This window comes from Macrotis lagotis, chromosome 4 (genome assembly GCF_037893015.1).
Source record: "Macrotis lagotis isolate mMagLag1 chromosome 4, bilby.v1.9.chrom.fasta, whole genome shotgun sequence".
Taxonomy (NCBI): domain Eukaryota; kingdom Metazoa; phylum Chordata; class Mammalia; order Peramelemorphia; family Peramelidae; genus Macrotis; species Macrotis lagotis.
The window spans coordinates 125,040,302-125,112,390 of record NC_133661.1 but is presented as its reverse complement, the minus strand read 5'-3'; the positions used below and the strand labels follow the sequence as shown (position 1 = coordinate 125,112,390).

General features: G+C 39.5%; 2 protein-coding genes across 2 annotated transcripts; one reads left to right on the top strand and one right to left on the bottom strand.

The window, feature by feature from the left end:
- Nucleotides 1–6,765: 6,765 nt before the first annotated feature.
- MESP2 (mesoderm posterior bHLH transcription factor 2) lies at nt 6,766–9,430 on the top strand. The gene is made up of 2 exons (XM_074231923.1): nt 6,766–7,635; nt 9,242–9,430. The coding sequence occupies exons 1-2, from the start codon at nt 6,766–6,768 to the stop codon at nt 9,428–9,430; spliced, it is 1,059 nt and encodes a 352-aa protein (XP_074088024.1).
- An 8,586-nt stretch (nt 9,431–18,016) lies between these two features.
- Nucleotides 18,017–48,820, bottom strand: ANPEP (alanyl aminopeptidase, membrane). Its single transcript, XM_074234086.1, has 21 exons — nt 48,687–48,820; nt 37,475–38,315; nt 34,933–35,075; nt 34,383–34,510; nt 33,612–33,738; nt 33,342–33,496; nt 32,853–32,966; nt 31,495–31,638; nt 30,611–30,676; nt 30,053–30,118; nt 28,359–28,534; nt 27,753–27,829; nt 26,966–27,099; nt 26,330–26,385; nt 25,708–25,855; nt 24,440–24,531; nt 22,996–23,106; nt 22,473–22,640; nt 20,289–20,429; nt 19,626–19,707; nt 18,017–19,098 (listed from the first exon to the last, which is right to left on the bottom strand). Exons 2-21 carry the CDS (start codon nt 38,065–38,067, stop codon nt 18,946–18,948), a joined length of 2,874 nt encoding a protein of 957 aa, XP_074090187.1. The 5' UTR covers nt 38,068–38,315; nt 48,687–48,820; the 3' UTR covers nt 18,017–18,945.
- Nucleotides 48,821–72,089: the final 23,269 nt, after the last annotated feature.

Sequence of the window (72,089 nt, the reverse complement as noted above, 5' to 3'; positions counted from 1 at the left end):
CCAGGGTCACATATCTGATAAGTATCTGAGGCAAAATTCAAACTCATTGATCCACAAATGAACAATAATTATTTGAAAAAGTGTTCAAAATGATAAAAAGAGAACTATCAATTAAAACATTATGAGACATTATCATATAAAATTGCCTGATATATTATGTAAAAATTGAAGAATAATGTCGAAGGATCTGTGGGAAAATAGACATGCTAATTCATTGCTATCAGAGCTAGAAAATTGGTCCTACCATTTTGTAAAGAAATTTGAATTATGCAAAGAATGTTACAAAATTGTCCTAACCTTTAATCCCTTTGATCCCACTAATGGGTCTATGATCCAAGGAGATTACTGATTCCAAGAAAAGACTTATCTGTACAAAATGGCTAAAACAACATTTTTTGTAAGAGCCAAAAGTTAGAAACAATTTATGTTCCTCCACATTGGAGGAACATAACAAATTGTGTTACATGAATGTAAATCCTACAAGGAAGTATTCAAGGAAATATAGAAACAATAAGAACAGTAACAGCAATGACAATGATGATAATAATGATAGGAATTGTACTTGTGATTTCATTGATAAAGGCAATTTCTAATTATGGAAATTTCTTTTATTTTTGCAAGTTGGCACCTTAGAGCCTTAAAGAGTTGTTTAGATCCCTGAAAGTTTAAATGACATCCCCAAGATTACAAAGCCTATATATGTCAATGATAAGATCCAAACCCAGTCTTCCCAGTTCTGAGACTTGTTCTCTTTCCATTATGCCTCCAGAAATAAATATTAATATTTTTACAGCACTTGAAGAGTTTTTTTACTTGAAGAGTTTTAAAATACTTTACATATATTGAATTGAATACATATTGAAGATGAAATATTTCAGATAGATATTATAAGTTCCATTTTACAGATGAGGAAACTGAGGTTGAGAGTCTTCCCCAGGGTCACAGAGTTAGTGTCTAAATAGGGAGTCTTCCCAACTCCAAGTTCAGTACTCTAGCTACCTTTCAGCAATAAGAGAAATAAGAGCAGACTTGTGTGAAGTGATTTTTTTTTTTTGGTAAGGCATTGGGGTTAAGTGGCTTGCCCAAGGCCACACAACTAGGTAATTATTAATTATATAATTATACTGGATTTGAACTCAGGTACTCCTGACTCCCGGGCTAGTGCTCTATCCACTGTGCCATCTAGCTGCCCCTGAAGTGATTCTTAGTGAAAAGAGCTTCTTAGTCAAAGGAGCAACATGCACTAAGACCTATGTAAATGAAGACAATGCAAATGTCAACTACATTGAACAATATTGGTACTGACTGATAAAAATTAAAGAGCACAATAATACTCCATCAAATTCATATATCACGATTTGTTCAGCCATTCCTCAACTGATGGGCATCCCCTAAATCTCCAGTGTTTTGCCAAGACAAAAAGAGCTGCTATAAATATTTTTGTACATGTGGATCTTTTTCCCTTTTTTATAATCTCCCTGGCATACAGATCTAGTAATGGTTTTGCTGATTCAAAGGGTAGGCATATTTTTGTGGTTCTTTGAGCTCCAAAATGTGCTCTAGAATGACTGGATCAGGGGGCAGAGCCAAGATGGTAGCAGAAGAGCCTCTCTTAGGTGCTCTCTCCAAAATATTTCAAAAACCTTAAAATTATGACTCTAACTAAATTATAAAGAGACAGAAAGATACAGTGAGGCAATTCTCCAGCCCAAGGTAACCTGGAAAATAGTGTGAAGACTCTGTTCCATGGAGTTGGAGGGGAAGCACTGAATAGAACGAGGGAAAATGCAGCCTCTCAGGAACAGCTCAAGGGCCCAGGGAATGCTGGCTCCCAGAAGCAGAAGCAGTTTCCTGACCTGTCACCCCAGGGAACACCAAGCTCAACTTGGAAGATCAGCAGGGAGACCTCTCTCAGAATGAACACGAAGCCCAGGCCCTCAGCACAGCCATGGCACTCAGAGCAGCCCAGATCCCAGGAAACAGAAGCAGTCCTGTAGAGCCACCCAGAAGGAGCCACCTGCAGTTGCTCCCTGAGCACTCAACCAACGGAAGTGGGGGGGGGGGAGATTGCCAAGGACTGTCGTCTGTCCCTGGAACAGGACTCTGGGGCTTTGACCACATTCAGACCCTGGTTGCAGTCTAGACCCCCCATAGAGCAGGAGCAGCGACCCCCCCCCCACAGCCCCAGGGCAGAGGTGTGCATTTGTGGTCATTCAAGAGACCAGGAAAGCAGTCAGAGCCTCACACACTGAGGTCCTTGGGGGGAGGTGTCCCAATAATACTCAAGCTCAGGAAGCACCCCAAAACCAGAGCACAGGCTGGGGAAATGAGTAAACAGAAAAAAAAAAAAAAAGGAACCTGACCACAGACAATTACTTTGGTCCCATGGAAGACCAAACCACACAATCAGAAGATGAGAAAGTCCAAGCTTCTGCATCAAGAAATATAGAAGTTGGGTTCAGGCTATGATAGAGCTCAAAAAAGATTTTGAAAATCAAATAAGGGAGATAGAACAAAAATTGGGAAAAGAAATGAGAGAGATGCAGGAAAAACATGAAAACAAAGTCAGCAACTTGACTAAGGAGATGCAAAAAAAAAATGCTGAAGAAAATAAAATGTTAAAAACCAGCTTAGGTGAAATGGATAAAACAGTTCAAAAAGTTATTGAGAAGAATGCTTTAAAAAACAGAATTGATGAGATGGAAAAGGAGATAAGAAAGCTCTCTGAGGAAAACAAATCCTTCAGATGTAGAATGGAGCTAAAGGAAGCTAATGACTTTGTGATAATAAATAATTAATAATAATTAATTAATAAAAATTAGAAGAAAATGTGAAATATTTCATTGAAAAAAATAATTCATCTGGAAAACAGATCCAGGAAAGATAATTTAAAATTTATTGGGCTTGGGGGGTAGCTAGGTGGTGCAGTGGATAAAGCACCAGCTCTGGAGTCAGGAGTACCTGGGTTCAAATCCAGTCTCAAACACTTAATAATTACCTAGCTGTGTGGCCTTGGGCAAGCCACTTAACCCCATTTGCCTTGCAAAAACCCAAAAAAATTTTATTGGGCTCCCTGAAAGTCACGTTCAGGAAAAGAGCCTTGACCTCATTTTTAAAGAATTTCTACAGGACAATTGCCCTGCTATCCTAGAAGTAGACAGCAAAATAGAAATTGAGAGAATCCACTGATATCCCCCGGAAAGAGATCTAACCCCCCCCCCCAACTTATAGCCAAGTTCCAGAACTCCCAAGTCAGAGAGAAGTTATAGGCAGCCAGAAGGATACAATTCAAATATCGTGGAGCTGCAGTCAGGATCACGCAGGATTTAGCAGCATCCATATCATGGACTTGCCAGAAGGTAAAAGAGCTTGGAAGGCATTTGAGAATCAATTACCCAGAACAACTGAACATTCTCTTCCAGGGGGAAAGATGGACTTTCAATGAAACAGGGGAGTTTCAAATGTTCCTGCTGAAATGACCAAAGCTGAACAGAAGGTTTTATCTTCGAGTACAGTGAAACATAGGGTGGACAAGAAGGGTAAATTATGAGGGACTTAATGATAATGAACTGTGTGTATTCCTGTATGAAAGATGATACTGATAATACTCATATAACCCTTTTCATTTAATAGAGCAAGTAAAAGGAGCTTTTAAAGATGAGGCACAGAAGAGAGCTGAATTTGAAGATATAATATATTGTAGAAAGATTGGATCAGATCACAACTCTAAACATTAGTGTGCTATTTTTCCCACATTCTCTCCAACATTGATCATTTTTCTTTTTTGTCATTTTAGTCAATCTGATAGGTATGAAATGCTTCCTCAGAGTTGTTTTAATTTGCATTTCTCTAATCAATAATGATTTAGAGCACTTTTATTTGACCATAGATAGCTTTAATTTCTTCATCTGAAAACTGTCTGGTCATGTCCTTTGATCATTTATCAATTGGGGAACGACTTGTATTCTTATAAATTTGACTCAGTTCTCTATATATTTTAGAAATAGTCCTTTATGAGCTAGTCAGACTTCAGAAAAGTCTGAAAAGACTGAACTGATGCTGAGTGAAGTGAACAGAACCAGGAGAACATTGTACACAGTAATAACAACATCATGAAATGATCAGCTATAATAGACTTAACTCTTCTCAACAGTACAATGATCAAAGACATTTATTTTTGCAAGGCAATGGGGTGAAGTGGCTTGCCCAAGGCCACATAGCTAGGTAATTATTAAGTGTTTGAGACCGGATTTGAACCCAGGTACTCCTGACCCCAGCGCCAGTGCTTTATCCACTGCGCCACCTAGCCACCCCGATGGAAGATATTTCTAAAGAACTTGTGATGGAAAATGCCATCCACATCCAGAGAAAGAACTATGGAATCTGAATGCAGTTTTCAGTTTTTTTTAATTTGTTTTATGCTTTATATTTTTTCTCCCTTCTGTTCTGTTTCTTCTTCTTTCACTACATGACTAATTTGAAAATATGTTTAACATAGTTATACTTGTATAACCTTTATCAGATTACTTGCCATTAAGGGGAGAGTGAAGGGGAAAGGAGGGAGAGAGAAAAATATAGAACTCAAAATTTTAAAAAATTACCTTTGTATGTAGTTGTAAAAATAAATAGCTAAATTTATATTTTAAAAAATCAACAAACTACAACAAACTACAGACTGCCAGTCTGGATCACTCCTTGTTGCTTTACGTAAGTGCTTTGGAAGAATGTGCTTCGTGGGTAGTTAATGAATTGAGTTCATCAAAAAAGAATAAAATAAAAGTGTAAACCTCTTGATGCAGCCCATTCTACTAAAGGACCATTCTATGTAATATGCTAGGTAATAGCATTATTTAAACCCAAACTGCCTCCTGTAACTTCATCCTACTAATCCTAGCTCTGCTCTCACATATAAAAATCCCTTTTCTGCATGATAATCCCCATATATTTGAAAACTATTGTCATGTGTCTCCTCCACTCCCTATCTTTCAATTTCTGTTTTCTTTACCCTGTGACATGAGTCCTAACATCCATTTCACCCACTTTGGAACATAGTCTTCCTGTAAGATGTGGTGCCCAGAACTGAATGAACCCAACACTCCAAAGATTGAATGACTTCTATTTTTGAGTTATTTCCTGAGATCTTTAAGTATACTTTCAGGAATTTCTAGAGGGGATACCTGGGAGGATACCAGGCTCTTAAACTTCACAGTAGTGTCCTTCCCTCCTTTTCCATCCCCTCTGCAACAATTGTGGTTCATACCTTCTTTGACTCATGTTCAAAGTATTACAATAGCCTCCTGGCTGGTCTTCCTTGCCTCCACAGATTCCCACCTGCAATCCATCCTGTGCAAATTGACAGATTAAGCTTCCTTCTTTGATCATGGAATCCCAGAGAATTATAGGAATTTAATGTTAATCATAGGACATAGAGTGAATGTCAGAAATCCTCAAATCTGACTGTTTCCTCTTTGAAGAAGAGGAAATGGAGAAGTGACTTTCCAGGTCACACGATGAGTTAGTGATATAACGCAATAGAAAAATCAAGTGTCCTAATATTTTGGAGAGCATTGCCACCCACCCCACTGTGATCAAAAGTTTTCAATGATTTTCTACTACTATTTGGGGCAGCAAGGTGGCACAGTGACTAGAGAAAGGATTTAAAGTCAGGAATAACTGAATTCAAATGTGGCCTCAAATATTTAGCTGGGTAACCTTGGGCAAGTCATAATTTGTTCAGCCTGTTTGCCTCATAGCAAACCATTCTGGCATATCTGTCAAGAAAACCCCAAATGGAGTCATGAAGAGTTAGACATAACTGAAAAATGACTGAACAAGACCTTATTCCAGTCCTTTACCCTAGGCATCTCATAGAGCTTTCCCATTCCTCTGCAGTGCATACAAAAATCTAATTCCTCTTTCTCAAACCAATCAACATTTATTAAGCACTACTCTATGCTAGGCACTGTGTTGGGGCTATAGCTCATGGGAGTCATACCTTAGACATAGAAGTGGAAACTAAGGCAAATTATCTAGACCCATGTCATACCTTGGCTACCATTCCTTAGCAAATCAGAAAGTGTGAGTATAAAGGGAACCTAAGGCTCCTTACTCTAAACTCTGTAACTCGTCACTCTGTGCCTCAGTTTCTCCAACTATAAGTGGAATGGGCTCAGGCCTGTAGCACAAAGCCAAGTGTAAGGGCACAGTGCCACTTAATCAATCAATGCCAAGAGATGATGGGAGAAAGAATAAGTCATTTTATTATCTAGGTAATCATCATTCCAGTAGCTGAGTCCCTGACCTGGAGCCTTTGCCTTCACCCCTTCCTGGATAGACAATGGACCACGATGTTTCCCAAGTCTGGGGCCCTTGATCAAAGTAGCTCCTTCCCAGGGCAACTTGCTAAAGGCAGTTCTGAGTTGTCTTGGATTGGGGGGGAGAATGGAAATAGTGGGGTGTCTTGGAGGGGGGTAGGGAAAATGGTGAGAATGTTAACAGCTGCCGTTCAGATGTGAATTGTCCTTTCCACACTTTCCTTGCTCTATGGAGGTTCAATTAAAGCAGAGAAGGAGTCAGAATCCACACCTCTGCAAATGGGCTCCCTTTCCCAGAGCCCCCCTGCCCCATTCTTTCCCTGGGCTCTGTGGGTTTTGACACCTCTCTGCTACATGACGGGGGTCATCTCACACCTTGGTCTCAGGATAAAAACCCCAGCCTTCCTAGCTTGCTCCCCAGTCTCTCTCTCTCTGGAGGTGCCCCACAACCATGGCTAACTCTCCTCACCACCAGTTCCCCAGGCAGGAGGATTGGCTGCTACCAGAGGACTGGGGCTGGGGGTGGGAGAGCCACTCGGACTCAACTTCCCCCACCTCGTCCTCTGATTCCTATGGCTCATCCCCATCCTATGGACACTCCAGCACCACTGAAAGCCTCCCCCAAGCTCGAGGCTGCCACCCTCAAGAGCCCCCTACTTCTGTCTCTTTCCAAAGGAACAGGAGGGAACGAGGTGGCCCAGCCAATGGGCAGAGGAGGAGTGCCAGTGAACGGGAGAAATTGAGGATGCGCAACCTGTCTCGGGCCTTGCACGATTTGCGGCACTATCTTCCACCCTCAGTGGCACCTGTTGGACAGAGTCTGACTAAGATCGAGACCCTGCGACTGGCTATCCGATACATTGGTCACCTGTCAGCCCTTCTGGGACTCAGTGAAGAGAGTCTAAGGCGTCGGAGGAGGGAGGGGGCAACGCAGAGCTGTCCAATCTGTCCCGACAGACTGGGCTGCTGTCCAGACCAGACCCAGAGCCTCAGTCCAGTCTCCCAAGCGCCCAGGGACTGCTCTCCCCAGCTCCCTGAAGCCTGGGGGTCCCCACTTTCCTGCCCATTAATTCTACCCCAGCCCAAGCAGTGTGGGGAGCAGAACCTCAGTGGCATGTCTTGGGGTTCACATTCTTGCTGCCTGGGACCACCCATAAGGTCTGACTTGCCTGGAGGAAGACATCAAGCTGCGGAATTTGGGAATCCTCCCCTTGCCTGCCCTGGGACACAGACCCCACCCAAGTTACACTGGGAAAAAGTCACTGAACCTGCTTCCTTGGCAATATCTCCACATTCCTCTGAGTTGACCACTCTATATCAGGTATAATGTTTGTTCCTCTTTCCCTGAGAAATTCAAACCATTTATTTGAGACAGTTTCCAAAGGCTCATATTTGGAACTAGGGAAGAGAATGTTTGGGGCTGGAGTGTCTTCTAAGCTAATCTTCATAGAATAAGGTAATGTCAGAACCAGAAGAGACTTTAGATAGGATCTATCCCACCCCCATTGTTTTTTTATTATTCCCATTTCTACTGGAAGGTACTCATTAACCTTCAATGCTCTTTTGGCAATGCCAATTTAACCAGAAACCTAGGACCAATAAAAACCCTTAGTCTGTGCTGATGGTCACACTAAAGTTTCTAGTCTTAGTCCCTGGTTTAATTGCCCCTTCATTCAATCCAATATGTATCAAGGACCTACTCTGTATATAGCCATGTTACAAAGATTGCAATGGGCAAAAGGCATTAGGGTTATTCTTCCAATGGCAGTGTTTTCTCCAGTGATATTTCTCCTAGCCAGATTTCGTCATCCAAATGCTCCATTATTCTCTTCTCTCAGGAAGACTAGTGGGACAGATTGAAGGATAGGAAGACTTGGTGTTGGGGAGGTCAGGTGCTCTTTTGGTAAATGGCCCAGTGGCATACGAGATCTCTTATATTTTGGGGAATGCTGTTCTTGATCTTCTGATGGAAGAAGTAAAACATACTGGCAGAGTAAGTATAGTGTGCCTATGGAGAAAAAAGCCCTGGGTTCAAATTCCAAATCTCCTCCTTATTACTTCTGAGATTTTGTAAGTTACTTTATTTCTCCAGATCTTAGTTTCTTTCCTTATTTGTAAAAAAAAAAAAAAAAAAATAGGATTAGAGTAGGTGATATCTAAAGTTCTTATCTCTAAATCTTATGATTCTCTCAGTTTGACTTTCCAGAGGTTCCCTATCATTGCTTAAAAACCAACCAGATACTTCTACATTCCACCAACCAGATATAGGAAAGCAAAGAAACATTCAGTTTCCCCCCATGTTTCTCAGGATTTTTTTGTTTTTTTTTAAATTTTATTTATTTAAGGCAATGGAGTTAAGTGGCTTTCTCAAGGTAACATAGCTAGGCAATTATTAAGTGTCTGAGGACATATTTGAACTCAGGTCCTCCTGACTCCAGGGTCAGTGCTCTATCCACCGTGCCACCTAGCTGTCCCCTTGTTTCTCAGTTTTTTTTGTGAAGAGTGAGTTCATGTACCTTGCTGGAAATCCCATGCCCAAACAGAGGCCTTGTGACAGACAGATAAAGGAACCCTAAGTTAACTTTGGTTCCCATAAGAACAAATATTTTTGGAGGGGGAAAAAAGTATGCCTCTTTAATTCTCTATTATTCCATTTATGAGTTAACAAGTTCTCTCTGTTCTCCACTTCATTAGGGTGCTTCCGGGAAATACTAGCTCATTTGTTCAGAGGCAGATGACCAGGATTACCTGGAAACTGTAGTGATAGGGGATCAGGAATCTTTAGTCTGGAAAAGAGAATCCTAAGAAGGGTACGGGAGTCATCTTCCAGTATTTGAAGGGCCACAAGAACCACAAAAATCTAGAAAACCAAAGCTTGGTCAGGTATTTGTGTATTAATAAACTATTTGTCTCTCTTCTGGTCCTAGGTCATCTCCACTTCTCCAGAACCCAGTTTGCCAGCTATCATGGGACCTTACCAGTCACAGTCCATGGTTCAGAGATGTCAGTCAGAGCTGCCAACACAGTGGGAATGCTGGGGCTATAGTGGCCTGGCTTCTGTACAGGGGACAGATCCTTCATTCCTGTTCAGAGAGGATAGGTCCCCTGAGTGCTGAGGTTCTAGGCTCGGGGCCTCTGAGCTTGGATAAGAAGAGCTGGTATTTCTCAGTTAATTGTCCAGATGTTGTCTATGTCTTAATTCATCTCCAGGACATTCAAAAATTAAATCTATTTTATCTACTACTTTTCTGAGTTGTTGTTTATATTCTTTAGATACTATAGAATAATACTTTGAAAGCATCCCCTTACAGGTTTGTAGATTCAGATTCAAAAGGGATGTTGGAGACCATTCAGATTCAAAAAGGGCATTGGAGACCTTCATTTTACAGATGAGCAAAAGGAGGGGCAGTGACTTACTCGAGGTGATAACAAGTGATTTAGGGAAGCAGAGTTGAAATTAGAAACCAGATCACAAGACTCCAAATCCAGTCTTGTTGGATTGCTAATGAGGCAATTAGTGGTATAATGGTTAGGGTCTGGGCCTAGGTCTAGAGTCAGGAAAACCTGAGTTTGAATTTTATTTCACACATTCACTAGCAGTGTGACCTTAAGCAAGTCACTTAACCTCTGGTTATCTCAGTCTCTTCACTTGTAAAATGAGGGTTAAAAAAAGCATCGACTTCCCAGGGATTTTGTGAGGATCATGAAATAATATTTGTAAATCTCTTACCTCAGTGTCTAGTACATGGTAGGCACTATATAATTGCTTGTTCCTTTTCCAAAAAAACTCTAATCACACAGTATCTGATGATGATAAGTTTGATCAGGCTTTCAAATGTTATTGTAGATTGCTAAGGATGCCCAACATTTCTGTGTTTAGAAGGAAAGAAAGGAGGGAGAGAAGCAGAAAGGCAGGAAAGAAGGCAGGCAGGCAGGCAGGCAGGCAGGCAGGAAGGAAGGAAGGAAGGAAGGAAGGAAGGAAGGAAGGAAGGAAGGAAGGAAAGAAGGAGGGAGGGGAGGAGGGAGGGGAGGAAGGGAGAAAGGAAGGGCGGAGGGGAGGAAGGGAGGAAGAGAGGAAGAGAGGAAGGGAGGAAGGAAGAACAATAAAAGAGGTCCACAAAACAAGATTATGTTATATTACTCACTGTAAGCAAATATATCCTTATGAATGAAAGCAGCCACATGACCACAGCAGTCAAGGTTGGAACATATAAACTCATTCTACCTATTCTCACTCTTTTTTCTTCTATTTCCATGGCTTCTGAAATGGGTGATAAGATAACCCTTGAAATCTATATTTCTATTGGTTCATTGTGTCCCAGCTTCCCATTGATTTCACTGTTCAGGGAATATCAGGGAATTTGGGGTGTAACACAAAGTAGAGATAAATGACAGTTTGTCACCCCCTAGTTGTTGGACACTTTTTCTCTTTGTGTTATATGTTTGTTTACTGAAGTAACAAAAAAAAAAGGAATTAAAATGTAATATTTCAAAGTTATGAGTTTTAAGAAATGAATAAATATCACAAGCATAGTTCTGTCCATTTTTTTTCACCTATAGATAGAATGAACATGACTATGAACATTAAAAAAGAATAAGGAATGTAAATTTATGATTTCCATGTTGGATGGCTGCCTAGGAGCCCATCTTAGAGAGAACCCTGATTACAAGTGCCATTTTAACAACCAGTTTACCGAACTCAATATAAAATTAGGCTTCAGTTCTGATGAACCAGGCTATCTTCCCCAAAATCTATTAATGTGATTCCTGATGCTTTCTTCTGTCCCTTCCCTATTTCTCTGCCCACACAACCTGGGCTTTACAGCACCAATTTAGGTGCTGACAGAATCTATCTGCTTACTCAATTGGGGAGGATGGTTGACCTACTTGGCTATTTCCAAAAATTTAGTCCCAGAGCAGTCTGGTTTTGGAGAGTTATTGTTGTTTTGTGAGAATGTCTTCGCTCTAGACATCTGCCACTGAAAGGGAGCTCTCACAGTAATTTATTGTAGGTTCTTTCCTCCAGCATGGTTTAATGGAAAGAATACTGGGTTTGGAGTAAGATTTGGGTTTGAATCACGGTTCTGCCTACTTAACTTTGGGTAAGTCACTTAACCTTCAGCCTCAGTTTCCTCATCTGAAAAATGAAGGCATTAGACTAAGATATTAGAGAATTATAGACTATATTAGTCTCTCCTTTCTTCATTTCTCTGCTCCAGAAACAGGGTTTCATGGCAAGAGTTTAGATGCTATAAGAATCTGATGATTTCATGGGGGAAGATTGTTGAACTACTTGGCTATACCACGGGTCTGGATACAGAGTAATCAGACTTCAGAGAAGTTTTCTGGGGGTATATCATAGATGAGTTAAAGGGGACCTCATAGACCAAATCCCTTATTTTACAGATGAGGTTAAAGAGTTTAAAAGACTTGCACAAGTTTACTCAAACAGTAAGCTTCAGAGACTAGATCTGAATCCATTTCTCTGGAGCTATGATCCTATGATCCAATAATTCTTCTTTTGGAGAAATGCACCAGATCCCAAAAGGCAATGTGTAGCTGTTGCTCCCATTAAGCATCTCTGGTTCTGCTAGGTCCTATGGTCCCAGAAGACTGAAAAGGTTGAAAAGTCTTTTCTGTTATTAACAAACAAATTTCAAAGGAGAAAATGCCAAGGACTTTTAGGTCTCCATTGGTGGGGGGATCACTTTCTACTCTAGGATCTTATCTCAGTTTCCTCTTTTCACTCTAAATCTGTTTGATCAGTGAAGGAGAGACTATCTGGAAAAATATAGATTTTGTACCTTTTTCTTAACTCTGTCATTGATTTACTATCTAATTACTCAAGTCTCTCCTTCCCAACCTACATAATTCTGTTTCCTTTTATTTTAAAAATACAAACTGCTTGCTGCCTCAATTACAGGAATGTTGTGGGGATATATCTATTATGTTGCTGGAGTCCCCAGGTCAAAGTTTCTAAAAAGCTTGGTATTCTCTGACTTATTTGTGATCTAGAAACCTGTGTCATCTGTGAAGCATATCTGGATATGTGGATACCTTCTCCACAAATATAGATAGCAATTCTTCTTCATTTCATGACCTGACCTGAAATTCATATTAGCAATATTGTCATAATATAGGAGGCTGGGTGGATCTTCAATTCATTTTCTAGCCTGTTCCCCTATCTCTAGTATATTTGATTGAAACCTTCCCACAAAACTACAAATCAATTCTATTCTTTTTTTTAGGCGTTTTTTTTTTTTTTTGCAAGGCAAACGGGTTTAAGTGGCTTGCCCAGGGCCACACAGCTAGGTAATTATTAAGTGTCTGAGACCGGATTTGAACCCAGGTACTCCTGACTCCAGGGCTGGTGCTTTATCCACTATGCCACCTAGCCGCCCCAATCAATTCTATTCTTAAAGAGCTCCAGGAAAAAGCATTTTCTATCCTCCTCAGGCAAATAAATGCACCAGTCAACATTCATTGAGCATAGCATTTCATTCATCTGAGTGTTCTAGGAGACAGTTTTCACTCTGAAGAATCTTAGGTGTTTGTGTATTAATGAAGATGGTTATAGATATCTGTAATCACGTACAAAAAAATATAAACATATCTCTATGCCACAATAGCCAGAGAGTGAGGTTTAGATATCAAGAGACTGAAGTTCTAGTTCCACTTCTACCACACACTATCTGGGTGACATTAGGCAAATTATTTAAGTTCCTCTGGGCCTCAGTTTTTCAATATGTGAGATGGGAACAATTATACTTGTTCTACCAATTCCACAGGATTGTCATGAAGCTCAAATGAGATAACACAGCTTTGCAAGAATATCTAATCTGGAAGAAACTCTGAAATCATTGCCTTCAATTACTTCATTTTACATTGGAGAAAACTGAGGCTTAAAGAAGTTAGATAGCTTGCCCAAGTTGACACTGCTATCATAAAGTTAGCAATAGAAGTGTTCTGACTTAAATCCTCTTGGCAAGTTCATCACCACACTAAACTGTGCAGAGGTGAATAGTAACAACCGTTATTTTTATTTTTTTTTAATCCTTAAAGTTTGCAAAACATCTCACAGGTCTTATTTCATTTTATTGTCTCAACAAATCTTTGAGGTAGATGACTAAGACCATTACAATCTCTGTTTAACAGATGAAAAAATCGAGATCTAGAAAGGACAAATGACTTGTTCACAACTACACTGCTAGTAAGTGTTGGAGGTTGGATTTGAAGTTTAGTCTTTCCTGGCTATAGGAAAGTAATAATAGTCTGTCCTTCCTATGAAGACTGCCCTTTGGAAAAAGAGAAAATTATGTATTCTTGTAGGCATAAGAGATTGTGGTCAATAGTCCAGGCATTAGCCATAGGAGCTTATTCTGGAAAGGCTCCAATGAAGAGGTTAAATTTTTACAGTGACAGAAACCATCTAATCCAATCCTTTTCTGAACAAAAATTCCCTTTATACCACATCCAGCAAGTGCTCTGTCACATCCTTGAAAACCTTCCGTGAAAACAAACTTGCTCTGCCATTCCATTTTTTTTATAGCTATCATTATGAATTTTTCTATTGTCAGCCCTAAATCTGATTTCTCTGGGGCCAAGCAGAAAAAAAAAAAAAAAAAAAAACTACTCCTGTTCTCAATTAGGACTCTCAAGGTGGAAATCAAAATTCCAGTTTGATATATTTGCACCCTCACAACAGGAGGGTGACTATTTTAATGTACATGTAGAATCACATAAGCAATCTTCAGACTCTTTCCATGTGCTCTCCTGACTCTAGACCCAGTTACTTGATTGTTCATGGTACTTAATTATTTAATTTCTAATTATTTTTTGCTTTACTGAGAGTTTAATTACTGGCCTGGAAGTAAGAAGAGACCTGAATTCTAATCTCTGATTCTACCACTAACACAGAAAACTTTGAAAGCGGGGATTTATTTTTGTCTTTCTTTGCATCCCCAATGTTTAACTCAATATGTGGCATGTCATAGGAATTTAATAAATGATAGCCAACTTGTTTTCTATAAGAGAGTTTGAAGATTACCAAGGCCCCAACTCTTTTTACAGAGGGAGAAAATGAAGCCCTAAAACTTTTTTTAATTTCAAATTTTTTTCTGATCACACATAAAGCTAGATTTCAAAATTCATTTTTTGAATTCCACATTTTTCTGTTTCCCTCCCTCCTTTCACTCTCCCCTCCCCACAGCAGCAAATAATCTGATACAGGTTATACATATACAATCGTGCTTAAAATATTTCCATTTTTAGTCATTTTATGAAGGAAGAATCAGAACAAAAGGGAAAAAGCCATAAGAAAGGAAAAAACAAAACAAATTTTAAAAAATGGAAATAATATGCTTTGCTCTACATTCAGACTCCATAGTTTTTTACTCTGGATACAGATGGCATTTTCCATCACATGTCTTTTAGAATTATCTTTACTCATTGAACTGCTGAGGGTCTAACATAGTTGTTTATCACTCAGTGTTGTAGTTAATGTGTGTAATCTTCTCCTGATTCTGCTCACTTCACTAAGCATCAGTTTATTTAAGTCTTTCTAGCTTTTTCTGAAATTCACTCCCCAGAGAATCTTACATGACCCATCTCATGGGATTGTTATGAAGAAAATCCTTTGTCAATCAAAAAGACCTATATAAAAGGGGGTTGTGTTTGACACTCGACTCTCTTACAACCTTCAATACAAAAAGTCAATCCTATCAGCTTCCCCTATCAGTGTGACCTTGGGCAAGTCACTGAATTTCTCTGTGCCTTAATTTCTTCATCTGTAAAACAAAATGACTTGATGATTTCAAAAGTCATGTTCAATTCTAAATCTGTGAATCTATGATTGTTGAAATCCAGGTCACAGGACAAGTTCTTCAAAACTCTCTAATTTCTTCCCATTCCCAACAGTTTGACAATTCAATTGGCTGTTCACTTAACGTCTCTGAGACACATATTCTCTGTAAGAGGTGAAAGATAATCATGGAAGCTGATATCCAAACCCATGATTCATCTTCATTCAAGGGCACTGACCAAACACTTATTTTCCTGACTTGGAACAAGGAATCAACAGTGGATTCCTTATTTTCCAGGAACTTGAAGATAATGATCTAGCTAATACTTCCGGTACTCTCTCTATTTTCCATTACTTTGCCAAGACACTCTCTTCCCAAGAGTTCTCAATACACCCAATTCTTCTAAGAAGATTGGAATACTTTGTTTTTAATCTGTTCTTCCTTTCATTAGTCATTTTAGCTTGAGCAAGTCATTTCTCTGTGTCTCAAATTCCTTCTACTATGTAATGAGCAGGTTGGCTAGATTGTCCCTTACTATCTTTTCCTATTCTAAAATTCCAGTTGTCCTGCTTCAAAACTCTCCCTGGCTGCTTATATTGAAGTCCTAAGAACCTCTGAAGCTAAACATTCTCCAGCCAAATATTTAGAATGTAGATAAAGAAATTCTCATCCTTACAAAATGATATCAGGGGCTTTGGATGCAATGCTAAAGGTATTAGGGGAAGATAAAGAAATCCTCATCCTTAAAAAATACCAGGGAAATTGGATACACACTCAGGTCTTTGGCTTCTCAGGTTCCCCTAGTCAAATTCTAATCCAACTACCCGAGTTGATGATTTGAAGGCAGCTAGACATAGCCCTTCCCCCCCCCCAAACAAAGCTGAGACTGGAAGACTACTGACTCTAGTACCTGGGTAAGTGCTGGGAAAGACTAAGCGAGAGCCACAAGCCATTGGGGGTTGGCGCCAGGTAAACTGCCTGCCCAGGAAGGAAATAGGGCTAGATTTAATCAGGAAGAGATTCAGGGCTTTTTAATATGGGGGTGAGACACCACAGTTGGCTTGGCTTTGAACCCCTATTTTCAGTGCTAACACCCTGCCTCCTCCTGGACACCTGCCCTGTCCACAGGTTCCCCCCACCCCACCTCCCCAAGTTGCTCAAGGTTACTTTGATGTGCGGATGGATGCTGGGGAAGGTCCGGCTTCCAGGTTTCAGGCTGAGCTCTTCTCTTTCTCCACAAGTGTCTCCCCAGTGACAGAGCCACAAATCTGGATTAGGAGGCAAGATGGAGGGAGGGATCAGGAGTCTCACTCAGATCCTAGTCTCTGCTCTTTATATGATTTCTTTACCTCTACAGTAAAGGGTTTGGATTAAATGAACTCCAAAGTACCTCTCTGCTCTCATGTTCTGTATATATCTGATAATCCAATTTAGTCCAGTAATCACTTATACACACATACACACACACACACACACACTCCTAATAACCATCAGTCTAGTGATTCCACAGATCCATACATACATGCACACACAATACCACTCCTCCACACACACCACTGTTAATGATATGTAAAGATAGTTTTCAACATACAATCATGTTTAACATATTTCTATATTAGAATGATTTACATTCAAAAGTTTTATATAAGGCAACAGTGGCATCTAGGCTCTCAAGCTGGCCCCGCAGCCAAGGAGACCTGGGTTCAAGTCCTCTTTCTGATGTACACAGATATGATCATTATGATCCTAGGGAGGCTGCTCAGACTCTTGGCAGAGCCTCCTGGTCCCAGAGATGTACCCCTCCACTAGCAAAGGATTTTCTTCCATTCAGGACTTGGCAACTCATTAGACCAATGAAACACAAGCTCTATTTTTCCTACTGTTACAATGCAGAGTCCCTTAGACCACACAGATAAGGTCAGATTCTTGTACATATTAGCTATTTACTATGGACATACCAATCAGTGCCCCAAATATTCTAAATAAGATTATAAGGACATTCAGTGAGGGTGGAGGAAAGAGTGGTGGAATTGGGTTTGAATCCTCTTAGTCACTAGCTATATGACCTTAGCTAGGTTACCTCCCAACTCTGGGCCTATTTCTTCATCTGTAAAATTAGAGAATAGGATTAGATTGATATTTAAGATCCCTTAATGACTCTAAATGTAGGAAATGGCAGGCAAACTGCCTATCCAAATTTGTGCATGGAGTCCCTGCAATGGGAACTACAAATGAAATCGTTCCTAATTTCCTTTTCCACCAAGAATGGTTAAAGTGCTTTCACATCTGATCCACTTTGATCTTCAAATGCCTATTTTACAAATGAAGAGCTGATAAAATAACCTGACCAAGGTTAAGCATTCTTCACAGCCTCTCCCTCATGACAGAGGGCATTTTGCCAGCTTTATATTGGTCACCTGTCTTTCTCTTTGAAACCTATAAGCCAACCATGAAAAGATGTTGCCTAATCCAGCTTTGTTGCAGTCAATGTCTGGTGGGTTACCCATATAGTTTTGTCTCTGGTTAGGATTTATTCAAATTAAATATCTGAAATGCCAGTATTGAATCTTCTTATTCACTTCATCCCATTTCATCAATGGGAAGCCTTGGCCCTAAATCCCAAAGGTATCCTAAAGGGACAAGTCCAAACACAAATGAGTCTCTTAGGGCAGAGGATTCAGCCATTATTTTCCTTCAGCTCCTTAGACCCCCCCCCAATTCCTCAGCTTTTTGTTGATATGACTACCATATCCCAGCCTTCTCCAGTTCTCAAAAAAGGACTTTCATTTACCTGGAAGAGAAAGAATGAAGCTCTGAAAGGGGGTACTTTTATTATTATCCCATCAAATTCAGTATATAATAAAAAACTGCTTCATTCATGTTTCATATACAATCCTGTTTTTATTTGAATATTGCTATTTAAAAAATAATTCAATAATTCAATTCATCATTTAACAAATTTTCTGAGCATGGCTAAATCCTGAGGAGCACAAAGAGGACACATGGTCTCTGCCCCCAATAAGTATGAGAGATCACTGACAGTTGTGTCCTTTCTCTCCCTCTTCCCCCAATTTCCCAGAATCACCATCCACAAACATCCCCACTTCAATCCTTCCTATGGCAATAGATTTAGGAGTTGACTGAACATTGCAGATGGATTTAAGAGTCTAGTAAACATTACTAGAGGATAGACACCATACCCACCCCCACCCACATTCACATTAACAAGGGGACTTTCTGCATAGCCTTCCTACAATGCAGATTCTCTGGCATCTGAACTCCAAATCCAAACTCCAAGACATGGAGGAATGAGATACAGGAAAAATTGAAGGGGTGTCCTTGTACTATCTCCCTCTTTTCCTCCCCCATTGCCAGAATGTCAGTACAATTATCTTTAGTCTTTTACTATATAAAAAAAAAACAAACCAGAAAATTCATCTAGAAATCATTTATTTACATTTTCCCTTGGAAAAAAAAATGTGCAGATACTTTTCCCCATTGATTTCTCAGATGTTTGTGCTTTTCAAGGTGAAGGAGAGGGAGAAGGGATGGCAGCAAGAGAACTACTACCTGAGTAGTTCAACCCATAGGACATAGGCTTCCCTGATATTATCCCTGAAACAATGTCTCCCTGCCTGGTAAGATGAATCTATGATGCCACCTAGGCTTTTTTTCAGATTGTCAATGCCAAGTTTTCAGATTGTTGAGTCCAGGAAGATTTCTTTTTAGAATGATCTCCCTTACCCTTCTGGTTGGGCTTACTACAAGAGACACCTCAGCATTGATCAAACAGGGGAATATCTTCACAATAATCTTCACAAACTGGAAGTCTATTGACTGTGCTTTTCAAACCATGCTAGCACAGTGTCCTTGTTCTCATTCACCCATCTAATATTGGCCTTGGTCTTCTCCAGAGCCTGATCCAGGGCCCGGGTTCCCGAACCAAAGCCAACATCCATGTTTTCATTTTTGAACTGTTCAAGCTGCAGAAGAAAGAGAAGATTAATCACATCTTTCCTTTTGCCTTAGCCATATTTCATTTACAAACTATATGGACCAACCAACTCCCTCAGTTTTCATGGAACAAGGAAGCTAAGACCTAAAAAGGATAAATGACTTGCCCAAGGTCATACAGTGACAGACAGGGTTTCAACCCAGATTCCTTGTCCAGCATCATTTTCCATTGTATCACATGGTCCTAGTCCAACAGATAAGAAAACTAATGGCCTGGGAGAAGTAACCTGGCCAATGCCAATCAGGTAGACTTGGGTTTCCAAATTTGGTGTTATTCCAATTACACCACAATGGCCCAATGATCCATTGAAAAAAATAAGGATCGATCTTATTACTGAGGCAATCAGACTTTGGAAAAGATCCCTGAGGAGGGCAGGAGTCCAATGAGAGCCTGCAAGCTCTCTGCAACCATGGTGGTTCTTCTAAACTTCTTTCTCCACAGGTATGGGATGGTTATGGAACTGCCCAGACACAGATAATGAAGGAAGAACCTTACCTGATGTAGGTCATACTCTGAGGAAAACCTCTGGGTCACAGCCTGGATTACATTGGCGAAGGAGAAGGAGCCACCACCATAACTGCAGAGAAGAATGAACAGTCAGAACTGCTGCCTGCTTTCCCCTCCTTATCCACTGGGTCAAAATTTCCTCCAAATAAAATGGGGTCATAGGAAGCTCTCATCAGAAAGAGAACCAGCTTGTTGGCCTTTAAACCTGTGTAATCTGCTAATCAAAGCCACTCCTACCTGTTCTGTAAGCCCCTCATGTTCTTTGCCCACATCTTCAATAAAAGTAACTCTCTAGCTTCTTAATTTCAAGCCCCTCCACAGGAAGGAAAGGGCATCAATAATTTAGGGTTTGGATTTTAAGGTTTCTGAAAGGTAATCGGGTTAAGTGACTTGCCCAAGACCACACAGATAGGTAATTATTAAGCGTCTGAGGTCAAATTTGAACTCAGGTCCTCCTGATTCCAGGGCAGGTGCTCTATACACTGCCCCACCTAGCTGCCCCTAGGGTTTGGATTTAATCTAACTCTTTAACTCTATAATTTAGGGAAAAAAACTGAGAATCTGAGAGTAGAAATTATTTTCTCAATGTCTCATAGATAGCAAGCCCAATCCAGGAATCCCTTCCCAAAGCCCTTTTTCCAATAAACTCACTCCTCAAATAGCTTCTTCCAGTTACTTTTAACAAACTCCCAGGCCAACTTTTGCCCAAGCGCAGTGCTGCAGATATTGCTGATGGTTGATGTAGCATCCTGCTTCCGGATCAGTTCAGGATTCAAAGAGTAAGACAGGTATCTGATGGGTAGAGAAAGTCAAGACTAAGTAGGGTGGCAACTTCCCAGTTTCTATGGGTTTATAGGGTTAAAAATTAACCATAAGAACTAAGGTTGCAAGAGGGCTTTTCTCCCTCAGAAACCAAAGTATTTTCCTGTTTATTTTCTCATGTAATCTTCTATTGTCAAGACTAGTCAAACTAAGTCCTGTTTATTTTTCATATAATCTCCTTGCTATTATATTGTCAAAAGACTAACCAAACTAAGTCTTGAGTGATTCATCCCTAAATCCAATGGGACCAGACTTTTCAGCCATAGAATTCTCTAAAATTTTCTGTTAAGTCTCAGGAGTTGCCATCTGCACTGGTGATTCAAGTGTCTACACTGACAAAATTGCAGGTATTTTAAGTATTTAAGAAATATCCTCTTTACTTAATAGTATGCTGTGAGTATATTACTGCTCCTTGTACTATCTCCCTCTTTTCCTGTGTAATAGCATCCTGGAAGTGGAGGAATAGAGGGAAATGAGGTTCTAAAGTCAGCTATATTAGGTGAATATAGATCTCCTACAAATCCTTTAAATAGCAGATTAATAGCACAATCTAGGGTGTCTTAAGAGTTTAGTGCAGTTCTCTACTACAGCATAAAATTGCACAAAGATTTTTGGGAAACTGTATATCAAAATAATTATAGCTGCTAAGGGGCTAACCTAACCACTGATGGATTGTGAAATTGCTTTCTCATTCTTTTTCTTCTTTGATACAAGTGATAGGGAAGGGGGAGGAATATCTTCAGAAATAATGGTGACAGAAAAAAAGGATATCAATAAACTTTTTAAAAGATAAATGGTATCAAAGAACAGATGGATCTGTAGAGGTTGCTACAGAAAGTGCTTAATGGAAATTTTAATTTTTATTCTATCCAGCTAAGTTATTTAAAAGAACAGAGTGGGGGAATTAGAATTTCTATTTAAAGATAACAAAAACACAGACAAAGACTTTGTCAGGAGGAAGAATATTTTTTGAGGGCAAATAATCTTGGAAGAGCTTCACATATAAGAGTGATATTTGAGGAGATGCACATACAAATGAAATGCTCCTTTCTTTGGTTTCAAGGTGAGGTAAGGAAATCAAAAGGAAACAAGCAGAGGACTTCAACCTGAACAAGATTATTGGTTCATAAGGCTAATCAAGCTCAGATCACTTAATAACTTTACCAGCCTAAGCAAAATGTATAGGTTGATTGTGATGTTCAGAATCAGTCTGGGAGACAAAATCCTCAATACTATGAGAAATGATATGTGGAGGTGCTCCTATATATCCTACTTAGACCAGGGGTGGGACTTCCAGCCAAGATGGCAGAGAGAAGACTGGACTATGTTAAGTGCTCCACTTTCCCCTCAACAACATGAAAGAAACCTCTTAACAGAAATTTGAATGACAAAACCCAGAACGAGGAGCTAGGAGAAGAGCACCTACCAAGACTAGGGGTAGTCTGTACAAGGCCTGAGAAATCATTTGTTCTGATGCTGTCAAGGCAACTGTAGGTAGGACTCATCATTTCTAAGCTGATAATTTTGTATGGTCCTCAAATGTTATAATACCCAAATGACATTGGCAGAAAAAAAAAATTTTCCCACCCCTTCTTTAGGCAGACACTAACTGAATAGTGACCTTCCACTACTATGTAAATTGTTATTTCTCACTATTTTATTTAAGATCAAGTGGACTTGGGGAAAAGTTGGAAGCTTATATGATACCTCTCCATTGTAGTTGCTTTTACATATTCAGTTGCATTTTATTTGTCATTTTTGATTCTTGAAATTCAATTATTGATTAAAGTTGTTTATAGCTTAGGCCATGACGGCATTTAAAAAAAATTCTCCATGCTTACTAAGTGCTATTTGGGATAGGCTAGGGACTTCAGGACTCCAAAGGATTCTGCATTGTTTCAGAGTTCATAAAATTCTCTTCCATCCCCAGGGATGGCCACTTGTTTATCCTGTGCTCTAAATTTCAACAGCTTTCCACTCCGTGGATTTCACACATAAGCACACACCACCCACCTCTGCAAGATCCACACTTCTTTGCTGCAGGCTAGTCCTGAACGAAGCTTATCAGCCTCTGTAACCAGGGTAGCCTTCCGGAACTGCTCCCAGGCAAAATCCCACTCGGTTTCTCCACCTCTGGCAATGGCATTGCAGTAAATGGTAGATCTCAGATTGGGATGGATCCTAGAACAATAAAATAGCAAGAGAAGCTGACAAATGATGAGATTTAGCAAAGGAAAGAAGTGTGTGTGTGGGGTTCAAGCCCTTAAATTCTTAGGGATAATGCCACCTCTGAGATACTAGAAACAGACATGGAGTCAGATATGTAGTTCAGCCCTAACTTTGACTCTTCAAAGCTATTTGACCTGTCCATCAGTTTCCTCATCTGCAAAATTAAGGGATTAGACAAATTGGATGATCTAAGACTCTAGATGCGGCCCCAGGATAGATATCTTCTCTCTCCTCCTCCCCTTTAGCAGCTCTGGCTACTATTTAGCATGAAGCAATAACATCTTTCTCATATGCTAACAATACTTACGGATTGTTTGAGGGGTTTTTCATCCACTGGTTGAAGAGACTTGAGGCCAGTTCCCCACATTCAGTAAGATCATTAGAGCAGGCTGTGCTAATAGCATTGATCTCATTGTATCTGTTTAAGGAAGACCAGGCAATCAGGTAGAGGTAAACAAATGGGGAGTTGAGAGATGAGGAGAGTCCCTCTCTTATGAACAGGAAGGACCTTATTTCAGAGCAACACTTCCCACCTTTACAAAGGAGTACCAATTGTATTAAAAAAAAAAAAAAGAAAACTCTGGATCAAGACATTCCATTCTTTGAACAGACAGAACTCTACAAATAAATTAGCACAGGGTAACTCAGCAGCCCCACACACCCACCCCCAATCTCAGTGGTAACTCAATGACTTTTACTCTTGCTCATAAGACTCTTCCTTCCATGATAATGGCTCTGAAAGTTGGAAAAGACCATACTATTTACCAGATTTTTTTTTTACCTTTATATCTTTAGTGCTGAGTGCAGTGCTTGGGAGCACACTGTAGGTACTGCTAGTTGACTGACTTTTATATTCATATCCTTATTGCTGAGCAGTGTGACAGCATATTAAGTGCTGCTAGTTAACTGGCTTTTGGATCTGTATCCTTAGTGCTGAGCACAGTGCCTGGTAGCACATAGGTGTTGCTAGTGGACTGGCTTTTTGAAGACACTCCCACCATTGTAGGACAAGGACTTCATCTGTAATTCAGTCCTAAAGCTGGGCTTAACTCACAGAAACTCATGCCTGATGGCTTTAAATTGACTCAGAAAGCTACAAATTAACTATTATCTAAATTCCATTTTAATCTGATTCAGGCTTCACTTGGACTGTATGCATGTTTAGCATCTTTTGAGCATTAATAAGTTAATTATTGGGGCAGCTAGGTGGTGCAATGGATAGAGCACTGGCCCTTGAGTCAGGAGGATCTGAGTTCAAATTTGACCTCAGACACTTAATAAAATAATTACCTATCTGTGTGACCTTGGGTAAATCACTTAACCCCATTGCCTTGCAAAAATTTTTTAAAGACAAGATTAGGGGAAAAATTGTAAAATTCAAAATAAAATCTTTCAAAAAAAAGAAGAGAAAAAAAGGGAAAAAAGAAGTTAATCATCTTATCCAGAATCCCAACATCCTATAAGTATGCATCAGTCCTCCAGTCACTGACATTTTGCCTTTTATCTAGTATATTATATGTTTATCAATTGGATCCAGTAGGGGGATCTGTTTGAAAGGATGAAGACAATTTTTCAGCACCCAGGTTTTTGGGATCTCTATCTCTCTGACCCAACTCCAACAGTCATTGGCAACAAAAGACACTTTCCCAGAAAGTGACTGAGAACAAAGATTAAGGGCTCTGTAATGAATCCCCTCATTTGTGACTCCTTCCTGCACCCCCTTGGCCCACATTCCCCATGTGCATACTCACTGTTCCATCAATGTGAGGGGACGATGCTGCCAATCCTGGGTGAGTTGCTTGAAATAGTTAAATAATGGAGTAACCTGTTTCTTCAAATATCTCTATTGGAAAGAACAAAAATTTTTGTAGTACTCTTTCCAACATTCACTTTTCTGATTCTAAGCAGCATGATGCAAAAAACAAGCACCCAGAAGATGTCTAGACCTTGTGTCAACCTCTGTTTTTGGACAACCTAGACTCTTCTTTTCCAAGACTCTCAGACCTAGAGCTATTAATAGGGAGGTCAACTGGGGTTTTGCTTTTGAGCACCAAAATGTAGAGGATGCTAAGAGCTTTTACATTCCTTCATTACCGAGCTTTTAGTACCTAATTAGTTTTGCTTTATTTTGTCTGGACTTTAAGGAGTTCCCAGTATGGAAACTCCATCCCAACCATGCAGATCAAAGATCAGCACCATCATCTTTAATTTTTAGCTTTAAAGAGATATTTAAGGGCATTGATACATTCATTAATGCTAAAGTGGAAGTTAGTATGTACTAGATGTTCCAAACCCCAAGGCTGGTGTTAACTCCACATTTCCTCTCACTAGATAAGAATTACTAATTAAAATAACTTTGTTCCCCTTCTAACCTATAAGGCATCACCTCTCCCCAGCAGTGGCCTTACATTGATCCAGGATTTCCCTCTGTCCCCTTATCCCAGTTTCAATTGAATTTGTTTTTATTTAAGAATACCTTAGGAGGGGGTAGCTTTGTGGAGCATTGGCCCTGGAGTCAGGGAGACCTGAGCTCAAATTTAGCCTCAAACACTGTGTGACCTTGGACAAGTCAATCCCATTGCCTCACAAAAACAAAAAAATACCCCTCATGACTTCAATATATTTGTGAATCTTTGTATCTCCCAGATACAAATCTGTTAGTTTCTCTCTGCTCAGTCCCAAAGATCATAGTGATCCACAGATAATTGATGTTTGTCCTTCATTCTCAAAGAAGACCATGTCATCAGGGAGGTGATGCCATGACAAGCCATGAATTGGATTTGAGTGAGGGGGATTGTGCTAAATCCCCAGTCTCACTTTCTCAGATGGGATGACTTTTCTAGGAATATTTCTGATTTAAAAGGGAATGAAAGCCCTATTGAGGGAATGCTTCAGGTAATGTGGAGTGGGACTCTTACGGATTTGTCCTTCACAAACCATACCATAAGGCAGACATTCTGCTAAATAAATAGTCCAGCAATGATCCATCATGATGTAGTCTCAAGCTAGCTCTTCTTACCTTCATGGGACCATTTACTTCTGATCCATCAAACATGAGCCTGAAGTAACTAAGACTGCTGAGGGCAGCCTGCCAGGGCAGGTATTCCTTTTCTTTTTCCAAAAAGAGTGTGTTTTCCAGAGCCAGTGTTGTTGGGACATGTTTTGCCCTAAGCATAAACACAGGAGCTTAGGACTTCCAGTCCTAAGTGAAAAGTTCTCCTCCCTCCCCACCCTAGCTATGCTTTCAAGGTTTTCTTTATTCTCCCTTTCCTAACTCACCACTATATAGAGGGATTTGAGATTTAGAAAGCCTTTACTTTCCCCCATAATAATCCTGTCAGAAAGACAAGGCAAATAGTATCTCCATTTTACAAATGAAGAATTAGAGCATTAAATAGGTTAAATATCTTGCCCATTGTCACTCAGAAAATGTCAGAGCTGGGATCCAAAATTGAGTCTGACACTTGATTAGTCTTCTTCCTGTTCCAGAAATGGCCAGGCCAAGGAGTTTACCCCATAATCTGTTGGTGGGAAAGCCAAGACTAGAATTTAAGCTTTTTGGTCTCCTAATCAAAGCCTCTGTCTCTCTAACCCTGCTTCTTAGTCTAAGTTTAGATGGCCCCAATGGAAGGCATGCTCACCTGGCTAGGTTAAAACTATCATGGATGATCTGAGCCCTGTTGATGACTGGAATGAACTGAAAGAGAGGGAAATAAAATATCAGGTTTATGTGAACATAAATACCAAGAAAGTTTAGAATATGAAAGATCCTCTCAACATTCATACTTCCCATAAATTACTAAATTTTATAGGCAGGATTCTGAGATCTCTCAGAAACATAAATCCATGGCCAATATGACCAGAAAGGAAAATGTAATGCATTTTTGGTGGAGTTGTGAACTGATCCAGCCTTTCTGGAGAGCAATTTGGAATTATGTCCAAAGTTCAATTTAAAAAAATGTGCATTCTCTTTGATCCAGCAATACCACTACTGGATCTATATCCTGAAGAGATCATGAAAAGGGGTAAATCTCACATATGAAAATATTTATAGCAGCTCTATTTGAAGAGGCAAAGATTTGGAAACTGAGGGAATATCCAACAATTGGATAATGTCTGAACAAGTTATGGTGCATGAATACTATGGAATATTATTGTTCTATGAGAAACTAACCATTGAATGTAATTGGAAAACAAGTAAAATATATTTTTAAAAGAAATATAAATTCATTGATTTCTCAGAGTAGAGGTAGGAGCCAAGGGTTTCATACACTTACAGTAAGATTACTTTGTAATTGTTGCTGAAGTTGCTGCCAATTTTTTTCATCATAATTCACCAGATAATAACCAGTAACATTGATGTTCAAGAGGATCCAATTATCACCTGTCACTTTAAGCTGGTCAAAAGCGGCTGCAGAGAAAGATATGTGTAAGGAAATGCAAGGAGAGACTGGCAGGAGAATTTCACTTTATAAAATCCAGTTCATCTTCAGTTTACCCTGCCACCCCAACTCACCCATACATATATAACAATCTGCTCACATGTTCAACCAGAACTAGTAGGTTCTTAAGGGTGATGAGGATCTTAAGATGAAGCATCTCCAATAACATACTCCTCATAGATGGGTAGGGAGATAGTAAAGAGAACCAAAGTTCTGACTATGCAGATTAGCATAGACCATTGTCCTCTAACTCTAGCCATGTGGCTTTATTTAAACTTGGATTTCTATTTTTTTTCCCCTGTAAAATTTAATACTCCTACTATCTCCCTTAGAGGTCTGAGGTAAAGACAATATGAAATAATGGATGAGAGCACTTTTGAACCATGCAATTTTCCATAGATTTTAGGAATTACCATCTCAATCTAAATTCTGCCTATAAATAACTGGGGGAAAATGGACCTCTAAAATCCACGGAATCGGGATGTTTTTCATTCAAGAAATTGGAGGAATTGTAGTGAAGGCCCTTGCTGGGCTAGGACATAAAGACCCAATGGGGAGCCTGAGAGCAAAGATGGTGGAATTATCCTCCCCACCCACCCACCCAGGAGCAAAGCAAGGATACCTGACTCAGTTTCAAGCCATACAGAATCAGTTTGTCCTCCTTTTCTAAGTGAAGAGACAGGCACTATCCATTTGTAACTGTAAAGAGAAAGACAAGACAGTTCCTCTTTGTGTTGTTCCTAGTACTCATTGCCTTATCCCTTATCTGAGAAAGACATAGTTCCTCCTTGTGTTCTTCCTAGCACTCATTGCCTCATCCCTTATCTCAGATAAGGAGGGAGTAGCTTCAGTACAGGAAATTAGCACCAAAGCTTCACCAATTTTCAATGTAGCCTCACCCCGGAGGTCCCACCGTGGAGCTTCTGGAGGTGGGTTTGTGGGCTTGAAGGGAGATGGCCCTTCTGGACTGTGGGTAACCCTTCTCCCCAGGGCAATGGCAAGGGACAATATGGACAAGAGTTTCCAGAGGCACTTTCCTATAGCTTCAATAGATATTGGGGGTAGATAGATTACAGTAAATTCACTTCCTGGGAGGTTCCATTGCTTGGGATCATTTAAACCCAACCCAGAGAAAATTCCATGGAATTTTTCAGACAGGGACTAAGATTGGTGAGGTTTTTCCCACTTCTGTCCTTCCAATTCCATCCTAGATTCATTCCTTACTCACTTGAATGCAGAGGGACGAGAAACAGTGGAGTTGGGATCTAACAAGAAGTGTTTCTGGGAGAGAACACCAGTAGTCGTGTCCAGTTTTAGCACAGGGAAGCCCATCTGGAGGATCCATCGATCCATGATGTCTTGTACAGTTTTAGGCAATGTCACCTTATTCTGTTTGTTCACAGCCTATGAGAATGAAAAGTGATGGAAAAGTCCTTTTAAATCTGAGACAAAGTGATCCTGGAGAAGTCCATTGTGACCCAGTATTGGTTGAGATCATCTCTGGGCAGATCTTTACTAAGCTGAATAGAGAAGGGAAGCCAGAGTCTAGAAGGAAAGTTAGAACTGAAGCAACCTCTAGTATATCTATAAAAGCTCTGCTTGTTCATTAGAAAATATAATTTTGAGGCTATTTCATGTCCTCTGAAGGCAAAGTACACTAGAATATTAATGGATTAAATAAATTGAGAAGACTGAGTTCCCTAGAGCAAGGGTAAGAATCTTTCTTCTGACACAGGTCATATTTATAACATTCATCTAAGTTATATTTGGTCCAACATTTAATTAATTCACCCCTAAACAGCTACTAGGATTTAATGAATTTCTCATTCCCACCTGTGGTTGCTTTGCCAAGGTCAGACCAATATTGCCTGAGGCCTAGAGGTTCTCCACCCCTGCCCTAGTGACATATAAGTAGCATAGCATAGTGGAAAAGCATCTGGAGTCAGAAGAAAACTAAACATTTAGTGTTTATGTCAGTGTCAAGTCACTTATCCTTTCTGAGACTCAATTTTCTCATCTGAAAAATGAAGGGACCAAATAAGATGAGCTCTAAGGTACCTCCCAATTCCTAATAAAGCCTTTCCTGATGCTAGCATCCTTTCCTTTATTAATTTTCTCCAATTAATCCTGCATATAATCATTAAACATCACTTTAGAATGTGAGCTCTTTGAGACCAGGGTTTATCTTCTGTCCCCAGTGCTTAGCCCTATCCTTAAGAAATATTTACTAATTAACTGGCTAAATAATATGATTTGATGATCCTAAGTGATAAAAGTGTGGGCTTATGGAAATCTGCTGATCAGAGCTATTTTCACTCCCTCTCACTCCCTCCCTCATGGACCCTATTCCTCTCTCCCACTAAACATCCTGAATACAGTTTATAGTGACAAATTGAAACATCTATGGGTCTTTTACTTCCTTCAAGAATCACATTCTTTAATATCATCTAGAGGCAACCAATATGAGTATGCCTGGCTCTCCTTTCCTGGAGGATCAATCAATGCCTCTTCTTCTACAAAGTGCTATCTGTTCCCATATTCATAGATACATGCATGTAGAATAAGTGGACTCCTACATACTGGGGATCTGTAACTTAGTAAAGATTTTACTGCCTGAAGGGAAGTCAGGGAGACAGCATGGAGACATAACAATCTAGCCTTTGGGATAGGTTTTTGAAAAAAATTTGTCCAATGGATATACCACATATACAGGACACCAGAGTCTTAGAGTTGGTCCTGCTAATGACTAGCCAGAGGACCCTTGTGACTATAAGACACATCATCTTTTTTGGATATCATTGTTCTCACTTTTTAAACAAAATTATCTCTTAAGGTTTTTTACAGTTCACTCAGTAATAGAAAAAACAGTGTCTCTACTTAAGGATAGAAACTTTCTCACAAGGACATAGACTGTGTACTCACGTCTTGGAGGTGATACCATAGATCTTGGTAGACTGTATTATTGTAAGAAAAGTTTTGTAGGTAGGACTGTGGAGAGATAATCAATCAGTGAGAATGGCAAGAATCTCAAACCAAATTACAGAATTACAGATTAGGATTTTTAGCATTTTTACAAAATTTTGAGTTCCAGATTTTTCTACTTACTACCTGTATCACACCTTAGGTTAGTCTCCCTAGATTTAATCCTTAAAAATTGTACAAACATAAACTGAGAGATTTTAGACTTAGATTACCTGTTCCATTCCTTCTAACTCTAGATTTGATCCCATGAAGTCTTTCAACTTGAAATTAAAAATTTCCTATCACCAAGATTCCTGCAAATCCCAAAATTCCCCAATCTATCCCAAATTGTTCTGTTGGCCAAGACATCTGTGATTGAAGGCCTCAGGACAGTGAAGCCTGAGAGAATAACAGGAATTAGAACCAGGGTTCCTGCAGGAAGGTCAAATTAGAACCTGATACAATCTTTTATTTTCACCCTTCCCGCCTGCCAAGACAGGGTAGTAGTTAAGTACTCACTGACAAGCCTGTTTTGAAGAGGTCTTCTGTAAGAAAACTGGACAACATCCGAAGAACTGAGGCTCCCTGAGGAAGATGAAAGATGGACTGAGTTCAAATCTAGCCTTGCACACTTAATGAAGTACCTAGCTGTGTGGCCTTGGGCAAGCCACTTAACCACATTGCTTTACAAAAAAAAAGGGAGAGGAAAGTTTCAAGACTTAGGGAAGTAGGGGCAGCTGGGTGGCACAGTGAATAGAACACTGGCCGGAGTCAGGAGTTCAAATGCAGCCTCAGACACTTAATATTGCCTAGCTGCATGGCCTTGGACAAACCACTTAATCCCATTGCCTTTAAGTAAATAAAATTTTTAAAGAAAGACTTAGGAAAGTAAATGGACAGGTAATTTGGCAGCCTGGTATAGGAATCCAGTTAAATGCTCTCCAACATTAAGGAATGCCTAAGGAAAGGGCAAGATAGACACAACAGCACACACCTAGGGCTAATTGAGCCCTTTGGGACTGCTCAGAGTTGTGTTGAGAGGATCCTTTCTGAGAGGCAGCATGACCTCTCAGATCCTTTGTTTCCTGATCTATAACCTATAATTGATCATGGAATTGCAGTGGGTCTGAGCTCGAAATCTAACTCTAAAATGTATTAGTAGTGTGACCTTAGTCAAGTCACTTGACAACTTAGTAAGTCTAGCCTTCAGTTTTCCTCTCATCTGTAAAGTAAGATCTAATAAAGTACTCCATCTTATAATCCCGTGAGGCACAGATTCCAAGAAATACCATTGAGTAACTGGATGAAGGCTCTACATAGGCATGATGATGTCAAAACAACTCCATCTCCACCTGCTAAGTAGATTAGGCTGGTGTTATGGACTTCTAGCCAGGAGGTCTTACCTTGCTGTAGGTGATAGAATCAAAGAGCTCACTAATCTGGGCTGGGGTTTGGACTTCTCCCTCAGGAGAGGACAGCGGATGGGAAGAGGTCAGAGCATCAACAGCCATCACTCGGTATAACTCACTTTGCACTATGAGGTCTTTCTGCAAAGCCAGAATGAGCCCCCCAAATACATTAGATTTCTCTATCTGCTCTCCCCCACCTCAGTCCCACAACCTTCATAAATTCATTGACGGGTTCTGGATCTGTCAAATGTTTCCTAAAGCACAAGTCTGACCAAGTGATGCCTTAGCTTTAGAAGCTTGAGTCTACTACTTCTAAGGTAAAAATGCTAACCCTCTGGCATTTAAAAACCTTCACAATCTATTAAAATAATAGGAATTATTATTACACTATAATAATATACTAAACATTAATAATACATGAGCCACCCTTTTTTGTTAAGCCAATTCCTGAAAAGGTATGACAGAGTGATGAAATTGCTCTTAGCTTTCAAGATTCATTTGACTGGGGCAGGACCCCACTTCAAATGGGAGATATAATTTCTAGAATCTAGACAGACTAGGGTGCTCTTTGCCTTGGGGAAGAATAATTCACTGAATAATCTCCTCCTTTAGAGTTTAGACTGACCAAGCTTGTGAAGGAGAAAATTTGCCAAAAAGATCAGAATGGAGATGACTTTTCCTTGCCCAGATGGTAGAGGTGGTTGAGTCTCATATCAAGACAAGTTCTCAGCAAGAGAAACTGAAGACTTTTAAGCCCACCTCCTCATTAAATATTCACTAATTAGGGTTGATTTTTACTTGTCAGGGGAATTGCAAGTTGTTATAACCCATTCTCATGGTCTACCTCCCTATCTTTTTACTGTGTATTTACTTTATATATACAGCTCTCCCACAGCACAGTGGAAGATGTGGATTTTTGCCCTTGTCTTAGTAGCAAAGAAGTCTGGATTTTTTTTCTTTTATGGAGTATTCCAGTCCCTTGCTATGTAAAATATGACATATATTTTCTGTGTCATCTGCTGGCCTTCACATGTCCATTTGCAGCTCCCCCAAAATTCCCATTTAATTTCTAATGCCAAACTATGGAAACCAGATGAAAAAAGTTGCAATATGGAGGAGATATTCTCTACTTCCCATCCAGTAGAACATAAGCTCCTTGAAGATAGAAAGAAAACAAAAACTAACTACCCACACCCTACCCTCCTAGTGCTTAACACAAATTAGGTGATCTATTTGCTTGTTGAACAGAATTCTTGGGGTAGAAGATTCAGTGACCTTTTGGCTTTGACCCCTAGAAGGGGACAGAGCAAACCCACATTATAGGAGCAACTCAACATACAAAGACCACTCACCAAGTTCCAGGTAGGTTCAGCATAGTCAGCCCCTAAGTACTCCACATAGGAAGCAAAGCCTTCGTTCAGCCACAGGTCATTCCACCATTTCACAGTGACCAGGTTGCCAAACCACTTAAAGAATAAAAGATATTTAGGGATCTAGGATGTCTATCCTCTGGACCCTTTCATCAGCTTGATTAGGAGTCAATTCAAATCCTGGCTCTGCTACTTACTAACTGAATGACCTTGAGCAAATCACATTTCCTCTAGATTCCTCAACTTTCTCATGCATAAAATGAGGGTACTAGAGTAAATTATTTTAAAGGTTCTTTCTAGTTCTAAGTTCTCTGCACCTACAATCATGGCTGTCTTCCCTAGTGACCCAACTAGACATGAATTCATTCATATACATATCTAATAAAGGAAAAGTCAATCAAGTCAAACAAAGATTAAGTCTCCCTCCCATTCTCTGAAAAGGTAAAAAGAAGTGATATATAGGATCATTACCTGATGGGCAAGCTCATGGGCAATCACAGTAACCACCCGTTCCTGGTTACTAATGGATGAAGAGAAAGGATCATACAGCAAGGAATTCTCCCGGTAGGTCACCAGGCCCCAGTTCTCCATGGCCCCTGCATTAAAGTCTGGCAGGCCTATCTGATCTGAAGAAAGAAGCACTCTGAACAAAGCTGTCCCCCTTTCACCTGATATCCTCATCCAAAGAATGACTCAGGTCCCAGGAAGGTATTCACTGACACAAAACCCAGTCCTACTCACCAGATTTGGGCAATGGATAGGCTGTGTTATAATGCCGTTCAAAAAACTGAAGGATGGGACCTGTGACATTCAAAGCATAATTTCCATGTCCTGCCTGGATTGCTTTGGGACGGGCCCAGATTCGGATCTGTAAAAGGAAAGATCCAACTAAAGACTGAAAAACAAAGCAACCCAGAGGACAGCCAGAAGAACCAAGTGAGTGGGATAGGGTCAGTCCTGGATTGAAGAGTGACATCCTCAGTTTTGCATCTTTAACTAAATAGACATTTATGTATATGGTTTTCAGCCAAAAGGAACCTGGGTGAAAAGTCAGGAGAGTGGGTGATGAGAGATTTAGGATACTGGGGTGTTAACAAGGACACAGAATGGCAAAGTTCTGGGTTCTTATTCTGGTGTTTTCCTTTTCTATCTCTGTTGCCTCCTAACAGCCTCCTGTTCCCTCCCAAACAGTCTTGGTTTTCAGGGTAGTGTGAGATGCACATGACTATGGGGCTAGAAATGTGTAGACTTGGGTTCTAGTCCAGATCTGCCTGTGTGACCTTTTCTCAACCTCATCTAGACTAAGAAATTTCCAGAGTTCCTTTGAAGTCTTTGTATCTATGAAGCACAAAAAGACTGTTCCATGTCTCCTCATGTTCCTTGATCTACCCAGGGATGATGGGGATAAGGTTGGACAAGATGGGAAGAGGAAAGGAGGGAGGGCAGAGGAGGCATTCTGAACATGGGAGAAGGGCTTGATAAAGAAAATTGCCCTGTCCTCAAATTTAATACCTGAACTTTTGGTTCTATTTTCTCTACTTCTTCAAACTGGCAGACGATGTAAGCCAAGAGATAAGTTGACATCTTCGGAGTGGTTATGAAATGAGTGATGTTCCAGCCCTCACTTTCTTTTTCAGTAGCTGGACAAAAATCAAAAGAGAGTAAAATAGCAGCTTCTCTTTGTTTCTGCACCTACCAGTTCCCTACTGCCTCCAGAAGACCTCAACCATTTTTGTGGATTATCAAGGTCCAGAGAGAATGGAGCTTTGCCCTGCTTAACTCTGTCCTTGTGTCTCCCACTGTTGTGATTCCCCTCACTCCTACACCTGTCCTCCCAAATTCTTGGGGGCCCCATTGCCTACCTCTTTTGGCAAAACTGTACCTACAATCAGACTGCCTTCTGGAACCAACTAATCCCCAGTTCCACCTCATCCCTGCCCTTTCAACACAGTATTTGTGTTTCAAATGGAAGGTGTTAGTTGTCCCCACTTGGTCTGTCTCCAAGTCCTGGAGAAGAAAATTGAATGGAAGAGGAGTACAAGTCCCATCTTGGTGTACTTACTTTTGGGGGGCATGTTGGAGAGGGCTACATGGTCAGAGGGGTGGACCAGTATGATGTCAAAGGTGGCCTTCATGGCTGGCTCATCGAAGCATGGGAAGGATTTGCGGGCATCAGCTGCTTGCATCTGGGTCGTGGCCAACACCCTGAGTATAGATGAGAGTAATTGATTCTCTGTGGTGACAGGCACACCCAAAAATAAAGGATTGCCTTGGCCAGAGATTCATCACCAAGTGGAAAGTCTACTGAGAATGAACTACACTTAAGCTATTCATTAAATAAACATTTAAGACAGATACTCCACTCTATTGCCCAGTCCTTTCTATAAGGGAGAACTGGCCAGAGCTTGTACTGCTCTGGTATAGGGTTCGAGAATTCATGGTACCTCTGAACCACAGTGAGGCAAAGTACACAAAAGTATCCCAGCAACAATCATGTTTAAGGTTTTCAAAGCATATTCTTAACAACCCTATGAGCTGAATAATAGTAACTTTTATAGGTCATATGACTCCAAGGGAACTTCAGAGATCATCTAGTACAAAACCCAAAGGCCATAGTGACTTGCCCAATGTTACACAAGTAATAAGTACCAGTCATCATTTGAATCTAGCTCCTCTGACTCCACTCTTTCCATTGAACCATTCCACATCTTCTTAAGCTTTTTTAACAGATGGACAAGTCACTTAATCCTGTTTGTCTGTTTCTTTATCTATAAAATGAGCTGGAGAATGAACTCACAAAGCATTTCAGTATCTTTGCCAAGAAAACCCAGATAGGGTCATGAACGGCATACCTGAAACAACTGAACAACTATAGAACTGTGCCTGAGAAAACTAGAGGTAGCTCAGTGGATAGAGTCCTGAATTTGGTATCAGAACAGGCTTTTAAGCCTACCTTGGACACTTTCATAACTGTGTGACCCTAGGCAAGTCATTGAATCTTTCTCAGTCTCAGTTTTCTTATCTGTAAAATGGGGATACCCCATAGGGTTGCTGTGAGGATCAAATGAGATAACACATGAAGCATTTTGCAAGTCTTAAAGGGTTATATAAATTCTCGCTATTATTGCTATTATCAAAATGTAGTTTTGTTGAGCTTACATTTACTTTTATTCAATTACAGAAAACCAATGTCTGTACAATGGTCTGCCCTTCATATTTCACTAAACATGAAAGAACAATAGTAGCAATATCACAAAACTATTTTCTCAACTCCCATCTATTAGAAATGTTATTTTTTAAAATACCCCCTATGGGGGTGGCTAGGTGGCACAGTGGATAAGAGCACTGGCCCTGGAGTCAGGAGTACCTGAGATCAAATCCACCTCAGACACAATAATCAACTAGCTGCATGGCCATGGGCAAGCCACTTAACCCATTTGCCTTGCAAAAACCTAAAAAAAATACCCTCTATGGATCACAGCAACCACAAAGAGGCCTCTTGCTATCTCAAACAACTGGCAGTAAAAGAACAAAGAAAAAGATTTTGAGGTTCTGCAAAATGGTACTTTGTTCATGTACAACCCAACTCAGAGATATAGATTAAAACTGGGTCAGGTTGGGTGTTTCCATCTTCCTTTCTATTGCTTAAGGCCACAGGATCTGGGAAAACTGAATCAGGGCAGATGCACTGTTTTAGATTCTCCATATGGTGGACATAGATGATGCTTAAGTTATCAGACCAGTTCTTGGGCTTAGAATCCTTGGGTCAGTCTTTGAACTAAGCCAGATTCTCTGTAGTTCCTTTAAGGATATTACAGGATTGATTCTGATCCTGATTCTCCCCAAGGTTATCATGGCCTAGATAGAACAGACATCCAGAGCCTAACTTGGTTAGAACATTTTTTGTAGGGGGTAGGCTACCTAAGCCAGATCCAAGGCTGATTCCAAGAATATAGTAGGATATGAGAAGTATGGGACTAAGATGGCAAACAAATTCATTTCAATCATACCTACCCTTCCCATTTGGTTAGGGCTATGCTTCCAGTCAAGGCTGTGTGGCCTTGGGGGAACTACTGAACATCTAGCAGCCCAGGCAACTCTTAAGACTTTAATTGCAGAACTGAACCTGATTCGCAATGGTAGAAGTTTCCTCATTTGGTAGTTCCCCACATGGACTGTTTGAATCCACCGCTACTTCAACAGTTTTCAAAACCCTTTCTTCACAATAATGTGAGGTAGGACAGGCAAATATGATTATCTTCATTTTGCAGATAAGAAAAATGGATCCTCAGAGAAATTAAGGGACTTGACCATAGTTAAATAGTTAAGGAAATGGTCTTCTGTCTCCCAGTTCATTTCCCAGCACCACAATGCTTAACTTGTCACATTCAAATCACAGTGGGAAACAACATAGGGTTCTTTTTAGCTCTTCTCTAGGGGACCTCTTCCTACCATGACTAAATATTAAAGGATGGGATGTTCTTACTTATATACCCCATCCCTAGTTAACTTCTACTCCATTGCTGTAAACTATGGCTATTATTAGGTTTTTGCTCTTCAGAACCCCAGAATCATAATTCTCCAAACTGGGCCCCAGTTCTTACTTTTTCACGCCATCTTCCTCATACTCGCTGCGGTAAAAGCCAGCCAGGTCATCAGCCAATTCTCCAACGAAGACACTCTCCATCTCATAGAGACCGTTAACTTCCAGTTTACTATTCAGATGTACAACCAGATACTGGGTTTGGGTCACCAATTCAGTCTTATAAATTCCAGGTGCTTGGATGCCATTTACTCCCTTCAGTTTCACATGGTGGTCATTGAACTTTGTATAGTTGAGTTTGTTACTATGGATGATAATGACATCGGTTGCCTCTTTACAAAGGAATCGAACAGTGCTCTCACCCTCAAAGATATATTGGCTCTGGACATTTTTGTCCAGAAAGGGCTTTAGCTTCACAGTGTAATGTTCAGGAATCAGCGAACTTGGCAGCCGGTATCTGTTCCAGGGCTTGCTTTGATCCAGAGTTGTAGCTGTGACGGCTGTGGTAGGAATTTGACTGGTGGGTTTCACTGAATTCTTATCCTTTTCCTGTGAGTATACCACTGACAAGGCAATAATGGTGCACACAGCCGTTACAGCAAAGAGGATCCCCACAATGCCCAGCGTCTTGGAGATGAAGAAGCCTTTGCCCATGGTGGCAGTGTGAGGGGAGAAGGGGTGGAGGTAAAGAGGGATCTGGGGAAGTTCTCAGAGGAGAGGGCTGTAGCACTTGTCCTGGGCCTTTATGTAGCAGGCTAAGGGGAGGATGAATGGCATTAAGAGGTAAAAATTAACTAGGGCCAAGACAGGCGAAGGTCACGTTCAATGGTTGAGGTCCACACTTTCTCTAGGGCTCCAGAGAAGAGATAAAGGCAAAGGGATTGGTCAGCAACACACAGGCCCTGCCAGGAATAAACAGGGTATCAGGTTACATTCTGCAAAAAGCACCCCAATGGGTGAGTTTAGAAGCACAGCAAGAAGAATGTCACCAAGGGGCCTAGAGCCTGTCTTTAAATGACCTCCAGGAGGAGATGGCTTCCAATTATGGCAAAAGAAATCTAATTTAGAGACAAGGAAGAAATGTCTGGCAGCAAGAAAGAGTTTAAAAAAGGATGAGGGAGTTAAGGGAGAAAGGAACTGACGTCATCTACTTCTATCACTAGCACCTTTACAAATGGGGAAACTGAGGCCCAGAGATTGTCACTTTGCCAAGGTTACCCTGAGTAGAGCTGAAGTTTAAACCTAACCTCTCTTTTTTTTTGCAAGGCAAATGGAGTTAAGTGGCTTGCCCAAGGCCACACAGGTAATTATTAAGTGTCTGAGGTCATATTCCAACTCAGGTACTCCTGACTCCAGGGCCCAGCCTCTATCCACTGCACCACCTAGCAGCCCCAAACCTAACTTCTCCACTTGAATCTGGTCATTTAGATTTCTGCCACTAGGAAAGGTTACCTTAGAAAGAAAAAATGTCAATCCTTTCTCAAGTCAAAATATAGCAGAAAGAGAATTTTCCATTATATCATTCTTCTTGGTTCTGCTCCTTAAAACCTATGTGATAAACTACTGTCTCCATGAGTCTCACTTTCTTCACTTGTAAAATGAAGGGTTTAGAAGACCTCTAAGGTGCTCTCCAGCTCTTGATCCTATACCCAATGACCTAATTTTAGTGGAGATTCTGCAATTTTCTTTGGTATAAATTTCCATGCAAAACCTAAGCTCAGAAAGTTCTTATTTTCTAAACTAAATGCTTTCTGGAGACTTATTTTAGTTGGGAGGGGGGCAGCAGCAATGAATCATTTTCTCATCTTCCTGGCCACCCAAAAAATGACCATTGTTTTTTTTTAGCCTTCCATTCCCTTGGAAAGATGAAGCCAAGAAGAAACCAGCACCAAGAGAACATTGTACACATTTAACAACCACATTGTGAGTTGATCAACTTTGATGGATGCAGCTCCTCTCAGCAGTTCAGAGTTAGGACAAACCTAGGAGACTTACTATGGACAATGCCATCCACATCCAGAGGGAGAAAAACAGCCCAAAATACACCCCACAGAATCTGAATGTATACTATGTTCACTTTTTAAAATTCTCTTGTTTTTCCTTCCTATCCCATGATTTTTCTAATTCCCCATACAGAAAATGACTAATCAGTAAATAATTTAAACATAAATGTATATGTACAATGTATACTAGAATGTTTGTCCCGAGTGGAAGGAAATTATATTACTTATAAATATTTATATATGCATGTGGATGAATGTTGGAAGTTTTTCATAACATAATTGGAAAAATGAATTATCAATTGGGGAAAAAAGAATTAAACTTCTATATAGAAAAAAAAGGGCAGCTAGGTGGCGCAGTGAATAGAGCACCAGCCTTGGAGTAAGGAGACCTGAATTCAAATGTGACCTCAGACCTAGCTTTGTGACCTTGGGCAAGTCATTTAATCACTTAATCTCATTATCTGGCAAAAAGGATGATGAAGCCAATTCTTCTGGGGCATTTAATTATTTTTCTTTGCTGGCCTTCTATTCTTCTCTAACCTTTCTAAATTTCCATTGACTTGAGGATTATTTTTTAAAAAAATTCAGATTTTGCATTATGTTTTAAAGCTTACAAGGTGCAAGCATTGGAAAGGTTTATAAACATACTGACATTTTACAGATGGGAAAATGGAGGCACACAGTGATTAAATGATCTGCCCAAGGTCACCTAACTATCCATGTATCTGAGGCCAAGTCTTTCTAACTTCAGGTCCACACAGCACCATCTAACTGCCTTTATGTTTTGTGCAAATGGTTTCATGTATTCACCCTTCACCCAATTCTGTTCCGCTTGCTTTTGGCAACAAGGAGCTACAGTAGATAGAGCTCTGTCCCTAAGTCAAAAAGACCTGAGTTCAAATCCAACCTCAGACATTCACTTCCTATAGGATCTTGGGTAAGTCACTCAGCCTCTGTCTGCCTCAGTATCCTCAGCTACAAAAACAGTGAGAATAGTATCTACTTCCCAGGATTGTGGTGAGGAACAAATGAAAATTGACTAAGTGTTTAAAACTCAGGGCTCCTAATAACCATTATATCATACTTCCCAACATTCTAGACCCCCAAGTGGAAAGAAAACTCACATAAAGAACTTAGCAATTCTGAATACAGTGGAAGAAATTACTTTGTAGTTGATAATTAACCACTTGTTCTATCAAAGGATCCTATTGCTGACATAGCACTAGAATGAGGTAATTGGGTACTCTTCCTATTTTGGGGGGGGGGGGGGGCAGCAATAAGGGTTAAGTGACTTGTCCAGGGTCACACAGTTAGAAATTTTCTGAAGCCACATTTGAACCTCCAGGGTTGGTACTCTATCTACTGCATCACCTAGATGTTTCCCCTAAGGATTTTTTAAAAATAGAAGATATACTCAGTTTTACCAATCCATCAACCAAGTGATTCCTGAGTATCTGCCTTGTGACTCACCTTGTACAAAGGGGTTGCAAAATAGAAGACACCCATCCTTGTCCTTAAAGAGTATAGAATCTAGTTAGTAAAACCTAATCCAGAACAAGGGCTCTGGAGCTCTGACCACATTCAGATCCTGATTGCAGTCTAGGCCTCCCCATAGAACAACAGGGCCCCCCCCACCTGGGCCCCGTGGCAGAGGGGGGTCCATATGGTCATTCACAGACCAGGAGGGAGGACAGAACCTCACACACTGAGACCCTTGTGGGAGTGTCCCAAAAGCTCAGGAAGCACCCCCAAAAAACAGGCTTAGGCTGGGAAAATGAACAAACAAAGAAACAAGAGGAAGACCATTGAGAAATTTTGCAAATGAGCCCAAGAAGGATCAAAATACTCAGTCTGAAGATGAGGAAGCACAAGCTCCTGCATCTAAAGACTCCAAGAAAAACAGAAATTGGGCTCAGGCTATGATAGAGCTCAAATGGGGTATAGATAACTGGAGTAAGAAGGAGGGGGGAGCAGGGGGAAGGGGTGGGGATGTGAAAAAGGAGGAGAGGATGGACCATGGGGGGACAGTGGTCAGATATAACACATTTTCTTTTTTTACTTCTTGCAAGGGGCTGGGATTGGATGGCCTGCCCAGGACCATAGGCCCAGGTGGATTCTGGGCCTAAGGGGTGGTACGGGGGCTCAGGGCTTCTTGGCCCCAGGACCAGGGATCTGTCTGCTGCGCCACTCAGCAACCCTACAGCAGAGTCAGAGTGAAAGGAGAGAGAAAATATAGTACATGGTAGTGGAGAAATAAGAAAGGAGGGAGTTGCGGATCAGCAATGGCAATATGGAAGTAACTTTTGTGATGGACTTATCATAAAGAATGTGATCCACTCACGACAGAGTTGATGGTGTTGGAACAAAGACTGAAACACATTTTTTGTTATTTGGGGGAGGGTGCAGGGCAAGTGGGGCTGGGTGGCCTGCCTGGGGCCACATAGCAGGGTGATCATTGGGTGTCTGGGGCCAGATTTGGACCCAGGTGCTCTTGGCTCAAGGGCCAATGCTCTGTCTACCACTCAGCCACCCCTACTATTATTACTATTTTATTTTATTTTGGGTCTTTTCTTTTTTGGTTTTTGCAGGGCAGTGGGGATCTGGTGGCTTGCATGTCACATGGCTGGGTGATTATTGGGTTTACAAGGCTGGATATGGACTCGTGGCTCCAGGGCTGGTGCTTCGTCCATTGCGCCACCTGGCCATAGCTACAATTATTACTATTATTTTTTTTATTTAATTTTTTCTCCCCCCTTTACTTTTTTGCCCAAGCAAGTCTATATTCATGGGGGGAGGGGTATTTTGTTTACTTGTAAACAAGTATATAATTAAAAAAAGAAAAAAAATGGCTCAGAGGGGGCTGCTAAGTGGCACAGTGGATAAAGCACTGGCCCTGGAGAGAAGGGGGACGGGGAAGGGAGCAAGTGATGTGGGTGATAGAGGAGAGGGTAGATCATAGGACAGGATATCAGATATAACACATTGCTATGTACTCAGCAAGAGCTGGAGAGTCCATTCCAAAGCCAGGATGTTCCACTTCTGACTCATCCTGACTGTGATTCTGGTAGGTCACTTAACTTGCTAGTGATCAGCAAAGTTCTTAAGACTACAAATTGCAGAGATAGCAATTTAGTTTATGGTATATGTGTATGTCATGGAACACTATTCTTCTATTTAGAAATCAGGAGGAATGGGAATTCAGGGAAGCCTGGAAGGATTTGCATGAACTGATGCTGAGCGAGATGAGCAGAACCAGAAGAACATTGTACACCCTAACAGCAACATGGGGATGATGACCAACCTTGATGGACTTGCTCATTCCATCAGTGCAACAATTGGGCACAATTTGGGGGTATCTATGATGAATACCATCTGTATGCAGAGAAAGAATTGTGGAGTTTGAACAAAGACCAAAGACTATTACCTTTAATTTTAAAAAAAGTTATCTTATTATATAATTTTGCTATCTCTTGTACTTTATGTTTCTTCCTTAAGGATGATTTCTCTCTCATCACATTCAACTTAGATCAATGTATCAATGTATGCCATGGAAACAATGTAAAGACTAACAGCTTGCCTTCTGTGGGGGGGGGGGGGGGGTAGGGAAGCAAGAATGGGGGGAAATTTTAAAACTCAAAATATTTAATTAAAAAAAAAAGAAAATAGGAGATGTCAATGGGATGGTGAAAAGATCTGATCAAGACCCTGGACAAGGTCCAGAAGTCAATTCTCTTAAGGCTGAGTTGTAGAGAAGGTGCCAATATTCATGAGGAGAGGAAATTTCCTTATTATGAGTTCCCTATATGGTCTCAATGAAGTCACAGATCTAGCCCTCCCTCCCCAAAAGGGGGAGTAAAGGAACAGGTTTTATGATGGATCTGAGAGGCAGTGTGGGATAAAGAGGAAAAGGAATTTACTAGCCTAGGATTTGCCAAGACTCTGTTCTTCCTCCAACTTGCTGGGTCACATGAACTCTTTGGCCCTCACTTATAAAATGAAGTGTTTGAACAAGATTATGTCTATGCGCCCTCTATCTTTAAATGTGTAGCCCTCCTCAAATGAGGAGCCAATCATACAAGTGAAAAAATTAATAAGGAAAATAAACACAAGACACAAGGCCAGTTTCCTTGTTTGACATCAGGATTAATCTGCTCTTGACCTTACACAGGCTTCCTTCCAGGAGTGGAGTTATAGGAGAATTTAGCTTCACTTTGAATTGCTAGTCAGCAGAACTTTTGTAGAGGGTTTTGCTTTTGAAATTCGGATCCATCCACATCCCCAAGTCATGCTGACTGAGGTACTCTCTGAAACTCAGTGGCTAAAATATAGGGGTACTCAGAACATCTTCACTGTTCACTGTCTTAACAGAAAAGGGTAAGATCTAATTGATCTATCTAGTAGAGAAGGTCAAATTATCCACAGGAATGTTGTTTCAAAGAGGTGGGAAAATAGCTGTGGTCTGAGCTGTGCTGCTCTTTTGTCTATGCAGGGTTTCCCTCTGCCTCTTGGGAGACAGTGACCAATTTTATTGTATAGGGTCAGGGAGGAGGGAAATGACTCATTGCCTATGGAAACTTGCCAGAAGTAATTAAATCCCCTTGAATTGGAAGAAAAAGAGGAGAGGAAAAAGAAAATGGAAGGAAAAATAGGGGAAGCCTCTGCATCAGTGCAACTTAAAACAAAAGTTTTCGAGCCCAAAATGACCCTGATACCCTGATACAGCTTAGAGAGCTAGATAAGCTACAAAACTGAAGGAAAATCCAGAAGGATGTAATTTCAATAGGACAGAACAGAATGGGAGGTATGGGGGAGAGGAAGACAAGAAACATCTAAAGGTGGGCTGATACATAGGGGGAAGATAATGTCCATGACTATCAGTAACAATATTTTCAGCCTAGAATAATATTTTCAGTGCCCTAGTCATCCAAACAGGACAATCCTTACCTTCAAATGGTTCCAAGATATTCCTAGTCAAATCTCCTTTTGCCACCAAGAATATCAATAGGTGGCAAAGAGGTTGCGAATAAATAAATAAATAAGGAAATAAATAAGTTAGGGAAAATAATAAAATTCACATTGATAACATACTTTAAGCATATCATCTCATTTGGTCCTCAAAACAGCTCTGTGAGGTGGATACTCCAGATATTATGAATTTATCTTCTATAAAAAACAAGCTTAAATAGCCTGGGCAAATTACTTGCCTAAGATCTTACACCAGGGGCAGAATTTGAACTCAGATCCCTTTTGACTTGAAACCCAATATTTATCTGCCACACCCCTAAACTAAAACATTGGGCTTAATTGTGCATGGTCATATAGGCAAAAACTGTCAGAGCTCAGCCTAGAATTTTATATCTAGACCCTGCACTCCACCCCAGTCTCAGTTAATACTCTGATTCTGTCCACTATGTCATACATCTATTAATAAGACTCAGCAAAGCTTCCTACTGGGGTCCAGGGCTTAGATGCCTAGGTTGTCTGATAGCTACAAACTCCAAATATGAACCATAAGCTCATAGATTTTGAGTGGGAAGAGACACTGGATTCTATCAAGTTGAATTCTTACATTTGATAGATAAGGCAACAGAGGCTGAGGAAGAATTAGTACCTTGCCCAGAGGTCATACAGCTTAGTAAGTGTCTTTCAGGCTCCAAGTCCAACACTATTTATTACTGTCTTCAAGCTGGTGAACAGTAGTAGTAGTCTTTCAAACCCAAGAATTAGGTTAAAATGAACTAGATATTTTGGGCTCTGGCTATGTCTTCTAAAAGTGATGCTGATTAGGAAGCAATTGGTGAGGGTAGAATTTGATAAACCCAGACATAGACCTCTGACTTCTAGTTCTCCCAGAGTGTATCCACCTGGAGGTGGAGAGTGCTGATATGTTAATGGGAAGCAGCTCAGTTACAGTTTCCCTGTATTCTACCCCAAAGTCTGAGTCAGGATGGGGCCCTGGGCCAGCCCAGCAGGGCACTTCCTATGGGAGCTTCAGAAAAACATGTTTGTACTATGAGAACCAAGTGTCCCTCATCAGAAAGCCAGCATCCAACCCACTCCATTACAATTGAATAGGATGAAGGTTAGGAGGCTAGATGATGGGGGTGGGGACCTGTTTCTATTGTTGATCCTAAGAAGTCCCCAGAACTGTCAAAAAGTCCTCTTGAGTAGACAGAAAAGAGCCAGGCAGTACCCCAGATACTCCAAGCAAGGTTTGAAAATTATTCTCTTCTGGAAATGTTTTCCCTGACTGCATATGTATAATCTATGTCAAATTGCTTGTCTTTTCAAGAAAAGTAAAGGAAAGATGGGATATTTGGAAATCAAAATTTTAAAAAATAAATATCAAAACCTTATATTTAACATGTTGTTGCCCTCAATGAAATGGAAGCTCCTGGAGTTAAAGGGTTGTTTGTTTTTTGTATTCCCAGCACCTAGGACAGTGCCTGACCTAGTAGGAGCTTAATAAATGAGCAGTCCTCAATATAATAGTTCTCATTGTGTTGAGAATGGATAGGTAGCAGAGGATAGAGCCCTGGATCTGGATTAAGGAAGACCTGGATTCAAATATGATGTCTGACATTTAACCTCTTTTCCCTCAGTTACCTCAGTTATAAAATTGGGATAATATCACCTCTCAGGTCTGTTGTGAGGATCAAAATGTTGCTGAGTGTTCAGTAATCCACTGGGATGAATCACTCTTTGACACGGGAATACAGGTGTAAAAAGTAATAGAAAAGTTAAGAGATTAAAGAAAAGCCACATGGATTGCTAATTAATCTTGGTAGGCCAGCTGCCAGGTTCAGCAGGAATTTGGAAAAGAGAGCCCAAGCCCCTTCCAAAATCTCCTTAAATCCCGCCTCAAGGTCCATGGGGAGAGATAATTTGGGAGTTGACCAAGTCCAGCATAGGAGAGTTTGCCTTTTGGGGAGGAATTGAAGGCTCTCAGATTCTTGTACAGGTGATCTCAGATGTTTCAACCCCTGGACAACCTAGAGCCCCTTACCAAAAGAGAAGGTGGCCAAGGTTAGATTAGAGATCAAGATGGAGTGTTTTAACAGTGATGAGAAGAAGATTTTATGTTTTACAATGCAAACAAAAGATTTGCAAAATTTGTTTCAAATTGATTTCATTATTACCCATGCCCATGGTTCTCTGCATCACAAAGATGACATTTATAAAACACCTAGCACATAGGCACTATGTAAAAGCTATTATTATTATTATGTAAAAGTTATTATTTTTATTGTCTTGCCAGTGGCCTATCCTTAACCCCAGGTATATTGCCTAGCTTACCTGAGTCAGATTTTTTTCTATCTCCATCAAGTATTAGGATAATAAATAAGATTGAACAATTGAACTTGAGGGGTGAGAGGAAGGCAGATTATGGGGGTGGGAAGGCAAAGGACCTTGATGCTTCTGATAAGGTAACTACTGCAATGAACTTGTTTATTAAAGGGATGGAGCAATAGGTTAGAGTAAACCCTAGCAGCTGGATAATATCCTTAGTCAGGTCTTTATAATTCTGGGAGGATAGATGTCCTCAGTATGGAAAGCATTTAACAAGTGTAAGTTGAAGAGGAAATAGGGTCTTTGTAATAACAAAACAATATGGAGATTGGGATAGATCTAAAAGTTCCTTTCTCTGTGTATCTCTTGGGATGTCTTCCTGCCCTAGAAAAACAACCAAGAGAATAGATACTAAAAGATTTGGCCTCTAGGGTGTCATGTGTCTTATGGTTATACAGTCAAACTCAAGGTCTGATCACATAGCATCATCAGCCCCAAAGAGAAGCAGTCTGTGATGACTTGTCTGATGATTGTTTTTCATATTCAGCAATAGCTGGGTAGCTTTCTTCTCCTGTCCATTCAAAAGATATTTATTCAGTACTAGCTTTGTGCAACGAAAGAGGCAGCATATTATAAAAGATGAAGGTCAGATCTGTCATACATTCTACTAGAACAATACATAAATCACTTAAATTCCTGAGGCAATTCTCTAAGACAACAAATTACAAAGGTGTTGTGTATTTTAGACACTGATAGGAATTTGATACCAAAGCTTCCTAGCCAAAGAAAATATATGTATAGATGACCACACCTTCCCCACCCCCAAAAAATAAAGCAAGTACTAAGCACTTGGAATACAAAGACAGAAACAAAATAGTCCCAGTTCTCAGGCAACAAACTACAAACTAGTCCCAGGTTCCACACCTACTCTAATACCCCTCATGGGCATGTTGCTCTAGGATCTAGAATATGTTGCCAAGGCTGGGAAGAAAGAGATAATCTTATTCAGCCCCTTCATTTTATACAAGAAATGGGTCCAGAGAGTTACATTGTCTTAGCCAATTTGTGACAAGTCACAAATTTCATTCTTCTGACTCTACTAGCTATTTCTATGGAAGTATGTTATCTCCTTACATTGGGTTTGGATAAGATCAAACTCTGAAGAGAAGTGAAGGGACACAAGTCTGGTGGTGGCTTCTGAAGTACAGGGCTGGCAGAGGGATTCTTACCCCACATACACATCTACAAATACAATTTGACAAACTGGGAGATAGGGGAGAGACAAAGGATGGGGATGGGGGGAGAAAGACAGAATAGAAATCTCTAGGTAAATGTAATGACAAACTACTTCCAAAAGTATCATTTTCCAACTGGGACTAGCCAGAATCCAAATCTTAATCCACACCAGCCATTCAAATTAAGTTTTCCCCAAACACACATACCCACACAAATACAAACTCTGTCTCTGTGTGGCTGTGTCTCTCTCCCATTTTGTCCCTTAAATAGTGGAAATTAATTTACAATTGGAAGGCCTTCTCTTCCATCATCTTCATTTTATAGGTGGAAAAAATGAGGGCTGAAGAGGTTAAGGCTCAGTCACTCAGGTTATCAATAACACAAATTTGAATTCAAAGGCACTGACTCCAAATCCAGGGTTCTGTACACTTTAGCCAGAATACTGGTCCTGGTTCTGTTCCTAATTAGCTATGTAAGATTTCAGGCAAGTGATTTAATCTATCAATTTCCTCATCTGGCAAAAGGGATCTTTGATTTTATCTCCTACAAACTCCTTGAGATCCCACCTAGGGTCAGTCTCCATTTATTTTTTGCCTATTTACACTCCTCCAGCCTGCTCACCAGCACCCCCAAACACCTAGATGTTTCTCCAGCAGAAGGAGGAGCCAGGATCCTAGAGAGGAGGTAGCACTCCTTGGGAACATCTCCAAATACAGCAATGCCAAACCAGAGTCCCCTGCTCACCTTCTCATCTCCAGTTGCGACTGTTCACATCCATGTTCTCTCTCTCTCTTCCAGCTGCTGCTGCTGTTGCTGCTGCTGCTGTGGTCCCAGAACCTTGTCCTCCCCCCACTTAGGTCCTCAGAGCCAGGCCAAGACCCAACCCTCCCCTGCAAAGGAGTAGCTGCCACCCACACTTACTAGACTCCTCCTATCCCCTAACCCATCTCAATAGGAAACTTCTTATTTTTAAGGGGAAGTAACCTGACCTTATGAAGGTCCCTCTAGGTTAACCCTTTCCTTTCCCACCAGGGTAAAACTAGAAAGGCAAGAAGAAAATCTACCCATAATCTGATGATTCAGAAAAGAAATTCTTGCCCCTGCGAGAAGTAGTCAGAATCCTGGGTGGCACTGGGTGACCCACCATAGAAAAGGCATTCCTGCCCAGCCCAGCTACAAGTGGGCCTGGAGAGTAGAAAAGTAAAGAAGGGGAACAGCAGAACCTTCAGTGAAAACAAAAAGAATTCTTTTGTTCCCTGGGTTCCTGGCTGTATATGCTGTTCTACAAAACCCACCATCTGGCTCTAGTTCCACATCCCCTAGGTCCCAAGGACCTGGCTTAGGACCACGTTCCTCTCTGCTCCCCAGCAACAGCTGTTTACACATCTGGAAAGCATTTTGTTTCTGGGTAAAGGAGGCAGATTCTTGTCCTGTCTTTCGGGTGCCAGGAATAAGCAGAAAAGGGTCTAGGGCTGGAGTTTCTAGACTACTAAGGAGTGGAGTTGGGCTTAAACTCTGTACTGGATATTATTGCCTGATGTCTGAAGCCTCCTCAGTTTTTTGTTGTTTTTTTTTTACTTTTATACTTTAGAGTTTTCCAGATAATTAAAGTTTCTCCCTCTAGGCAGAAGATTTTTTTTTGTTTTGGCCATTTCTGATGGAAATATTGGGACATATATCAGAAAGACTGGATTTAGAGTTACAATCAAGTTATCCTGATTCTTTTGCTTACAGAGTGTGAACATGAACAAATCATTGAGATAAATCTGAGACTTAAGATTCTTCACCTGGAAAATGAGAGTTTCACTAGATAATCTCCAAGGCTCTTTCCAGCTCTTAAATTCTATGAGTTTATGAAACCTTTAATTGTAATACAAAAGGGGGAGGAAGGAAAGAAGGGAACTATACATGAACACAGGAATGAATGGATAGAGATTATTTGGAAAAAGACACAGGAGGACAACTACATGGTGCAATGGACAGAGCACCTCCCTTGATATAGAGAATTATGAATGTAGCTTTAATGCTGCTAAAATTTTGTTCATTGTGTAAGGTTGTTTGCTCCTGAGATGTAAACTGACCCTGATTGTTGATTGTATCCTGTTTCTCCTTGATGTTATTTGAATCTTATTCCCTCCATTTTCCCTTTCACCTAACCTTGCCCTTAGAGGCTGGATGACAGCAAATGGTATGTTGAACTTGGGGGTCAAGCACCTTGGGACAGGAAAAAAGCAGTACATAGCTTGCCATTGGAAGATACCTGGTCCAAGATAACCCTCCCCAAGCTCAACAGCTTGCTCAAGAATAATATTTAACAGGAAGTGTCCTTTCTCCCTTTTCCTTCTTTGATTCTAGCAGGAGTCATGCTCTTTCTTAGGTCACGAGGAGCACCATGGGCTTCCCCCTTGCCATGTAGCCAGACTAAGCCAAGTCTCATGGCTGCCTGCCTTTTTTTCTCTATCTCTTTCTCTGACTTTTACTCAAACTTCACTGAGACTATTCTTAAGGTGGTTGCTGCTTTTCTAGGAATTTTAACCTGTATATTTGTAATAATTTGCTAGAAAAAAATCCTGGGCAGTTTTAAATTCCCCTGTGCAAATTCCTGTGCCTTTTCAGTGGGTTCAGTTCTGTCTTTAATCTCTAAATCTTTAATAATTAGTTAATACCGTGAAATTAGGAGTTCAAATCTAAACAGACCTGAGCCAGTCACTTAAACCCAAAAGCCTCCCATTAAAAAAAGAGGAATGACATGACTGTTGACATATAGTACTTTGAAAGGTAGTGTTGACTTGAGAGGAAAGGGCTAGCTTCTGCACTAAGACCTAGGTTCAAGTGCTGACTGGCCAAGGTCAAATCAGCCTCTTTGATCTATTTATTCATAATTCTCTTTAAGAACATAAATTGCAGGGGTGGTGAGGTAGATAGAGCACCAGCCCTGGAGTCAGGAGTACCTAAGTTCAATTCTGGCCAAAGACACTTTAATAATTACTTGGGCAAGTCACTTAACCCCACTACCTTGCAAAAACCTTTAAAAAAAAAAAAGAATATAAATTGCAGAGAAGGTGCTACCTTGTATTGGTAGAGGTTATTTCCTCATCTCAGGTTGCCTCTACCAATGAAACTGTTTCTAAGCAACTAAATGGGAAGCAGTTATGAAGACTTGAGTTCAAATTCAGAGTAAGGCAGATTTACTCCTTTCTTAATACTGGGCAAGTCCATTAACCTGTTGCCTGCCTTTCCCTCAACTAAAAAATGAGGATAATAATAACACCACTTACCTCACAGGTATCTCAGATGAAGTAATATATGCCAGGAGCTTAGTACAATGCCTGCCTGGATTGTAGTAAGATTTGTTTAAATGCTAGTCACCCTTCCCTAACCCTAACCCTTTCAAATTATCCCACTGGATTGTCTCTCTAGTTTTACAACAACTCTTTGAGGAAAGTCTTATTATTATTCTCATTTTACAGATTTGGAAATTGAGCCTGAAAGGAGTTCAGAGATTTAGCCAGAGTTAGTAAGTATTTGAGGCAGAATCTGAACTCAGATTTTCCCAATTTCAAGTCAGGAATAAAAGGACCAATTCTTTATCTACAATAAGCAGTTATAATTACTAATCTGTCCAAAACTACTTTCTAAAGTGAGTTTTCAATGTAAGTTTAAAAAAATCTTAGTACAATAAACTTTTTTAGGAACATACCTTTTACTTCCCTCCTTAATGAACATAAGTTATTGCTCTAAAGTAATTTTTGGACTTTTTCCCATCATTCAGAATTATTTCACTTCCAACAATCTTACAAAATTCTCTTTGCTCCAACCTTCCCCACAGCAACAGATTTTTTTGCCCTCATTATGAAGTCTCTACTCAGTACTTCATCATTTGGCAGCTTGGATTGAATCAGTCAACTTTAACTCTGTTTTAACTAGCATCCTAAAATGTCTTAACCTCTTGCCCTCTACCTCACCCACTTCATTAATGCTCATATTCCCTGGTAGAGTCCAGTATTTACCTTCTCTTCTCTTATGTGTTGGTGGGTAAACATTGGTGAGGAATGCCAGGAAACTGGAGATGGACTGGATCCACTACTGATCCAAGTTGTCTGACCTCAGGTACACAGGCAGTGTTCTGGGATTCTTTATCACATTCCTATTTAAGTGCTGACAGTAATCTCTTTTACTCTTTTAAAATTCCCAATGGTAGCCCTGCCTTCCCCATAGGTAGATGAAATTTTAATTCCATAAGGAAAATATAGAGGTCACTCAGAAGAAGCTCCTTTTAAAGTCTTTATATTTCATTAATCCCATCAATCCCATTTTCCTTCACTCAGGTTTCAAAGGGAAAAATGTGATTAACTCACATCACATCTTCTGCCTCCACCAAAACCATCAATTACCTCACCTTTCTCTGGCATTTTCAAACTCCTCCCTAACTCTGGTTCTTTCCCTTTATCTTACAAACAAACTCAGGTCTTTCCCCTTACCTCCCCCCCCCCCAAAAAAACCCACTTTTTCTTTTTATCCAGACATGACTTTATCAATATAGGAAAATCCTTTGATCAAAATAAATCTACAACTATAATTTGCCCATCCACAATATAAATCCTATCTAAAAATCCTTTCTTTTCCTGAAAGTCTTTTCCAGTCCCTTTTAAATCCAGTATTTCCTATTTATCCTGTATTTTCTCTGTATATATATTTGTTTGTATATTGTCTTCCTGGGCTAGATTGTGAGCTCCTTTGAATCTCCAGCATTTAGCATAGTGCCTTACATATATTAGTAGCTTAATTGACAAATTGACCTTGAACCCTGACCTTTCTGACTCAAACAAGCTTTCTATCCACTATTCCAAAAGAGGATCTTAATCTTAAATTAAATAAAATTTAGAGTTGAAGAGTAGAATGAGACATTTTTTAGATATAGCCAATGAGAAATATTTGTTAAAAAGATTTTTTCCCCAATGAATGTAAAAACTTACTATGGATCAAGTTCCGTACTAAGCTAAAGATATAATATAAAAAAAAATGATCCCCAAATATTAAAAAAAATTCTAAGGTTATTATTCCTCAGTAGTTTTTCAGTCACGTCTGATGAGAGGAATATGGGGCTGTTTGGGTTCCACAAGAATGTGAGGGAAGGGAGAGGCTAGATGGTATAGTGTATAGAGCACCAGTACTGGAGTCAGGAAGACCTGAGTTCAAATCCTAATAATTACCTAGTTGTGTAGCCTTGGGCAAGGCACTTAATTCAATCTGCCTTGCAAAAAAAAAAAAAAAGTTAAAAAAAAAGAATGTGAAGGGAGGTTGTTTATATTACAAAGACTGGGGTCTGCCTATATTGTTGCCTATCAGGCAGGTACTAAATTAAGAAAAAGGATTTAGCTTCAATCTGACCAGAGTTATGATTGAATGATTGTAACAGAAACAACTGTAATCTTAAAAGCCTGCTCAAATAGGGTGGAGATCCCTATTACAATTGATTCATTGTTTAATATAAAATTTGTATCCTTTCCCTTAGGCTTTTACCCTTTGATTCTTGGTTCCAGTATAGGGGAAAGGAGTTCACCTTTTGCCCTCTGGATGAGAGGCAAGACATAAAAACCTGGTCTTCTCTGGCAATGGCCCAGCCAACACTTGCTTGATTGTTCTCTCTCTCTCTCTCTCTCTCCCCCCTAGCCCTTCCTATGTCTTGTAACCTTTTTAATGCATTTTTGTTTTATTTCCACCCTTGATTTCCCAAGTCTGAATAATGATTCCTCATAGACAGAACCAATTCAAGTAGCCAGCAGCTACATTTGCACATGCTCAAGAAGGTAGCTGTTCTTGCTCATAAGATCATGAGCAGGGAGGAGGAAATATATGTAATATGTATATAAAATGAATGTAACACTTAAGATTTGTGACCCAGTCAATGATTGGCATGAAGGGGCAGGAACAAAACCTTTCAAACTGCATATAAGACCTAATATTTCTGGGATTCCTTGCCCTTTCCTGCTTGAGAGGTGTGTCACTTATTTTCTTTTTTAATTGTTTTTTGAATTTTACTATTTCCCCCCAGTCTCACTTCCTTCCTCCCACTGCCATAGAAGGCAGTATGATAGTCTTTACATTGTTTCTATTGTATACATTGATTAGAATTGAAAGTGTTGAGAGAGAAATCCTATCCTTAAGGAAAAAAATAAAAAATAAGATGTAGCAAAATAACATAAGATAACTTTTTTATTAGATTTTTTAATGCAATGGGGTTAAGTGGCTTGCCCAAGACTAGGGTAAGCACATTTTTATTGCCCTTTGGGCATAATTCCTGATTGCTTTCCAGAAAGGTTGAAACAGTTTACAAGGTGTGGCCACTTATTAAGATGTCTTAATAAAAAAAAAATTTTAATCACTCTGGACTAAGTATTCACAAACGATTTATAACATCTGACTTCCCCGGTCTCATTTGAGATTTTCTGGGTAAAAATACTAGAGTTGACCATTTCCTTCTCCAGCTGATTTGCCAAGTAAAATAAACATGGTTAAGTGACTTGCCTAAGGTCACACATCTAATAGGTGTCTGAGGTCAGATTTGAATTCAGAAAGAAGAGTCTTCCTTACACCTCTCAGACTGGCCAATATGACCAAAAAAGGACAATGATCAATGTTGGAAGGGATGTGGGAAATCTGGGACACCAATACATTGTTGGTGGAGCTATGAACTCCTCCAACCTTTCTGGAGAGAAATTTGGAATTACTCCTAAAGGACAACAAAAATGTGCAAACCCTTTGATCCAGTAGTACCACTACTGGATCTCTACCCTGAAGGATTACGAAAAAGAGTAAAAAACATCACTTGTACAAAAATATTCATAGCAGCCCTGTTTGTGGTGGCAAAGAATTGGAAATTAAGTAAATGTCCTTCAATTGGGGAATGGCTTAACAAACTATGGTATATGTATGTCATGGAACACTATTGTTCTATTAGAAACCAGGAGGGATGAGAATTCAGATAAACCTGGAAGGATGCATGAACTGATGCCAAGTGAGATGAGCAGAACCATGAGAACATTGTACACCCCAACAGCAACATGGGGATGATGACCAACCTTGATGGACTTGCTCATTCCATCAGTGCAACAATCAGGGACAATTCTGGGTTATCTGCAATGGAGAATACCATCTGTATCCAGAGAAAGAATAGTGGAGTTTGAACAAAGACCAAAAGACTATTACCTTTAATTTAAATAAAGTTATCTTACTATGTAATTTTGCTATCTCTTATATTTTATTTTTGTTCCTTAAGCATATGATTTCTCTTTCATCACATTAAACACTGATAAATGTATTGACATGGAAACAACATAAAGACTAACAAACTGCCTTGGTGGGGGGAGGGAAGGAAGATTAGGGGAGAAATTGTAAAACTCAAAATAAATAAAATCTTTAAAAAAAAAAAGAAATAAAGAAAGAATCTTCCTGATCCCATTCCTGGCCTTCTATCCAATGTCCACCTACCTACTTAATTTCTGATAGGGGAAACTAAACACAAATGAAGTGGAAACCTGGGCACTTTGATCTAAAAAAAATAGAGAATGAGGAATAGTGATGGGAGCAGAGGTTGAACAGGCAGTCTAGTAAGGACATGGAGGAGGCAGTCACACTGTGACCAGGCACAATAAAGGAAAACGTCCTGATTTTTTCCTGAAATAATCATCCAAAAGAAGCAGAAATCCATCAGGAGAGCTGCTCTTGACCTCAGTTCTTCTTTGGGGCAGAGCAGGAAGTAAGAGGGAAAGAAAATAAATTTTTATTAACTAAAAAAAAAAAAAAGAAAAAACTTGCATGGACCCTGCAGTTCTTTCTTTTTCACTCCCATGTTTCCTGAAAAAGTAATCTATATCTGTTGCCTAAAGTTCCTTAATCATCCAATCAACTTTTTTAAAAATAAACTTCTGCATCCAACACTCTCTTGACAGTCAGGTGGAGAGAGATTCATCAGTTTTGAACTCAAGAGATTCTTGGAAATTATCTAGTCCAAGTCTTCATTTTACACCTAAAACTCCAAGAAATGAGCAGATCTATCTTGGGTTGCATTAGGAATAATCCAGTGCTTTTTCTACTACAGTACAACACAGTTAGTCAATAGACATTAATTAAGTGCCCCCTTTGGTCCAGGTATTGAACTATGTACTAGAAATACAAAAAGAGACAAAAGGCAATCCTTGTCTTCAGGAAGCTCACAATCTAATAAGGGAGACAAAGCAAACAAATATAGGCTAACAAATTAAATACAAGTAAAAGAGGAAATAATTAAGGGAGGTAAGACTCTAGGATTAAGAAAGATTCAGTACAATAATCAAAAAACAATTTTAAGGGATTTGTGATGGAAAAATACCATCCACATCCAGAGAAAGAACTGTGGAGTTTAAATGAAGACTGAAGTTTTATTATCTTCAATTTTTAAAAGTTGTCTTATGTATTACCTATTATGTAATTTTGTTATCTCTAATATTTTCTTTCTTCATTTTGGATCTGATTCTTCTCTCACAAGTTCAACCTTGTTCTATATTTAGCCCGGTTTCAAATGTAAAGGCTATATCAGATTGTTTTCTGTTGGGGGCAGGGAGAAGGGAAGGAAGGGAGAAGAAAAACTGTAAAACTCAAAATATTGCAAAAAACATGATTGGTAAAAACTACCATTGTATGTAGTTGGAAAAATAAATAAAATATTTTTATGACAATTTATTTTATTTTTTTTGTCTTTTTTTTGTTGTTTTTGCAAGGCAAATGGGGTTAAGTGGCTTGCCAAAGGCCACACAGCTCCATAATTATTAAGTATCTGAGCCCGGATTTGAACCCAGGTACTCCTGACTCCAGGGCTGGTGCTTATTCCTCTGCACCACCTAACCACACTTTTTATGACAACTTAAAAAAAATTGAGAAAGGCTTCTTATAAACTGTGGGATTTTTGTTGGAACTTTAAAAAAATCCAGGAGGTGTTGATGAGGAAGGAGAACATTCCAACTGTCTCAAACTCATAACCACCTAAATGACAATTTCATTAACTTTTCTCATCTTCATTATTTGATCCTTTTTTGTAACACTTTTCTGCAGACTCCCTTTTTCTTCTTGGAACATTCTTCTTTGTACTTCATCCAAGTAAGTCCTCCTATCTCTGACCACTTGACCACTCCTCTGTTTCTTTCTCCTTATCATTCTCCCCTAACCTGCTACTAAATGTGGTATTCTCCAGGGTTCTGTTTTCAACTTTTTTCTCTCCTTACTTTGTATTTTTCAACCTTCCCCATCTCATTTGCACTCCAAACTACAACTGCTGACTCTTTTCAAACTACTTCCAAATTTCTAGCTCTGGCCTGGCTCTTCCCAAGAGGCAATGCCAAGTGCCTCTTAGATAATTCCACTTGCATTTCCTACTGGAAAATAAAAAATTAACACATCAAAAACTGTACTTATCACCTCACCCACCTGTTTCACTTCCTAATTTTCATATTTACATTAGTAGCTTCATTCTGACTCAGAACTAAATCTCAGTCCTCAGTTTTGGCCTGTAATATTGCCCCAGAAGTCTAATTGGTTTCCTAAAGAAAATGGCAATCCACTCCAATATCTCTGCCAAGAAAATTACAAATGTAGTCATGGAAAGTCAGAAATGAGGGAAACAACTTAACAAAAACTGTTTGTTATGCTTTAGTCCTCAGTGATTAAAATGGCTTTTATTAAGACAGCTTAACACAAGGACCACCTCTCTCAAGGAAAGAGGGGGTACCAAATCCTGGTAAGGCCTCCTCTTATATGCAGTTTGAAAAGCTTGTTCTCCTCCCCCTTCATGCCAATCATTGGCCAGGGTCACAATCTAACTGGCACAATCATCTCCCTTCCTCCTATTATTTCCCCCTCCCCCTTCCCCATTATAGAGTGAGCACAGGGGAGTGAGCTGTAAACTTCCTAAGCAGGTGCAAAGGACAATTACACACACCTTATTCAACCTCTGCAAAGTTATTTCTTTAATCACCTTTCCTTTTGTCTAAGTCTCCCCCGCCTTCCTATAAACAGGCTGGCATTCTTCAGCTTTCCACAAAGACCAAACAACCTCGCTTTTTGTAATGTATTATCCTCACAGACATCTGTGAGATTCTGGCAATATCCTCTCATCCTTATAGAAACAAAATACTAGATTCTTTCCCACACTGTTGTTCTCAACTGTTTTCAATTTATCCTATACAGTAATGCCTAATGAATCTTCCTCAAGCCCTCTTGTTTCGCCAACTGCTCATAAGCCACATAGCCTACCAAATAAAGTTAACCTTCTTGACCCTCATATTGAACTTGATTCCCTCCAGTCTATATTTTCAGACTTCTCTTTCAATCCTCCCCCTTTAATCATTCTAGGCTCTATCCAAGGCAGACTACTTGGACTCTCTTCAAATTGTTCCTGCATTTTCTACCTTCTTGCCCTTGCTCAATGACCTGTGTCTTCTACCTGGAAAGTCAGTTGCTTTCCTCCATCCTTGACTTTGGGTGTGCCTGTCCCATTCCTACCCATTCTTCAAGGCTCATTCAAATGTCTTCACCTTCATAAAGCCTTTTCAAACAACACAGATATGCTGAGATGAAAGAACTGAATGATAACCAAAGGATACAAGAACAATAGTTATCAGGGTAGAAAATTAAAGAATTGGGAAAAAAATTTAAAAAATAACTAAAAAATAAAAAAATAAAAAAAGAATTGGGATGTGGATGGGGTTATGACAGCACATCATTTATCCAAAGATCACATTGTGCATTTACCAATCTAGAACCAGAAATTCAATCAGGTAATTTCTCTCTTCTCTGAGTCTTTTGTATCTGTCTTATGACATGTCTCTTTTATATTTCTATTATAGTTATTTATATGTCTTATTACTCTTATTAGATGCCAAGTTCCAAGAAGTTAGGGACCACTTCTCATCTTTCTTTGAATCTTCCATGGTGCACAACAAATAATGTTTGTCCTTCATTTTCTTTCTTTTTTTGTCTTTCTTTTTTTTTTTTTTTTTTTTGCCAGGCAGTGTGCTCAAGACCACACAGCTAGGTAATTATTAAGTGTCTGAGGTCAGATTTGCACTCAGGTATTCCTGACTCCAGGGCCAGTGCTCTATCCACTGGACCACCTAGCCACCCCTTGGCCTTCATTTTCAAAGAAGATCATGACATCAGGGAGGTGATGCCATGACAAGTATGTGAATTGAATTTGAGTGAGGGAATGTTGTTTTAAGTCACCAGACTCACTTTCTCCTCCAGAGCCATCTGGGTCCAGTGACCAGGCATGGATCAGGACAATTAGTGATGGCCCTGGATGTGAGGCAATCAGGGTTAAGTGACTTGCCTAAGGTCACACAGGTAGTAAGTGGCAAGTGTCTGAGGCCAGATTCAAACTTTTGTCCTGAATCCAAGGCCAGTGCTCTATCCACTGCATCACTCATAAGGAAGGAAAAATTTAGAATTATTTCTGTGATTTCACTGGTATTAGAAACTCCCATGGTAAGGAAACTAGAATTTCAGGTCATCATCTTCTCTGCAACTTATATAGAAAGAGTCCTGGATCACTGAGAGGTTTAGGGACTAGCCTAGAGTCACACAGCTGATATTATGTAGAGGCAGTCTTAAACTTGGGTCTTCTTAGTTCATAGGACAGTTTGCTAATCTATGTGCTATACTGTCTCTCAAGTGTTTTAATTATAAATATAAATTGTTACTCTATGCAGTTCTGCCAGAGAGGGAGGTCTGATTGTGTCTGATTTTTGTAACTTTTCCATCTTTTCTCTTTCTTTTTCCGCTATTCCTTGCTTCCAAGATGCTCTGAGCTATAAAACCAGAAAACCAACCTTGCCTGACTTATGTCTAGATTGAGTAAATGGACCCTGAAGGAGGGCCAGGAATAAAATGCATTAGCTTTTAGCTTACTTCCTTGTTCTTATCTATTTTCTAGATAGGTGTGTCAGCCCAACTTAACCTTTGGTTAAGTGTTTTCCTGCCCCTATCCTCATCCTCACCCTATAACCAATTCTCCTATGTCTCCTAGATACAGTCTAGTTTTTCTTTACCCTTCCTCAGCACATTTAAGTTTACCTCATCTGACTCAAGGTAGATGAGAGTGAGAAGCATTCCGCATCGTTGATTGACCCTCAATAAAATGAGTTCATATCCCATACTTGCTGTATCCAGGCCTGGGTTTCACTCTTGCCTAGTTGAGTCCAGTTGGGAACCTTTTCCTGAGAAAATTAATCTTAACCTCCAAAACTCTCAATCCCTTAGGAAACCACAATACCCTGTTTCCTATAGGACATACTATATAAAAAAATGTGCTACCCAATTACCCACTGCTAGAGTCTGTTCTGACTTTCCTTCAATGAACAGCTTTGTATTCACTTCCATTTGTTTTGCTTTCCTCGTTATACCAGGGGTTTACATTTTTGATCTTTCATTAGATCATTCATTACTTTTACGAGATTGAGTATAACAGAATTTAGCTCTTGGAAGACCTATTTAGGGTACTTTCCTCACCTCTAGCAGATAATTCATCGAGGGATAAAGTAGGGACAGATGGAGGTGAAGGAGAAAGGAGAGAATGAGATAAAATTCAGCTCACCCAACTCCCACAGACATTGTTGGGATGTAAGGTAATTGAGCAATAATCTGAGATGAAAAGTTACAATTCCTAGTCCTATCCTTTGGGAAACACAACCCTGTTAATCAACAGAGTCTTATTGGCCAAAGTGGTCCATAAATAGAACTTAAAATTTTTTTATTCATTCATTTCACATAAAAAAAGAAAGCTTAGCCAAGTAAAATTTACAAAAAGATGGATTCATATTAGGAAAATAAAATATCAAATTAGTGAACAAAAATCACATGATCATTTTGCCATACACTGGAAAAACATTTTGACAAAATAGTCACTTTAAATGACTTCAAAGACATTAAAAAGAATAGTAACAGGATTTTTTCTTTAACATTGTACACAACATTTACTTGAAATCAAGAACTGACATTATGAATGATAGAGAATAATCAGAAGTCTATGAGGAATCATTATTCAGACTTGGGAAAGCAAGGGTAGAAATAAAACAAAAATTTATTTTAAGACACAGGAAGGGCTAGAGAGAGAGACAGAGAGAGATAAAAGCCACAGGTTGATAGAGAAGACAGGCCCTGAGCTGGGGCCCAACCCAGCTTTTTATGTTTTACCTCTCATCCAGAGGACAAAAGGTGAACTCCCTTTCTCTTATAGGATCAGGAATTAGGTAAAGGTTAAAGCCTAAGGAGATCAGGATACAAATTTTACATTAAATAATGAATCAGTGGTAATGATGATCTCCACTCAATTTGAGGAGATTACAAATTGTTTCTGTTACAATTACAATTCTCTACTTCTAGTCAATTTACATCTCAAGAGGAGGTCATAGTCCACCCAGTTTCTACATTCACAATTCTCTTCATCTTTCCCCTGCATCTTTTTCCCTAATACCAGAAAAAGAAATTGTTTTTGTTTTGTTTGTTTTGTTTTAGAAATGCTTGCAATCAGGGGCAGCTGGGTGGTGCAGTAGATAGAACATAGGCCCTTGAGTCAGGAGGACATGAGTTCAAATCCAACCTCAGACACTTAATACTTTAACTTAGCTGGGTGACCTTGGGCGAATCCCTTGTAAAAATCCAAAAAAAAAAAACCCAACTCAAAAAAATGCTTGAAATCACAAGAAGATAAGAAAATGAAATTAAAGGGACACATTTTGGTAAGAAAAAGATTTATGTAATTCAATTTGAGATAAATTAAATAATCCAATCATCATTCCATACTGCCAATATATAAAATAAGAGCTTCTCTTTTTAAATACCACCATTTAAAATTTACTAGGAAACATTTGTCATTTCAATGTCATAAAGATCATTATGGAAGTCATAATTTTTATAGCGGCTCCCTCAGCTAGTTGGCTTATTAGTCTTTTGGGTTTTTTTTTAATTCTTTCTATTTTCTACTCATCTCACACCCCCCATTAAGTTAAGAACTTAACCTTGCAGAAAAAACAAGAACTTACCAAACAACAATCTCTAAACTACTTCTGCAACTCGAAATTCTCTTCCAATCTCTACATTCAGGATGTTCCTCAGCAAGATGTACGTTTGTCCAAAGGTTTATTGTAAGTCAAATGTATTTCCTCATAGAAGCAAAATTATATATAATAGTTAACTTTCCAGGTCAGTTACTAAAGGCTAATTAACTCATAATGTACCTGAGCACAATACCTTACTAACAGAATCAACAGTACTGCCAAACCAATGTCTGAGAAAATTCGCTATTCTTCATTTAGTTTTTTATTACATTCAAGGCCCTGTTCTAGATACTTTGATATAGTACAAAAATCCGGTGCAATGGAAACAGAGTTGAGTTTGGAGATTAAGGACCTATGTTTGAATCCTGGCTCTGCCATTGACTTAATAATTATATGACCTTGGGTTGATCACTTAGCTTCTCAGGCCTCAGTTTCCTTATATAGTGATGAAATCTTGACCTCTAATCCTATTGTATCAAAGGTCACTGCATATACCAACATCCCGAAAGGGGAAAGAGGTTTTAGGCATAACTGATTATTCCTTTAATGGAACATAATGGAAGCTGATATCCAGCTCTACCCACCCCCTTGCCCACCCAATCTGGAATTGCCCTTGCCCCATCCTAGATTGAGAACTGGCCCTTCTTTGATGGACAGGGCCAGAAGTAGTTTGTCAGATTACACTTTGATAATCTAAATGTTTAAGAACCCAGTTCCAAGACTCCATGTTAGGGGCATGTTCTCTAACCAGACCCTCCACACACATGTAATCAACAAATTTAGAGAAAGAAATATCAATAAACATGTATATTAACCTAATTCTGCTTTGCTCTTTATTAAGGTCAAACTCTGGAAGTTAATATTTGTCTCTTATTAGGACAAACTCTGAATGTTAACACATTTAATTTATTATTTTAAAAGCCAAATTCAAGGAGGCAGTCAATATAAAACAGGAGGAGTGGACTATTTAACCTTCCTTTCAGGTCTAAATCTCTGATCCCATGATACTGTAATAAAGAACTAGTATATGTGATATCATCAGTGGATATAAATTCTCCAAATGGAAGAGAGTGTGGAGACAGCTTCTTAAGAGAATCATAAGACAAAGAGAAGTTATCTTTGTTTGACATCCTGAGGCAAGGAGCATGATATCTTGACTAGCTTCTGCGCTAGATTTTGTAAGACAGAGCTGCACATGGTCATCAATTCTCACTCCTTCCTTCCAGTCATTGGAGTCCAGTGGCAAGACAAAAGTCAAGATGACAGGACATGGTCCAGGATGCAGTGGGTAATCTTGATCTTTTTAAATTAAAGCTTTTCCCAGGTCTTAGAAGGTCTGAGGACACATCCATACAAGGACTACGGCCTAGGTAAGAATTGAGACAAAAGATGACTCAATTTATCATCTCAAAGATATCAATCTGATTGGGAATTTCTCTCTGGAATAGAAAACAACTGCTATTTACACTCATTCTAAGCAGCTAAGTGGTGCAGTGGAACCATCAGCCCTGAAATCAGGAGGATCTGAGTTCAAATGTGACCTCAGTCATTTGACACTTACTTAATAGCCATATTATCTTAGAAAAGTTCACTTAACCCTGATTACCTTGAATTCAGGGCCATCTCCAGTCCTCTGGCTTCCTATCTGGCCACCAGACAGATGGCTCCAGAGGAGGTTGATGACTCAACACAGCACCTCTCTCTCATGTTCAGTTCACCACTTTGTCATGGCATCAGCTCCCTGCAGCCAGAATCTTCTTTGGGAACAAAGGATAAATAACATCACAAGTCATCAGTACCAAAGGAATATATCTCAGTGAAAACCAGAGTAATTTGAATTTAAATATTTAGTTAAGCAGTTCATTTAAAACACAATGGGCTTTTTTTAAAGAAAGGATTAAATTCAAAGGTTGCACAGTTTTTTACAATTTACCACAAAAAGTTCACATCAAGATAATGAGTTTTAATAAAAATAAATGGGTGAGAGAGTTTAGGAAATCACCAGAGAAGGTTGGCTTCCCACAGGAAAACAAGCAAACAGGGGATAAGTAACAGAAGGCAAAGAGGTAGGAGAATTTAAGTGATGACACTTCCCCCAGAACAGGCTGCCCATCCTAAGTACCAAAGAAGGATAGAAGGGGTGGGGGATGACCTCTGCCAGAGTATGCTACTCTCCAACTGAGAAATGAGCTGAGCTAAGGAAGATGTGTGCCTGTGCTGGGGTGGGGAGGGGTTGAGGAGTTGGGTTTGTTGACAAGGGATTGTAGCCTGCTGAGTAGAGCAGAAAGGCAGAGATGAAGTAATAGAGAGTTTTGTAGATGAATAGGAGTAGGTCTGAGAATTAATCCTTTCAGCCTAAGGTAGGGATCCATTGTTTTGTTAATAGAGGCCTGTCTTTTGCCTGGGAGGCTCTAGGTATTTTACTAAAAGTTCTTTGACCTCTCTTCTAGTTTGGGCAATGAGTTTTTTTTGGGGGGGGTCAGTTCAGAGGTTACAGATTAATAACTATAAAAAATATTCTTCTCCAATATTTCCCCTCCTTCAAATGGACCTCCTCACAATGTTCATAGTGAGGGAATGGATAAGACTATGGAAGAAACAATTATAGGAAGGGTTCACTACTATTCTTATCTATGTGCAGGAATTAAAAGAGAGGGTACAAATTCTATAGTAATACCAGATCAGACTCTAAGAAAGAATTGAAATGGGAGATCATCTGCTCCATCCTATATTGAATATGTAAAGATTTTGAGATGATTGTAATATGGAAACACCAGGACACACAAACTAGTCCAGGAACTGATTGCCACATAAACTTCTGAACTAGGCCATGAGATAAAAGAATTGTGCAAACTACATTGAGGAGGCCATTGAAAAACTAATTAGTAGCACCAGTGTCTTATTGTTGTGGTTTGCTTTCGATTATCTGCCTGTGAGGAATCACAATTGAGGACCCCCCCCATACAGGTGTGGAAAGAAAATTGAGACTTATTAAAAGAAGTTACAACACAAAAGAGACAGGAAAGTTAAGAAGAGTTTAAAGAAAAAGACCATAAGGAATGCTAATTGAAGTAGGCAGACCAGCCCAGGAGTCTGGAAGGTAAAAGGGAGGGAGCCCCTTCCGAAGATCTCCTTAAATTCTCCCTCAGGGTCCGTGGGAGGGGTGGTGACCCGAGAGTGACCCAGGAGATTTTGCCTTTTGGGGAGGGGTATCTTATGGGTGGTCTTGGATAAGTTTCCAGCTCCCAGGCTGCCCCACCAAAAGAGAATGCAATCCAAATCAGATTGAAGACCCTCACCTAAATTAGAGGATAAAGGAAGAAGGGAAGATTCCCTTAACAAGAAAACAAAAGATTTACAAAACTTGTCCCCAAGTGACCTCAACACTCCCTATGCCCATGGTTCTCTGCATTAATATGAAGATCTTGGCCTTTGGAGCCATTTTGCTGGGGAGAATTATGAATGTAGCAGGGGGTGGCAGGGTGGTACAGCAGGAGTCAGGAGTACCTGAGTTCAAATTCGGCCTCAGACTCTTAATAATTACCCAGCTGTGTGGCCTTGGGTAAGCCACTTAACCCCACTGCCTTGCAAAAAAAAACTAAAAAAACAAACTGGGAAATGAATGATGAATGTAGCAGAAACAAAATCTGTAATCTTTTAATGCTGTTAAAATCTAGAAATCTCCTAAAGGTGTGAGAAGTCCTTTGCTCTAGAGACGTAAAATGACTCCTATAGCTTCATTGTTTAATGTAAAATTTTCAACCCCCCATTCTTCAAACCTCTACCAGGTTCTGGTCAGGTAATGGGGGGAGAGATTTTCCCTTTTACCCTCAGTGCCCAGATAAGATGCAGGGCTATAAAACTTAGGCTGGACCTCTCTGCTCAGGGCCTTTCTTTCTGGCCCAGTCAGCTCTCTCCCTGGCTGTCTTTCCCTCTTTTCCTCTTGCTGTCTCAGTCTCAGTCTCTATCTACCAAACCACTAGGCCTAGCCTTTTGTTATTTATTCTACCTTAAGTGCTCATTGACCCTTCAGGAAGAAATGTTTCTTTAACCTGTTTACTTGACTATATTTCATAATAAAATCCTGAACTGTTTTAACATTCCAGAGCGAGCATGTGAATTTATTTGTCTTTCAGTGCCCCCCCCAATTCCTATGCTTATCTAGTTACCCCAGATCCCAGTGGCAACAATATGACTCCAAAAGTTGTCTGGATAATACCAATTATCTGATAAACATTAAATGAATATCCAGTGTTAACTAGTCTCTTCTGTTAGGGCCAGTCATGATACCAGCATCCTCATCCCCAAGATGTCTGGTCAGGAAACATAGGGCTGCTTAGGAGATTAATTATAGGCAGCTGGGTGGTCCAGTGGATAGAGAGTTCAAATTTGACTTCAGACATTTGAGACTTGTACTAGCTGTGTGATCTTGAGCAAGTCACTTAAACCTGATTGCCTCTCATCCAGGGCCATCTCCAGGTGTCCTGATTCATATCTGGCCACTGGTTCCAGATAGTTCTAGAGGAGAAAGTAAGTCTGGTGACTTAGCCCAGCACCCCTTCAAACATATCCAGTTCATGTGTTTGTTATGGCATCACCTCCTTGATGTCATAGTCTTCTTCAAAAACTAAGGACGAAAAAAAAAAAAGGAAGATTAATTGCACTCTGCTGCTTTTCCAAAAGTGCAGAGATACTTATCTGTACTCAATAAGGCAGTCAAAAAACCTTCCTAGTAGAAAAATTAAGTGGACTAAACATACAAATTTTTTTATACTCCCCAACTGACAATCCTTTCCTTATTCCTTCTTCAACCTTACTTTTACCTCTTCCAAGTTTCCAAACTATCCATAACTCTGAAGGTACAAAATCTCCCAGGTTTCTGTGCCCACAATCTCTCCCCCCCAAAAAACTATGAGTCTTTAAGAATCATTTTGTCTAGTTCGGTCATGTTACAGATGAAGAAACAGTCTTAGAGTGGTTAAGTGACTCGTCAAGGGACACATGGCAAGTAGATGTTAGAAATGAGATTTAAATTAATTCCTGAGTACAAGTTTAGCAAGTCAATCAGCCCTAAAGAATTAATGAGTAGGGCAGCTAGGCTGTGCAGTGGATAGAGCACCTGGCTAAGACTGATTTCTATACCCAATTGGATGGCATGCTATTCCCTTTCTGAGCCTCTTTTTTTTTTTCTGAGCCTCTTTCAATGAGAGTAAGACTCATTCACTCCCCCTCATCTTCTCCCTTTTTTACTCTATTGCAAAAGCATTTTCTTGCCTCTTATATGTGAAATAACTTACTCCATTCTGCCTCTCTGTTCCCTTTCTCCCAGTACTTTTCTTTCCTATTAACTCCATCTTTTTAATATAGTATACCTTCAAACTCAAGTACCTTCTGTACCTTGTCTATATATGCTCCTTCTTACTGCCTAAATAAAAGAGAAGGTTCATATGAGTTAAAAGTATCATCTTCCCATGCAGGAATACAAGCAGTTCAACAACATTAAGCCCCTCATGTTATGCCCTTCCTATCAGTTCTGTCTATGCTTCACCTGAGTCCTATACTTGAAGATAAAACTTTCTATTTTGTTCCTTTCACCCTGAAAGGTTGAAAGTCCCCTATTTCATTGAATGTCCATCTTTTCCCCTGAAAGAATATATTCAGTTTCTCTATGTAGTTGACTCTTGGTGGTAATCCAAGCTCTTTTGCCTTCTGGAATATCATATTCCAAGTTGTTCGAACCATTAATGTAGAAGCTGCTAAATCTTGTTTTATCTGATTGTAGCTCCACAATATTTGAATTGTTTATTTTTGGGTGCTTTTAATATTCTCTCCTTGACTTGGGAGTTCTGAAATTTGACTATTATATTCCTGGCAGCTTTATCTTAGGGTCTCTTTCAGGAGGTGATCAGTGAATTCTTTCAATTTCTATTTAACCCTCTGCTTCTAGGATATTAGGGAAGTTTTGCTGGAGAATTTCTTGAAAAATGACATCTAGTCTCTTTTTTGGTCATGACTTTCAGATAGTACAATAATTTTTAAATTATCCCTTCTAGATCTGTTTCCTAGGTCAGTTGTTTCTCCAGTGAAATATTTCACAGTTTCTTCTAGTTTTTCATTCTTTTGGTTTTGTTCCTTGGAGTCTCTCAAAGTCATCAACTTCTAGAAGGATAATTCAGAACAAAATATAGAGGATATTGTGAAAGATAAAATAGACCATTTCAATTACATAAAATTAAAATGCTTTTTCATAAATTGAATCAATTAAGTAAGAGAGGAAAGAGAAACTGAAGATTGGGGAAATTATTTGCATCAAAAATCACCAATAAATGTCTTATGTCTAAGATATATAGGAAACTGATACAAATAAGTCAAACTAAAGAACTATCCTCTGGTAGATAAGGTCAAAGGACATGAATGGTTTTTAAAAAATAAATTATAAATTGTAAATATAAAAAACAAGTTCATTGGATTAGTCAATAGAACAATAGACTATGAGCTGATCTTTTGAGATAGACACCCAAATCTTGGGGGCATGGACAAAATGATGCCTGTTGCTAGATTGATTGGCAGAAACTACTTTAATGGTTCATTGGAGATTAGTCTCTGAAACTAATTGATGGGGAATACATGAGGCTATCCTAGTCTTGTGAGTTAAACAGTTTTGCTCAATGATTATATGATATCTATCCTAGCAATGACAGAGGTTTCAAAAGGCACAGTGGAAGATAAGGGAGAAAATATAATGTGGGATCAAAAGCTCTTTATGAAAAAGCATATAAGTGGACTGTATAAGCAAGAAACAGAAACTAAGTAAAACACTAACCCCAAGCCTAAGAACTAAGAACAAAAATTACTAGAGAAATATATATTTTTTAAAACAAGAATTGCAGGGAAAATTGGAGGGTAGGTAAATAAACAGAAATGGAAATAATCTAGAAGACAACCCAACATTTGTAAAGATTAAAGAGGAACTAAAGACAGCCATGAAGTCTATAAAGGACAAAACTGATGCAATAGGGTAATCAATTAGTGATGCCAAAGGTACACTGATATTATATATCCAATCAAAGCTTCAGTACAGGAATAGTACAATATAAAACATCATCCTAATTCAGGTCTTCTTTACTTCGCAACTGAAATATTGCAAAAGCCTCCTAACTGATCTCTCTACTTCAAATATCTCTCCAATTCATTCCTTCTGCCACACTGCTGCTAAAGGGATTTTCCTAAAGCTTAGAGAAGAATATATCATTCTTCAATCACTAAAATTCAGTGACTCCCCATTGCCTCTAGGATAAAATATAAATTAATCTTTTTGGTTTTTTAAAACTCTTTACAACTTGGCATCAACTTATCTTTCCAGCTTCATTATTTATTACTTCCATTTCCCTATTCTATAGTTTAGCCAAAAACTGATATTTTCTTTTTCTCTCACAACTCCATCTTCCAGATCCATGATGGAGGACTGAATTTGGATTCAGGAAGAAAGACTACAGTTCTCAACTCCTACCACACATATTGTGTATAGAAAGTACCCATGCCCTGGCCATTTAACTCTTTCACCTCAGGAATCCTACCTTCTCCCCTACTTGAAGCTTTATTCTACCCTGTTGGTGAGTCTCTACCATGGCCTTCTATATATCTAATTGATCTACCTTTATACTGCCATTCTTTTTTCTAATACCACCTTTCTCTACCCTCCCCTCAACTCCCAATCTTGCAATGCTGCCCCACTCAGAAATCATAATCAAATCACTATTACCATTGCTATTTGAAACAAGTTCCTTCACCATCACTGTGACATCTCAAATCAAAATATTCTTACCTGGCTACCCTATATGTATTACTTTAAATTTAAGTTCCTGGAGGACAGGTACTCTCTCACTTTTGTGTTTATATCTCAGTCTTTATGCAGAGTGCTTAGTAAAACATAAATGTTCAATAATGGGTTTTCATTCATTATAAGACTATAAGTTACAAATAATTTGTCAGGTCTTCACTGGAATAGAATTTCTAAATCAAGTCAAGACAACAAACATTTATTAAACAATTGCTATTTGCCAGGCACTATGATAAACCTTGGGAATACAAATACAAATAGAAAAGCAACCAAGTTCAAAATTCAATCTGAGACTCTTACTAGCTGTATAATCCTAGGTAAATCACTTGATTTCTGCTTGCCTCAGTTTCTACATCTATAAAATGAGGACAATCCTATCAGAAAATATTATCCTGGGGTTATTATAAGCATCAAATGAGATAGTATTTGTAAAGTGCTTTGAAAAACCTTAAAGTATTATAATTATCATTATTATAAAATTGCCCAATCACTCTTATCCAGGAATCATCAGATGGTTAGGATAGAGGTATTGAGGTGTGCAACCTAATTTCCCTAGAACCAGACAAAGACAAAGGATACAGGGAAATATACCAAAGGATGTATGTTTCTTTGTATCCTTTTTGTAAGAATCGGTCCATATAGTGCACATATTTTCCAATAAACCATGAAGTCAGAATAGCTTAAGATAAGTATGGCTATTTTTCAAGAAATGTCAAATGTAAGTCAAATAATTTTCATCAAAAGCATGATTAACAATACTGACAAATTTTTTTCATGAAGTCCCTAAATAGCTGAAAATGCTATCAAAAAATTCATAATCTTGACACCATTGGAAAAATTCTCTAGACCTCATTCAGAATCTGTTGATTCTTACTTTATGTACAATTCTAACTAGTTCATTGAAGGATCATCAAAAGCATTTAATATTTATTTAACAAAGGGAGGGAGGTCTCTGAGTCCAAAACCATGAAATAACTTTTTTTTAGAGTCACACAGGTTGTAATAGTATAAATATGGTTTCAAAACCCATTGTTATGAGACCATCTCCTTACTGGTAAAGATGGATGCCCTGTCCTATGGGAGGAGCAAAATGGAGGAGGTAAGAGCAAGAGAGCTCTGGAAATTTTCAGTCTCCTTCAGCATTGATCTTTAGCATCAATTTCAAATGCTCTAGGTATTTCTGCTTTCTAGTTTTAAGAGGAAAGATGGAAGAAGCCAATTCCACTTCAAGTTGATATAGATAGGAAAAGATTCTGGGAAGAAGCCAACATTAGAGGAACTGGGAAGCACTTTGAAGAGAGCAGAGAGTGGCTTCCAGTCCCAACTTCCTGTCCTCTTCTTGGCAGGAATGAGAATCTTCCTTGGAGAAGGAAGAACAGGGGGCTCTGTGAAGAGGCTAGAAATGTCTATTATGCCTCCCTTCAAGTACATAAGTACATCCTTTGCCACAAAGGGGGTCTCACTACATGTGGAGACAGAAAGAAAATTATCCCAGTTCAGGAGAAAGAAACTAGTTAAAAAAACTCATAAAATGAGTTTTTTGTAAGTTATATCTGACAAATATAAGTGAACAGAAATTATATTCCTAAGGACAGAGATCCTACAGGTAATATAAAAGCCCTTCAAATAGGCCCTCTCACCTGAAATTTTAAAATAATTTAATTCCATTTAATATACTTAACTTAGAAGGGCAAGGAAGAATGGAAAAGGTTTTCATCATCTATAATTAAAATGTAAAAAAAAAGTTTAAGTACTTAAGATCTTTGACCATGACACCCTGGGAATAAGATAATGCAAACTAATCCTTAGTCCTGTGACTTCTCTTTCTGTTTTAGTGTGAGGATGTCAGAGTGGCTAAAAATGGTACAGAACATGTTAATAATAGTAGCTAACTCTTTTTTTTGTAATACTTAAAGTTTGCAAACTGATTTACATATAGTATCTCATTTGATATTTCATTTGATCTTCATAGCAACTCTGTGAGATAGGTGCAATTATTCTTGATATTTCCATTTTGCAGATGAAGAAACTAAGGCTGAGAGAGGTTAAATGACAAGTTTCATCTTAGGAGAGATACAAATTTAGATCTTCCTGATTCCAAGTCTTCTCATTTTAACCATTATGCCAAATGCTAAAAATAATACACCTTTTGAACCACTTACAAACACCCATTTAGCTGTTAGTACTCTAAAAACAAAAGCTACATTCATTGACAAGAAA

Bases quoted from the DNA above. Each gene is read 5' to 3' on its own strand.
- MESP2 (XM_074231923.1), top strand. From the start codon at position 6,766: ATGGCTAACTCTCCTCACCACCAGTTCCCCAGGCAGGAGGATTGGCTG. The intron at 7,636-9,241 runs GTATAATGTTTG...TTCTGGTCCTAG, and splicing joins AGTTGACCACTCTATATCAG to GTCATCTCCACTTCTCCAGA.
- ANPEP (XM_074234086.1), bottom strand. From the start codon at position 38,067: ATGGGCAAAGGCTTCTTCATCTCCAAGACGCTGGGCATTGTGGGGATC. The intron at 30,677-31,494 runs GTAAGACCTCCT...CATCTTCCTCAG, and splicing joins ATTCTATCACCTACAGCAAG to GGAGCCTCAGTTCTTCGGAT. The intron at 30,119-30,610 runs GTGAGTACTTAA...ATCTCTCCACAG, and splicing joins TCTTCAAAACAGGCTTGTCA to TCCTACCTACAAAACTTTTC.